We start from the raw sequence: 72,089 nt of genomic DNA, 5'->3' as shown, positions 1-72,089 counted from the left end.
ATCAAGGAAGTTCGATGGCTCGCCGTGTTTAGGGTTCACACCATGCATAAGTTCAGCCATGCAGCACTCCTAAACTCCATGAGAAGCGCATGGTCATGTGCTTAGGGGATAACTTTCATATCAAAGGCCCAAATCTTTTTTGGCTCAATGCCATTGTCTAGGTGATTGGAAACGTGTTATGGAGGGAGGGCCATGGAAGTTCCAAAGAGATCCAGTTGTGCTAGTTGAGTACGATAGCTTCACCAATGTTTTTGATTATGCTCTGTATATGTATCCTCTGTGGGCAAGGATTAAGGGGCTACCAGATGGGCTAACAAGGAAGAAAGAGTTGGCTGAGAAGGTGGCCAAGCAAGTTGGGGATCCCCCATACACGGCTGTGGTTAATGAAGGGAAGATCAATCCATCAAGCTACTTTAGGGTGAGAGTTGTTGTAAATGTGCCCTCTGGTTAGATTTGTTCCTATTACCTTGAAGGAGAGGAAGAAGAACCCGGTTAGTTAAGAAAAATTACCAATTTTTTGCTTTTTCTGTGGCTGTATGGGACACGTTGTGGAGGAATGTGGTGATGGGATTCATGAACGAGCTCATGCGAGTGGGGAGACTAGTTACATTGGAATAGTGAACCGGTTGGTGCTATGGTGAGGGGTGGTAGAGGAGGCGAATGGACAAATTCTGGAGGTGATTGTGGCGCCTTTGGCGGTCCTAGCTGAGGCGGGGGAAGAGGAGTTCGTGGTAGAGGTGACCGAGGAGGAAGAATGGCACCACTTGGTGGTTGACGAAGGAGGATGGTACCGTGAGCGATGACATGGAGGATGTTAATGACCTATCGACGGGGGATGATGGCAAAAGTGCCCGTAAAAGGCTGATCAAAGATGATGGCACGATTAATGTTCAAGGGCAGACGGTTCCAAACCTGGTAGGGAAAGTTTCTAACACTGTGTTGCTCCTAGAGAATGGGGTTTTGGCAGGCCCGGCCTTGATGGGGGGGTAGGGGGGCGGCCGCCCCGGGCCCCCGAAATAGAGGGGCCCCCACGTATGGGTGCTCTCTGTATCAGGCCCATGAGAAAAAATGATTCTGGGTCATGCAGCGTACAGCGAACATTACCCGTGGGCAAGTAAATCGGCGATTTGCTAAATTGGTGGAACTTCCGTTTCCCTCGCGTAGGTCCGCGCATGACGACGTGAGCGATCGCCCTAGCGACATATATCACGGACGACTCCTCTAGTCCCACAAGCCGGAGGGCGACCCCGCCGCCGACACAGCCTCCACCGATGATTTCTCCTCCAATGACGGATCGAGTAATTCATGTTCATCGCCATGGACAGGAGTAACAACAACACCGGCCCTGGAAGGCAGTTTTAAACTACACATATCAGGTTAGCATCTTCCTGCATCCAACGGAGCTAGCTAGATTGATATGTGACTAGTTAGTAGCAGAATTATTAGATCTAGTGAATTAGCGGACAAGAGTAGGACGTAGTTGTCCTTGTGACTAATTTTTTAGGGCAATCTTTCTGACTAATTAATCTGGTTGTGTTGGCGATCGATGAAAGACGAGGGGAGAGGATGTCTAGAATCCATGGAATAATAATGATAGCCAAGCTGAAATTAATTGGAGGATTCATGGTCGATTCAATATGATTAGGTGGCAAAATTAATTTTTAGTGTTGCAAATTATAAAGTTATTCTACCTGTTAGCCACGAGCAGTTCAAATTACTTTTTGTTTGCCAAACTATGAAATACTCCCTCCATTCCAGAATATAAGGTGTATTGGTTTCCAGAATATGAGTAGGATGAGTATATAGTGCATGAAACTTCCCTCTCAAAATCTTAGTAAAAGTGAGAAATAACTAATATAATAATATATAATTAGATCATGGAACTAGGTGGACCAGCTGGTTTTGCACTCCGTGATAAACAATTAAAAACAATTCATGTTAATAATTTATCTAAACATGCACATAATGATCATAATTTTGGATGTATAAAGGGCCCCCGGTTATAATTTCGCCCCGGGCCCCTCAAATCTCAGGACCGGCCCTGGGTTTTGGCAGGGGGAACAAGGATCTATACCCCCTAATTCTACTTCGGGCAAGGTACCCATTGTTAAGACAAGAGGGCAGGGACAGGATGGGCTTGTGGAAGACACTGATATGACAACTGAGGCAACCTCTGGGATGGAGGACCGCCGGACCCAATGAATTTAATTAGTTGGAACTGTCGGGGAGGGCAGAATTCTCGGACAGTTTGCGAACTTGCGACTATGGTACAGTTGCATTCCCCTGGTGTAACAACTCAAAACATTGTTTGGATTATCTAACTAACTCGCGGATATACTAAACCGAGTTTTCCAAAAGCCCGAAAAATGAGTTTATACAAAAACGGCTAACAGACGTTTTTATATAAATGGGTTTTCTATATGCACCAGAAGATCAACGAAGTCTCACGCCCAGATCATGGTAAACTCCGCCGGCTGTGACAGCAGCTTGCCGATCTCGGCCAGGCACCCAGGAGCAGGTTGCGATGCTCCACCTAGCCCAGCGCCTCCCTAGCATGTGCGTTGTGCTGTTACCGGCGAATCAATCCAGCAGCTAGGTGTTACATGCATGTCTGGCCTGAGAATCAATCAAGGCGACTTACTCCGTGTACTTGTGTCTTGCCATATGCGAGCTACATGTACGTGCATCTTCACGGCGGAAAGAATTCGTCACCGGAGCAATCTTTCAATGGGGACCTGGACCAACATGCATGACAGCGGCGAACGAAGCAGAGCACGGTCAGGCGATAAGCGCGATCACCCCGGCGGCCATGCTGACAACCGCGAACCTCCGCCGGAGAGCCGTTTACGGTGTGGTTGTCTGCCACTGTGCGTGTGGTTGCCAAGAGCGAGCCGAAGCACTACACCTCCATGAATTGTTTTCTCCCCAAAACGAAGAACTCAAAATCGTGTTCTTCTATTTTCGCATCCAAACAAGGTATTGTATGTACCGACCTTAACAGAATAACTAACAAAAAGTGGTTTTCCTAAAAAATCCTCCAAAAACTCGTTTTCTAAATTCTCACATCTAATTCCCTATATCAAAACAACCACTTAAGGGTTTGCGGGTGTGGATAGCAATGATATGAGTGGAGGTTTATCTTTGTACTGGCTTGAGTCTTGCATTTGTGGATATAATTGATAAAGAGGAGTGGTTTATAGATGCAACTATCCGATTACACTATGGAGCCGAGCAGTGGAGGGTAACCTGTGTATATGGTGAGCGGCATGTTGAAAGTCGTCACCTCGTGTGGACAAAACTCCTTAATTTGAGAGGAATCACTGACCTTTCATGGCTTGTAGTAGGAGACTAAAACGAAGCTCTTTGGGGCTTTGAACACATGGCAACTACACCGAGGGGAGAACCACAAATGATAGCATTTCGGGACACTTTGGAGACATGTTGGCTATGTTGGTACATTGTTCACATACGATAACCAAAGAAGTGGACATGGTAATGTCCGTTTCGTCTTGATCGAGCGGTGGCTTCTAATGCATGGCAGAATATGTTTGCCTTCGCTTCTGTTTTGCATGTTCCTTCACCCTGTTCAGATCATGTGGCTGTGGTAGTCAAGGGAGCTCCGGACTTGGGTCCAGTAAGGCAAGATCGCAACATTACGAGCTCTTCTGGGAGAGAAACGAGGGGCTGCCTGATGTAATTAAAGAATCTTGGGATTCTGTTGGGTCGGTGGGCAGCATGGCCGAGCTGCAGAACGCCCTTAGCAAAACTATGTCGGCCCTCAAATCTTGGAGTATGAAGTTTGGCAACGTTACGCGAGAACTGGCTAAGTCTAGGACTCAACTGGAAGATCCTATGATCATGAACGCGGACAGACATGATATCCATAGAGTGACGGACAGGATGAACGAGTTGTTGTACCAAGAGGAAATGATGTGGTTGCAGCGATCTAGAATTACATGGCTTAAGGAAGGAGATAGAAATACAAAAAAAATCAGAACAAAGTTGTTTGGAGGGCAAGGAAAATAAGTTAAGGAGCTTTTGGGACAGTACATTCATATTTATCAGCAATGGGAAAGGTAGCAAATGACTACTTTCATGATATCTTCTCGGCTGATCCTACTCTTGATGCATCTCCTATTTTGGACTTGATTGACCCACGGGTTTCTGTTGAGGATAATGTTAAACTTTGTGTGCCATTTTCTGACAAGGAAAATTCGGGAGCCCTCTTTCAGATTGGCCCTCTAATAGCCCCCGGTCCGGATGGCTTCCCAACCCGTTTTTTTCCAGCATAATTGAGGAGTTTTGAAGGACAGTGTTCTAACTGCATTCAAGGAGTTCTTTCGGCCTGGTATTATGCTGGAAGGTGCGAACTCTACTTTATTGTTCGGATTCCTAAGATTTCTAACCCTCTCAGAATGTCTGATTTTAGGCCCATAAGCTTATGTAATGTTGTCTACAAGGTGATATTGAAACATTTAGTTAATCGGTTAAGGCCTTTGATGGATGGTATAATTTCTCTGAAGCAAAGTGCTTTCATCCCAGGGAGGATGATCACTGATAGTATTAGTCGCTTTTGAGTGTATTCATTATATTAAACAGGAAAAAGATCCTTCTAAGACTTCCTGCGCTTATAATGCACTCACCCAATGATAACGTGTTGCCAGCGGCATTTGCCTTGGTGCCTCCCGAGCACGACGACAACTGGGAGTGGTTCATGGGCCATGTGCGGACCAAGGTGATTGGCAAGCCAGAGGTATGCATCATATCGGATCGGTATCATGGGATTCTCAAAGCAATAGACATTGATATTCTAGGCCTTCCCATGCAAGAGCAAGGAGTTTTGGAAAGACCTTACCAATGTTTGCGTGGCATTCAGCACCGATACATTCAAAAGCCGTTATGACAAACTCTTCAAGGCGTTGGAGAAGAACAAAGGAGGGAGAGAATTCTTGACAATGCATCTTGAGGAGAAGCATAAGTGGTCACGCGCTTACGATGAAGGAGGTTTGAGATACGGCGACATGACAAGCAACATGGTGGAATTCTTCAACAATGTGCTCAAGGGTGTCCGTTCATTGCCCGAGATTGCAATAGTGAAATATACTTTCTTCAAGCTCAATGAGTATTTCCTAAGACATTCCCGAATCACCGCCAAATGAATAGGCCAAAAGAAGGACTATCCCTTAAAGGTTGATGACTGGTTGAAGTTTCAAGCGTGCAAGTCTTCGCATCAACAAAATCATTAGATTCAGTGAAGAAGATATGATCTACCAAGTGGACGAGCCAGATGGCACAACACGGGATGGTGTGTCATATGGTGGTGTTGCGTACAAGGTGCACCTCAAAAACCGGTGGTGCCAGTGCGAGAGGCCTCATAATTAATTACCATTGGCCTTGATCGCATGTGATAAGAGTGGCCAGGGCGAGAAACTTGCCCGTATCTGATGGTACCATCATGCGGTTGCATGAGTTCGCATTGGAACAACCAAGGTTGACATGGGCGCCTCGGTTCCAACCTTTCCTCGATCAGTCACAGTGGCCTGAATATGATGGCCCACATATCGTTCCTGACCCCGAACTCATGGTGCCTACAAAGGGAAGAAGAAGAAAGAAGAGGTTCAGGAGTGACATGGATGATCCAGCTGGATACACAGGAAGAGAGGGGTTGAGCTCGGGGGAGACAAGTTAGGAGAATGGGGATGAATGGTTGGGTGGGGGAACACAACCCTTATCCACTTCGCAAACCTACCGCGAGGTCCCTCGGCGGTAGGGTTATGCAGCCCAAACGGCCATCAGCGGCCTGCCGTTACATTACCGCCATGCCCGTTGGCGGTAGGATGTGTTAGGCTACCGCTGGACCTATTGGCGGTAGAAAGAGGGTCAGATCCCGAAATATTTTCAAAGAGGGGTCAGATTTGGTTAAACTATGCCGAAAGGGTCCAAACACCAAATTTAGACATGGGAGGGGGGTCGATGGGTCGATGCAAGGTTGTGTGTGCACGCGCGTGTATACCATACGATGATGATCTCGACGGAATAATGGAGAATCAGATGGAACCTAGTGAGGTTGCATTGCCTTTGGTAATGGAGGCAAGAGACGGTGCAGATGAATCGTGATCATTACCAGGTGGCGCCGTTGACGGAGGAGGGCCTGTTGAAGGAGCCGGTGGAGGCGGCGTTGACGGAGGAGGGCCTGTTGAACGAGCAGGTGGAGGCGGCGGAACCGCGCATCCGTTGTCGCTGACGGCACCTACAAGATCAGGAAAAAGGTCTCGGGCTAAGCAAAACAACAACAAGAAGATGACGACGAAGAAATGTTAGAGGGATCGTACAGTTGGTGCAAAAGAGGGAAGGGTCGTTGCGCGCGTTGGGTGTGCCCGGGTTGCACTGGCAGTGGAAGTAAGGGGAGCTCTCTTGCTTGAAGCACGTGCCTTCTGGGCCACAGTCGACGACTAAGCAGGCTGACACGAAGAAAGGGAGGAGATGATGGTTTGAATAGTCGAGCATGCGTGCAGTAAATCATGGTTTGAATTCCGCGAGTTTACGGTCAGTTGTGAAATTCTTTCCAAATGGCGGCGGCTTCAGCTTGGGCATGTGGCAGCTAAGATCCGAGGTACCTACAAAGGGCAGAGACGATGAACTTGGCCTCAACTTACTCCACCTCTTTATGAAGAAAAAATTACATATTTTTCCGACCCCTTTCCACTATATTATGCATAACGGAATTACAAAGATTTGCAGGAGAAATGGAAAAGGCGAGCTCAGAAAAATTGTACGTATAGCATTAGCATGCATGCCATGGTTGCTTACAGAGAGGGAAGTTGCAGGGCGTGATTGGCTGGAGGACGTCGAGGCGCGACCACCCTGGGCTGCAGTCGCACTCATATCCGTCGGGGCTCACGATCGGCACCACCTGCACCTCCTTGCAGGTGCCCATGCCGCAGCTTTTTCCCTCGCACCTGGACGCCGTGTCTCCTGCAACTGCAATACAAATTCAACACGGAGCGTACGTTACGGCATGCAACCAACTGACTGAGCAGGTGCAAACTGACCGACAACGACGGCGGCGGCGGCGGCGGCACAGGCCACGGCCAGCAGCGCCACGAGCAGCGCGCCGGCCATCTTTGCTCTACTTCTCTGGCGCTAGCTAGGATTCTCTTTCATGGGAAAAGGTGTAATTTATATGTTTAGGAGGCATTTGTACTTGAATTTTACATGGCGGGCAAAGCAAAGGCGACAGCGATGCATGCGGCATTGCGTGTGTTTTATTTCTTGTTCGGGGTCATAGGTTTCATCACCGTGTCTTCAGGAGCTTTTCTCTCTCTTGTCTTTTTTTGGGCACCAGAGAAATGGTCAAACTTTTTCTTTCGCTCTAGCAGTTCAGCATCCGTGAGACTGTGAAACATCCTCAGATCCTTCGCAGACGCGCCCGGTCAATGCGTCGAGCATGAGAGAAAATGATCCAAACAAACATCTCATATCATTCCTATACATTTAGGCTGTTCGCAAACACTCATGTTCACGCTGCTCCATGTTGGACGCGGATCATTCCTATACATTTAGGCCACCACGTCCAAGTTGAGTCCTTCGTTCCGGGCCGGACCATTGGTTTCGGCAACATGGAGTATACCGCGGATTGCCGCGGTGAGCTGATCTTCACAAGATGGGTATCATACCAAGCTGAGGAGCAGCGTCAACCGCTCGGTCCAAGCATGATTTTAGATCAGGACCAGGATGAGCATGAGAATCTTCTTCCAGAGTCTACCTCGGATCATGCCCCCGAAGCCCTCCCCATGGCCTGAATGTCAGATCAGGTCAGGACTGAGCGCGACAACCTAAGGTCAATGTCAGATCGAAGCCACATACTCAGGTCGTGATTCTGGATCAAGGTCGGGAGGAATGTTCAGAATTTTTTTTGAAGTCAATGTTGGGTCAGACCCCGAAGCCGTCTACCCTATCCCGGAATCAGGCTAAGACCAGGAGGAGCGCGAGAAATTTTTTCTAGACGAGTTTTTAGATCGGTTTCGAAATCTTGCATCGTCGGACGAGTGTATACAATCAGATATGAGAATCCTCGGCAGAGGTCGGATTTTTTAGCCCACCCACCACCCATCCCATTGCTAGCGTCGAAGACCTAACCGATGTCCTCGAACGTGCCACCAACAAGACCAAAGACACGGAAGAGGACGTAGATGAATCCGTGCACAACCCGCCAACAGCCACCATCCCTTCCGGCAAGTGGACGACAACCTCAACCTACATCATCTATATGGTGGACATGCCCAACTCCAGTAACTATGGAGGAGGCGGAAATGACGATGGCAACAACATGAATGGCGCAATGGCAGCGGTGCCAACGACAATAGTAATGGTGCTAACGGCAATGACAACAATGCCAGCGGAAATGACAATGGCACTAACGGTAATGACAACGGTGCCAATGGCAACAACAATCCTGGACGCACACGTGATGATCCAGCCGAAAGCGATCTTGGTCCCACCGACGAGGACATACTCAATGAGTTGCTTGGCAATCCACCTCATGATGCGTTAAGGCAGAGGTCGGTCGGCACGACCCAAAAGATAACTAATACGTCTCTGTTGTATCTACTTTTTCGAACACTTTTGCTTTTATTTTGGACTCTATTTTGCATGATTTGAATGAAACTAACTCGGACTCACGCTGTTTTCGGCAGAACTATCATGGTGTTGTTTTTGTGCGGAAATAAAAATTCTCGGAATTGGACGAAATTTTTGAAGATTTTTGATGGAATATATAAAAAATACTGGAGCGAAGATCCACAGGAGGGGAGCCACCAGTGGCCCATGAGCCACATGGGCGCAGCCACCCCCTAGGCACACACATGTAGCTCATGGGGCCCACGAGGCTCCTTTGACCCTAAACTTAACTCTATAAATTCTTATTTTTCGAGAAAAAAATAAGAGAAGAAGTTTCATTGCGTTTATGATACGGAGCCGTCGCCACCTCCTGTTCTTCATCGGTAGGCCAGATCTGGAGTCCATTCGGGACTCTCGAGAGGGGGATTCGTCGTCATCATCATCATCATCATCACCAACCCTTCTTCATCACCAATTTCATGATGCTCGCCACCGGAAGTGAGTAATTCATTTGTAGTCTTGCTCGATGGTGATGTGTTTGGATGTAATTTATCATGTAATCGAGTCAGTTTGTTAGGGCTTGATCCCTAGTATCTGCGTTTCCAACGTGTCTATAATTTTTTGATTGTTCCATGCTGCTATATTATCGTTTTTTGATGTTTTACCTTCATTTTATAGCAACATTATATCATTTTTGGGGACTAACATATTGACATAGTGTCCAGTGGCAGTTGCTGTTTTTTGCTTGTTTTTTTACTTCGCACAATATGCATATCAAACAGAGTCCAAACACAACGAAACTTTTTGGAGATTTGTTTTGGACTAGAAAACAACTTGGGAGCCAAGAAAGCACCAGAGGGGAGGCCCGTGGGGCTCACAACTCACCAGGGCTTGCCAGAGGCCCCTGGCACGCCCAGGTGGGTGGTGGGGCCATGGGAGTCTCCTCCACCGTCTCTCAGCTCTATAAATACTCAGATATTTCAGAAACCCTAGGGGAGCGATCGAAACACAATTCCAGCTGCCGCAAGTCCCAGAACCATGAGATGCAATTTAGAGCCCTATTCCGGCACTATGCGGAGGGGAACACGACACAGAGGGGTTCATCATCCTCATTGGTGCTCCTCCGATGATGTGTGAGTAATTCACCATAGACCTACGGTTCCGTAGGCAGTAGCTAGATGACTTCTTCTCCCTTTTTGATTATCAATACAATGTTCTCCTCAATGTTCTTGGAGACCTACTTGATGTAATGACTTTTTGCAGTGTGTTTGTTGGGATCAGATGAAGTGCGAGTTTATGATCAGATCTATCTATGAATATTATTTGAGTTTTCTTTGATCTCTTATATGCATGATTGTTGTAGCCTCGTATTTCTTCTCCGAAACTTTGGTTTGTTTTGACCAACTAGATTGATCTTGCGTTGTCCTCACCCAGTGACAGAAGGGGTAGCGAGGCACGCATGTATTGTTGCTATTCAGGATAAAAAGATGGGGTCTATTCCTACATGAATAAATCTTGTGTACATCATGCCATCATTCTTATTGCATTACTCCGTTTTTCCATGAACTTAATACACTAGATGTATGCTGGATAGCGGTCGATGTGTCGAGTAATAGTAGTAAATGCAGACAGGAGACGGTCTACTAATCTTGGACGTGATGCCTATATACATGATCATTGCCTTGGATATTGCCATAATTACTTGCTCTTCTATCAATTTCCCAACAATAATTTGTTACCCACCGTACACTATTTTCTCAAGAGAAACCACTAGTGAAATCTACGACCCCCAGATCTATCTTTTATCGTATTGTTTTCAGACCTATAATTCCAAAAACCCAAAAATACTTTGTTGCACTTTTTCTTTACTTATTTTTTTGTGTTTTTCTAGATCTATTTATCCAACCTCATACAATTTAATCTATCTTTTTACTGTAGAGGGAGTGACAACCCCTCTTGCGCGTTGGGTTGCAAGTATTTGTTCATTGTGTGTAGGTACCGTTTACATAGTGTTGCTTGGTTCTCCTACTAGATTAATAATCTTGGTTTCATAACTGAGGGAAATACTTACCGTAGTTGTGCTGCATCATCCCTTCCTCTTTGGGGAAATACCGACTCAGTTCAAGCCACATCAGTATCCACTATCACTAGTAGAAAAAGGGTCAAATTTGAAGCACATTAATGCCGGTTTGATTTTGAGCCGGCACTAATGTGTTCATTAGTGCCGGTTCCAACGGCTAGCCAGCTGGTCTCATTAGCACCAGTTCGTGGCGAACCTCTAGCACCGGTTCGTGCCACGAACCGGTACTAAAGAGAGTGGTGGCAGGATGTTGTCAGTCTGGGGCCCCTCCAGCACCTTTAGTACCGGTTCATGGCACGAACCGGTACTAAAGGTCATCCTACATAAACCCTCCGTCCACCAGAGCTCGCTCTGTTCTTCCCCTTTCCCCTCTCCTTCTCTGTTCTTCCCCTCTCTTCCTCGAGCTCATCACACATTTTGCCCAAAATTTGTCAAGATTTGAAGGCCCCCATCCATTCAAATGATCACAAAGGTTAGCAACTTTGTCCTTTCATCTCTCATTGCTAGATTAGCTCTTGCAATGCTTTGTATAGTGATTAATTTGTGAGTTTAGTAATTTGGGAGGAATTATATGTGCTAGTATTTGATTTATATGCAATTTGAGCTCAAAAATAACACTTAGTTTGCATATGTAGGTGTGGTTTACTTAGTGCCTTCTAAATCTCCGTCGTAACCACCATGGATCGCCCGCACCGTCCCGTCGCCAGCACCACCTTGTGGTGAGGCTCTTGTTCATGAATGTTTTACATTACCAAATTGATGTTTGTGTGATTTGGATATATAGTTACTCGTATAATTATCTTGCCCGTACATTGTTTGTTATACATAGTGCCATGGTTTTGATATCCGTCCCCGTCGGCCCTCGTCCTTGTTATGATTCGGATGTAGTATATTCTCTTTTAAAACTAGTTGTTGCATTTTGTGTTTATGACAAATTATGCCCATCAAGTTGACATAGATATTTTTATCTAGGAGGTATGTGAACCGGAAATTCCAACCGACCCTATTGTCGAGAGGTTAAATTTAGTTGAAAGAGAAAACGGGTATTTGAAAGAAAAAATGAAAAGAATTGAGGGGGAGAAGATGGAATTGGAGTTGCATGTTGCCGATGTCGTCGATGATCACAAGATCAAGATGGAGAAAATGCGCTTGAAGATTATAATGATTAGAAAATATGCCATTGATAGTGTGGCTTGGTATCATTATGCTGTTGGATCAATTGTTACCTTAGTTGCGATCTTGATCACATTTGTTGTTGCATTTAAATTCTTTATCTAGAGAGTTATTTGTATGTTGCATTTAATTAAGTGTTATATATGAACTTTATGTATGAACTTGTATTAATTTGGTCTATTCGGTGTTGTGTAATGAAGATGAGCCGACAATGGATGTATGATGACCGATGCTCTCCCGAGTTCATTAATGTCGTGCATACTTTTCTGCTTGTCGCTGAGGCAAACAAGCGGGCGGATGGTTTTATGCCTTGTCCATGTGCTGGCTGTAAGAATGGTCACAATTACTCTACGTCAAGAACCATTCACGTCCACCTATTTGAGTCCGGTTTCATGCCCCACTATAATGTTTGGACCAAGCACGGAGAAAGAGGGGTTATGATGGAAGACAATGAAGAAGAAGAGGACGATGACAGCTATCCTGGCCATGGGTTCCCTGAATACGATGACAGCCGGCAATGCAGGAAGAAGCTGAAGAAGAGGCATCATATGAGCCCGCTGATGATCTAGGTCGGGCCATTGCCGATGCAAAGAGAAACTGCGCAAGTGATTTGGAGAAGAAGAAGTTGCAACGCATGTTAGATGATCAGAAGAAATTGTTGTACCCGATTGCGAAGCTGACAAAAAAAGTTGGGCACCACACTGGAATTGCTGCAATGGAAGGCAGAGAATGGTGTATCTGACAAGGGATTTGGGAAGTTGCTGGTAATGATAAAGAATATACTTCCAAAGGACAACGAATTGCCCGAGAGTACGTATGAAGCAAAGAAGGCTGTCTGCCCTCTAGGGTTAGAGGTGCAGAAGATACATGCATGTCCTAATGACTGCATCCTCTACCGCGGTGAGTACGAGGATTTGAACACTTGCCCGGTTTGCGGTGCATTGCATTATAAGATCAGTCGCGATGACCCTGATGATGTCGAGGGCGAGCGCCCAGGAAGAAGATTCCTGCCAAGGTGATGTGGCATGCTCCTATAATACCATGGTTGAAACGTTTGTTCCAAAATAAAGAGCATGCGAAGGAGATGCGGTGGCACGGAGAAGACCATAAGAAAGATGGAAAGTTGAGAGTACCCGCTGACGGGTCGCAGTGGAGAAAAATCAAGAGAAAGTACTGGGAGGAGTTTGCAGGTGACCCAAGGAACATATGGTTTGGTCTAAGCGTAGATGACATTAATCCTTTTGGGGAGCAGAGTAGCAACCATAGCACCTGGCCTGTGACTCTATGTTTGTCTAACCTTCCTCCTTGGTTGTGCATGAAGCGGAAGTTCATTATGATGCCAGTGCTCATCCAAGGCCCTAAGCAACCCGGCAACGACATTGATGTGTACCTAAGGCCATTAGTTGAAGAACTATTACAGCTATGGAATGGAACAGGTGTACGTGCATGGGATGAGCACGGACAGGAAGAATTTGACCTAAAGGCGTTGCTGTTCATGACCATCAATGATTGGTCTGCTCTCAGTAACCTTTCAGGACAAACAAACAAGGGATACCGCGGATGCACGCACTGTTTGGATGATACCGACAGTATATATTTGGATAGTTGTAGGAAGAATGTGTACCTGGAACATCATCGATTTCTTCCGAGCAGGCATCCCGTAAGAAAGAAAGGCAAGCATTTTAAAGGTGAGGAAGATCGCCGGACGAAGCCTCGCCACCGTACTCGTGCTGATATACATGATATGGTCAAGGATTTGAAGGTAATCTTTGGAAAGGGTCCTGGGGGACAACCTGTTCCGAAGGACGCTGACGGACGCGCACCCATGTGAAAGAAGAAATCTATATTTTGGGACTTGCCATATTGGAAAGACCTAGAGGTCCGCTCCGCAATCGACGTGATGCACGTGACGAAGAATCTTTGTGTGACCCTGCTTGGCTTCTTGGGCGTGTATGGGAAGACAAAAGATACACCAGAGGCATGGGAGGACCAGCAACGTATGCACGGAAAAGACGGCATACATCAGGGTCAGGCCAGCTATGCTCTTACCAAAGAAGGGAAGGAAATCTTTTTTGAATGCCTGCTCAGTATGAAGGTACTGTCTGGCTTCTTGTCGAATATAAAGGGAATAATAAATATGGCAGAGAAAAAGTTCCAGAACCTAAAGCCTCATGACTGCCACGTGATTATGACGCAACTACTTCCGGTTGCATTGAGGGGGCTTCTACCGGAAAATGTTCGATTAGCCATTGTGAAGCTATGTGCATTCCTCAATCTAATCTCTAAGAAGGTAATCGATCCAGAAATCATACCAAGGTTACAAAATGATGCAATGTCTTGTCAGTTTCGAGTTGGTGTTCCCACCATCCTTCTTCAACATCATGACGCACGTCCTAGTTCACCTTTATGAAGAGATTAACATTTTGGGTCCTGTATTTCTACACAATATGTTCCCATTTGAGAGGTTCACGGGAGTCTTGAAGAAATATGTTCATAACCGTGCTAGTCCAGAAGGAAGCATCTCGAAGGGCCATGAAAACGAGGAGGTCATTGAGTTTTGTATTGACTTTATTCCTGACCTTAAGCCGATTGGTGTTCCTCAATCGCGGCATAAGGGCAGACTTGATGGAAAAGGCACGCTAGGAGGGGATCAAATAATATGTATGGACGGGCATTCTCTCATTGAAGCACACTACACAGTTCTACAGAATTCCGCCTTGGTGGCTCCGTATATGGAGGAACACAAGAATTTTCTACACTCCAAACACCCGGAACAGTCTGACGACTGGATTACACGTGAACAAACGAGGACTTTCGCCGGTTGGTTGCAGAAACGTGCCATGCATGATGGTGATATTGAAGATGACTTGTACTCGCTGTCTTAGTTACCATCTTCGAATATAATGACTTTCAAAGGGTAGGAGATAAATGGGAATACATTTTACACGATCGCCCAAGATAAGAAGAGCACCAACCAAAACAGTGGTGTCCTCTTTGATGTAACAACCAACACGGGAAAGGAAACATATTATGGTTACATAGAGGACATATGGGAACTTAACTATGGAGGTGGTTTGAAGGTCCCTTTGTTTCGGTGCAAATGGGTCAATATGACATGAGGCGGGGTAAAGGAAGACCCGCAGTACGGAATGACAACAGTGGATCTTAATAATCTTGCGTATGCAAACGAAATCCTAGCCAATGATGTGGCGCAGGTTTTTTATGTGAAAGACATGTCTACCAGGCCAAGAAAAAGAAAAGATAAGGAAGCGAATGGATCATACGACGAGCCAAAGCGCCACATAGTTCTTTCAGGGAAAAGAAACATCGTGGGAGTGGATGACAAGACAGACATGTTAGAAGATTATGAAAAGTTTGATGAAATTGTTCCATTCACAGTGAATATTGACCCGAGCATCCAGTTAAATGATGAAGATTTTCCATGGCTACGGCGCAAAGGGGCACGCGCGAAGAAAAAGTTTCACACCCAAAGATCTGGGATGTGATCGGCTTCACTATCATCACTTTCTTCTGTGTTTCACACACAGGAGGAAATCTCTGTAATAGTTAGGGTAGTTATGTGTTTTGGCATTTGAAAAGCGAAGAAATTTTATATGCAAACAAATTCTTTCATGCATTTAGTGATTTTTTTAGCTAAATGACTCTGAAATTGAAAAGCATTTCAAATGAACTCAGAAAAGGTTGAAAGTTGGCATGGTATCATAATTTCACCCACATAGAATGTGCAAAGAAGTAGAGAGGGTTACGGCAAAAACTGGATGCACTTCGTGTACAAAATGGACAATCTCTTTCGAAGGCATTTCATTTTGTAAATAACCTAAGCATTACAAAAATGAATATAATGATAAAACACACTAATATTAAACATAAGAAAAAAGAAACACTGAAAAATCTATTTTCAAAGTTAAGTTATTCACAAACTAGTGATTCACACAAATTTCAAATAATTCAAAATTTAAACTATTCAAATTTGAAAACTACCAGCACTAACAGAAAGTTTGTAATTTTTTGTACCTAGAGAAAAAATATTCACAAAGAAACTCTAAATACAGCAAAAACAACTCAAAAATAAATAAAACAAAAATAAATAAAGCAAAAAAAATAAGAAAATAAAAAAGCCCGCCTACTGGGCCAGAGCGGCGTACATACGACTAGAAACACAACATTTTGTTGGGCCAGGATGCAGGCCCGCAAAGGCCCAGTAGGCCCATAGGACAGCAGAGAACAGGTAGGCCCAGTAGGCCTGCTTTGAAGAGGAGCTCGAGAGAGCTACCGCACTGGGGCTTATAAACCAGTGCGGACGCCCCTCGTCTAGCGAGGTGGCACTAAACTTGTCGCACCGCACCTGCGCCAGCGCACCCCCTTTAGTACCGGGTGGTGGCTCCAACCTGTACTAAAGAGGTGGCCTTTAGTACCGGTTGGTGCCACCACCCGGTACTAAAGGGGGGGCGCTTCCCGCCGCTTGGCTTGGCCAAAATAGACCTTTAATAGCGGTTGGTGGCTTCAACCGGTACTAAAGGGGTGTTCTATATAAGAAAGCACTTCAAAAAAATTCATTTCTCATCTCTTCCTGCTTCTTTCTCCTCTGCCCCGTCGCCGCCGCCCCTCGTCGCCGCCCCCGTCGCCGTCGCCGCCCCGGCCGTCCCCGTCCCCATTATCCCCGTCGCCGCGCCCCGCCCCGTCCCGTCGTCCCCGCCCGGCCCGTCCCCGTCCCCGTCGTCGCCGCCCCGTCCCCATCCCCGTCGTCACCGCCCGTCTCCGTCCCCGTCGCCGCCCCCCGTCGCCGTGCCTCGCCGGTGAGCTCATGCCCCGGCCGCCATGTCCACACACACATACATTAGTTTTTTAGTTATAGAAATTTTTCTGTTTTTTAGTTATAGAAATATCTATAGAAATGTTAGAAATTTTTCTCTTTTTTAGTTACAGAAATATTAGAAATGTTATAGAAGTGTTAGTTATATAGAAATGTTATAAAAATTTTCTATTTTTTAGTTACAGAAATATTTATAGAAATGTTAGCAATTTTTCTGTTTTTTAGTTATAGAAATATTAGAAATGTTAGTTTTATATATAGAAATGTTAGAAATTTTAGAATTAATTTTAGTTAGATGAATTAGATTAATGTCAAATTGTTAGAATTTGCTTATAGAATTTTACTTATCACAATCGAATCATTTAAAAAGTGTTACTTTTTGCGGGCATATAGTATTTGTTCTCAACGATATGCCCGGCCCGCATCCTCTCCGTCGACCCGTTCGCGACAACGTCCGGCTGACCCATGTCCGGGACTGGGCTCCGCCAGGCTGGCACTGGGAGGTGCTACCTGGAGGGGCGCGCCGCTTGGTGAGGAACCCGGCCTCGAGTCCCGTCGTCGATCATAATCTCCTTTGGTGGCGTTCGCGTGGGCCACATTCGGTGCAGAGGGAGCCGGCCCCACCGAAGGTGGTGGGTTGCCGTGTCATGGAGGAGGACGAGCACGTCCATCGCTACATGGCTGCTATGGATGTCAGGTTCTCCAATACTTGGCAGGTTCTTTGGGCAGATGACCGGAGATATGATCCTGTGATGGTTCCTTCTCTTTGGGTGTCCACCGCCCGCGCCCCAGGAACCGCGAGTGGCCTAGATTCTTCTGTAGTACTCGATCTTTATTAGGTACCTAGCTAGTGATGTATTCGATATATAATATTCGAGACGATGTATTCAAGATTATATATATTATTCGAGACGATGTATTCGAGATTATATATTAATCGGGACGATGCATATTATGTACTATATGGTTCATTTTTTCCTTATTGATTGCATCCATGCATTGTAATTTGAATACTAAATTGTTTTATATTTCTTCTGTATTAGTTAAGTAAAAGCTATGGCGGACAATACTGATAGAGAGAGAAGAGGAATTGTTCGACATCATACGCAGCCCTCGCAGGCTAGATGATCTGAATGAAGCAGATGACGGCTCCCAGTATCTAAACAATACCGGAGAGGGTGATGATAAGATATTCGATCTTGACGACCGAGCTGATGAAGTCATGAACTATGATTATGGTTATGATGACACTGACAATGTTTATGATGACACATACAATGCTGATCTTGAAATAACAAAGACTACTGGCGAGGTATATTTATATAAGCAGGCATCTGGTGATCATCACATGTTTTTTAATTTAAAGATATATTTACGAATCGATCTTTCTTCTTTCAGCCCTTCGGATCGAGCAAATCTGCTTCTACTGGCAACAGGATAAAGGGAGACCCAAGCAAAAAGCTGAAGGAGGGTATAAAGTACAACATCGACTCCATCAAACCTAGTGGCAAACCCCTCACGCCTAAGAACATTGCGAACAAGTGGACTCGTCAGTGTGGAGTTGTTGTGAAGGACCAACTCCCGATCTCCATTCAAGAATGGAAAGAGCCAAAAACTAAACGTCCAGGTGTTACTTGGGTCGACGACAGAGCAAAAAAAAACCTTTGGGAATCTCTGATGGAACATTTCACCCTACCAGATTATTTCACTGATGCAGATGTGCAGAAAGTCAAGGACGCTGCTCTTAAGAAGATGGCAATTACATTCAACAACCACAAGAAAACTGTATGGGCCAACTACCTCGCTGCAGAAAGGAAGACTCCAGAATTCACAGGAACACTGGAGAAGCAAAGAGAACACTGTGCCGATTTCGTGAAATTCAAATAATCAGAATTATCTAAGGAACGGTCGATAAAAAACAAGGCCAATGCCGCAAAAAAGACGCAGTTCCATAGGCTGGATCTAGGTGGCTACGCGGTGGGAATGCCTAAATGGGATTAGTCTGAGCAAGAGATGGAGGATGCAGGGGTCACTCCGGTTACTAGGAGCTGGCCCCCCAGGTGCAGAACTTGGTTCTATGCGCATGGGGGGCATTAGACCCGAAGACAGGCCTGGTTTCAAAGAAGGCAAGTCTAAAAGGAGTCGAACAAAAGATACTTGATGCAATAGAAGATGCTCGAAAGGGGGTGTTCACGCCCAACAGAGAGAACGACGAGCCTACGCGCACCCTGGGAAATCCTGAACACCCGGGAAGAACACGAGGCAAGGGCGTTATTCCCTGGTATGAGGGCTTTTTGGAATGGAATGACGACTACAGGACCCGTGCAAGAAAGAAGCTGGAGGAGGAGAAGAAGAGGAAGCTGGAGGAGGAGCAGAGGAAGCAGGACGCAGAACGCCTTCAAGGCCTAGAAGCAAGGCACGCGGACTTGGCACTCAAATTCCTGCAGCAGCAGCAGATCGACTCACTTAGCCAGGAAAGGGGGTCTCAGCAGTGGCAGCAGCAAGCGGATGATCGTCCAGCATTGGATAACATCGTCCCATCCATACCGAGAAGCAGCGTTGGTTCCGCCCCGGGCGACACACTGTTGGATACATACCCTGTGGATGACATCATAGAGAACACTAACTGTGAGCTACACTCCAAAATGAAGAACATATCCATGAAGGTGGCGGACGCCGTTGCTTTTACAATTACCCCCGAAGCAACCTTCCATTGCACCCTGATTCTAGTGGGCTATGCTTGTGTCTTGGTTGATGAAGTGGTGGACCCATATTCGGGGCTACAGCTTGACATTCCTAGAGGTGACGACGAGCGCACACTGGGAGAGGCCATACATCATATCATCCTATGAAGAAAGGATTGCATCATCTTTCGAAGTCCACCGGCACCGCGTCACCCGACTCCTCCTCGAAGTCCGCCACCGAGTCAGCAGACTCCCGCTCCTCCAAGTTCACGAATGCGTGAGCCAACTTCTCCTCGAAGTCCGCCACCTCCTCCAATTCCACGAACGCGTGAGCAGACTCCTGCTTCAAGTCCGGCACAGAGTCAGGCCACTCCTCCGGTTTCAAGTCCGACACCGTGTCAGGCCACACCTCCTACTTCAAGTCCGGCACAGCGTCAGGATACTCCTCCTACTCCAGCTCAGGCATGCCAGCCGTCTCTGCCGTCTCAGAAATCACAGAAGAGACACGCCGCAACTATGGTGCGTAGCAGTACGAGTCGAGGTAGTACAGGAAGTACATGCGGAGAAAAGCGATACAAATATGGTCCAAGCCTCGCTCCTCTTCCTCAAAGGCCTTATGACATGACCGAGGAGCAAAACGCAGCCATAGTGCAGGCCCAAGTGGACGCCCATTTTGGACCGAAACCGGCACCGCCGCCAAGGGAGAAAGTGCCCGAGGAAAAGATTGACCACTTCATTCGTATGGCTAGACCACCAGCTCCCAAGCCTGTTGATTCAGACTATGAGCGCCAAATCAGGAAGGCACATCAAGCATGGCTATAGAAGGAAGCGAGCTCGAGCTCGAGCCAACAAGCAGCTGGCAAAAAATGCTGGAAAACCGTTCCCCAGGTGGGAGAACAGGTGGCGCAATCGATCCCCCCGCTTGTTGTGCCAACAACACATGAGAGGAGTACGCGCGCCCAATATTATTGTGGGAAAACCGTTAACGTTCCCCAGCTGGGCGATGTGGTAATAACGGAGGAGCATATAATGCAGGCTGAAATGCTCAAGATCACTATTGAACAACTCCTCGAAATCGAGCCCATGTCTCCGCCTAGAGAGGAGGAAATAAAATGGAAATATGTCTGGGGCCAACCTTTGGTCGAGCCAGACAAGGTCAAGAACCTCCCAACGAGAATGTATGAATTGCATCAATGGTACATGAAGATTACCAAGATTTCCAATCGAGAGTCCCTCATGGTGAATGTCAAGGAGGAGCATTACTTCCATGAGAAAGCTCTGTCCGTTGAGTATTCAGAACTATTTCAGCTATACAATCAAGACGCACTCGACAAATTATCGTCAGTTGCTATTGTCTGTAAGTGATTTCTTTCTGTAATTTAAGTCTCAAGCTAGCTGTAGTGATCATTTTGATAAATCATTACATGTAATTATCCTCACTATATATTCTTTTCTGTGGTATTATATGCAGGATGAAGATGTATGAAATGAAAAAATCTGGACACTACAGCATTGGGTTCATTGACCCAAATACCATTAATGAGTACACATGGAATCTTCCAACTTCTCGAGTAAGTTTAGAGGAAAGCATGCTAGAGTTCTACAAGCGCCTCAATACCAATGAAGATATACTACTTCCTTACAACTTCCTGTGAGTCACACTGTCTTGTACTACAAATTCTGTTTTTGCTTACTAGCTAGCTAGATATTAATAATTAAGTGTATAGGGTTTATGGTAGTTGATTAGTGTTATGCACATGCCCGCTTAATTAAGACATGCAAACGTGTGCGCATGCAGTTTCCACTGGATCTTGTTAGACATTAAAGTTGACGAAGGAAAAGTTGAAGTACTGGACTCACTACTTAAAAAAGAAAGTGACTACACCATCGTGAAGGGGATAGTCAACAGGTAATTTCAATCATTATTAACTATATCTCGGCCTATTTAGTTTGCCATTTCCTAATATGAACTATTTAATAACCCCTTTATTAATTTTCTTTGCCGGCGGGAAGGGCTTGGGCAAATGTGACTTCAGGCAAATGAAAAAAAACCGTTTTGGTATCGACCAAAGGTAAGTAATTAAGTAGTACTAGCTAGCTAGCTATCATCTCTTTAATTCTTGTTTCAATACCATTAATTAATTATCATGGTTGATTAATCATTATTTTATTTAATTTCATTCTTGTAAAAGCCCTGAAGCAGACGTCGGGGAATGATCTGTGTGCATTCTACGTTTGCGAGAACATTCGCATGATGGCGTCCGAAAGGAGCAGATCTCAAAGACAGGATTGGGTACGTTTGTCAGAACACTATTCACACCATTATCAATATCTAGTCACACAACTAATACACATGCATATTGATCTCCTTCTTAACAGTTCAGAGAGGTGCGGGAGAAGCTCCTACCAACGGACGGCATACTAGCACTTCAAGAGGAAATAGCGGGATTTTTGCTCGAGCAGGTCATAGATCCCAAAGAAGAATACTATTACCCGCTACCGCCCCCATGAACCACTTGTCATCATGCTCCGAAGGCACCAAGGCAACATGTAGGAGAAACTGTATATATATATATATATACATGTGTATGTGTGAATAATTAATGGTGTTGGTTGTGAGACATTCGATGATATATATTTATATATATATGCGGTTCTACGTACGAGAAAATCTATTTATATATATGCATAACGTGTACAATTTGTAGTATCGTAAAATACCAGCAAACAAAAAAGAATTAAATGGAAAACACAAAATTAATGGAAAATACAAAATAAAACCAACCCCCCCCCCCCCAAAAAAAACATTTAGTACTGGTTGGTGTTACCAACCGGTACTAATGGTCTACCAGCACCCTGGCCTGGCTCGTGCCACGTGGTGGCACTTTAGCGCTGGTTCGTGCCGAACCGGTAGTAAAGGGGGGGGGTCTTTAGTCTCCACTCTTTAGTGCCGGTTGTAGAACCGGCACTAAAGGCCCTTACGAACCGGCGCTAAAGCCCAGTTCTGCACTAGTGTATGTTCTAAGATTGATGTTGATATGACTTTGTTATGCTTAATTGTCACTAGGGCCTGAGTGCCATGATTTCAGATCTGAACCCTTTATGTTTTCATGAATATATTTGAGTTCTTGATCCTATCTTGCAAGTTATACACACCTATTATGTGTTATGATCCGTATACCCAAAGGTGACAATAATGGGGATTCTTTCTGGTGATTACCGCAGTTTGAGGAGTTCATGTATTCACTATGTATTAATACTTTGTTCCAGTTCTCTATTAAAAGGATGCCTTAATATCGCTTAATTTTCTTATGGACCTTGCTGCTATGGGAGGGTAGGACAAAAGATGGCATGCAAGTTCTTATCATAAGCACGTATGACTATATACAGAAGTCATAGCATCAAAAACCTTGTGGATGACTATATATGCAAGTTCTTATCATAAGGTTGTGTGGTATACTCCAGACGTCTGAATGTGATGACTTGGTTTGGAGCGAAATTCTCCACATGGCCTAGATGGTCGGTCGGATCGGGATGCAAAACAATGCTGCCGAAGGTGAAAAGCGGGCCGGGGACGAAGATGTCACCACAGCCAATGCTGCTGTCGATTTGCAGACGAGCCATCAACCTAGAGTGATCAAACAGCGAGCTCTCGATGAAAGCACCAATGCCGGTGTCAAAACCGGCAGATCTCGGGTAGGGGCCTCGAGCTGTTAGATCGGATCGATGGTTAACAGGAGAAAAACACGCAAGGAGTTTACCCAGGTTCGGGCGCTCTCTTTGGAGGTAAAACCCTACGTCATGCTCTTGTTTATATTATGAAGGTATTGAAGTATAGAGTTGGTCTACCTCGAGATTGTAAGTTTTGGTCTAAACCCTAGGGGTATGATAAATGGGTGTATGGATGGATAGCCTCTACGGACTAAACCTCCTTGTTGTTATAGGCACAAGGGGTATCTAGAGTTACACACGGCCGGTTGCCATCTAAGAATATACATGCCAAATCTAATCAGATATGTTTGAAGTACACGCCAAGTCTTCGGTCGCCGCACTTTGAAGGCCTATGGAGTCTTGCTCCCTTAGTGGGCTGCTAGTCTGGCCTATACAATAGGCTAGGACCCCCCTAGCCCAGGACACCGTCACAAGTCAAGAAAGGACTTGCAACTGGGACAATTACATCAAACTACGATATCATTTGCATGTCGAGGTGGATTTGCAACTGGGACAACTACATGAAACTACGATATCATTTGCATGTCGAGGTGGATTTGCAACTGAGAGAATAACCAACTACGAGCCCAGTTGCGGGCCAAGCGTGGACTTGCAACTGGGATGAAAACCAAAACACATGCCCATTTATGAGTTGAGGGTGGACTTGCAACTGGGACAATTACAAGTTCATTTGCGAGTTGAGGGTGGATATGCAAGTTGGACAAACTTAGATGAGACATCATTTCGTATACAAAACGGCCAGCTCCTCTCCTGATCACTTTGTACGGCCGCTTGCTTCTTCGGCTTCATGCATGCATATATCAAGTAAAAGCACCAGAAGCAGCAGCAGCAGCAGCATATATACGCATGCACAGTATGCACCGAACATAGGGTACGTGCGTACGTACATTTTTCTGCTCCCACGGTCCTACGTACGGAGTCTTGATCAGTGCACGTCCGTCCGCATCACAGCGTGCTGTCCACGTAAAAATCACACAATGTGAAGCGCGGCGAGCGAGGCCACCAGCATCAGCACCCGCGGGAGATTCTGTAAGGAGACGGAGCCTGCAAAATAGGTACGCAGCGCCGTTAGTTAGCTGTGAGCAGTCCATTTCCTCCGTTATTTATGCCAGCCGGAGACGGAAGGGGGGTCGATGGAAGGCTATGTGGCACGCGCGTGTATACTATACGATGATGATCTCGACGGAATAATGTAGAATCGGATGGAACCTAGTGAGGTTGCACTGCCTCTGGTGATGGAGGCAGGGGCCGGTGCAGATGAATTGTGTCTTTACCAGTTGGCGCCATCGACGGCGGCGGCGGGGAGCCCGTTGACGGAGCCGGTGGAGGCGGCGGAACCGCGCATCCGTTGTCGCCGACGGCACCTACACGGGCGAGCAGCGAAAAGGCCTCAGGCCAAGCAAAACAAACAAGAAGACGACGACGAAGAACAAGAAGTAGAAGCCCCAATTGATCTTCCAACCATTTTTCAGATGGGGGTCTTACAGTTGGTGCAGAAGAGGGAAGGGTCGTTGCGCGCGTTGGGTGTGCCCGGGTTGCACTGGCAGTGGAAGTAAGGGGAGCTCTCTTGCTTGACGCACGTGCCCTCCGGGCCACAGTCGACGACTAAGCAGGCTGGCACCAAGAAACGGAGGAGATCAGTTAAGGCGGCATTGCCTGAAGAAAAACAGTCGAGCATGCATGCAGTACGTAAATCATGGTTTGAACTCCGAGAGTTTACTTACGGTCAGTTGTGAAATTCTTTCCAAACGGCAGCCCCGGCTTCGGCTTGGGCGTGTGGCAGCTAGCAACCGAGGGACCTGCAAACAAAAGGCCAGAGACGTGGGTTTTCCCTCGAAAGAGATGCATAACGGAAAAGGCGAGCTCAAAAAACCGTGGTACTAGACATAGGTCTAGCATTACTCTATAGCATATGGTTGCTTGGCTTACAGAGAGGGAAGTTGCAGGGCGTGATTGGCTGGAGGACGTCGAGGCGCAACCACCCTGGGCTGCAGTCGCACTCATAGCCGTCGGGGGTGGGCAGGATGGGCAGCTTGCAGGTGCCCATGCCGCAGCTTATTCCGTCGCACGCTGACGCCGTCGCCGTGTCTCCTGCAATACAAATTTGACAGCGATCGAGCGTCAGCGCTCAGCACGCGCGCGACTTGCAGCTAATTAAGGAGGTGCATGCATGGCCGTAGAAGGAAGAACTGACCGACGACGACGGCGGCGGCACAGGCCACGGCCAGCAGCGCCACGAGCAGCGCCCGGCCACCGGCGGCCATATTCTTTCTAGTCCTTGTCTGGCGCTGGCTAGGATTCTCTTTCCTGGGAAAGGGTCCAATTTATATGTAGGAAACATTTGTACTTGCAATTTACACGGCGGGGCGGGGCGGGCAAAGCAAGGCGGCATTGCGTGTGTTTTGTTTCTTGTTCGCGATCATATATACTCCCTCCGTTCCAAAATAGATGACTCAACTTTGTACTAATTTTAGTATAAAATTGGGTCATCTATTTTGGAACGGAGGGAGTAGGTTTCATCACCGGTGACAAGCTACGTACGTGTTGGGTCCCGTGTCTTCAGGACCTTTTCTCTTCTTCTTTTTTCTGAGCTGGGACCTTGTCTTTCTTGGTTGGACACCAGAGAAATGGTCCAATCTTACAACGACGTAACAAATAGTATATATACGTTGTTCCTTGGAAGCTCCGGCCAAATGCTGGACAAGAGGAGATGCGATCAGATGTCCAGCCTGGACAGATCAACAGAGCCTTTCTCAGGAAATTGTTATTTCAGAATGTGGAGAAGTTCTCCAACCCCTGCTTGCATTGATCCGCTGACAGAATCATCGAGAATCTGACTGTCCTAAAAATGTTCCACCAAACGTGTTTGAAAAAAAGCCACCATACATTGTAAAATATTATGGAATCCCTAAATGTTCCACCAAGAATCATTAAGTCTTGGTTGATGCTATATCCGTGAGATTTTACATTAAGATTCGTGCAAACAAAATAAGTTTTTTTCTTATTTTTCCGTCTTCTATGTTGTGTCACTTGATAGAGACTTGATTAAATCCCAGTCGGCTGAGACCTAGCCACACCCTTCCAGATATTTCACATCACATCGGAGCAAACAATATTTAGGGCAGAATTACTATTATTAGCTACCCAGTATACTAAGCTATTGAAATAAAATCATGACCAACCGGAGCTCCAAAAAAAAATCTCTGGTGACATGCCCAATATTTCTAGCCACCACACAGTCAAACAAGAGATGTTGGGCGGATTCAAGTTCATTGCAAAAGAGACATTCTAATGGTTTAATAATGTGTCTTTTCCTTAGATTATCTCTAGTCATGAGTTTGTTATGGGAGAACAACCAGAGAAAAATACGAATTTTGGGAGGAACCCTTAGCTTCCGAACAATAGGAATATAGACATGTTGGACTCCCCAAAATTTATAACACGTCCATTGTTTTCTGGCTTCCAGATTAAAGATTCTATTTCTCAGACAAAATAATACTTTTAGCTATTTCTAATAATTGGAACCAAAGTTCCATAAGCCAATCATCAAAGTTCCTTTTAAAGTAAGCTTGAGCTGGTTACCGTCACAAATGCTAGCTCTAACTTTGGAAGACTCATTCACTCTTATATCTCTTGACGAAGGGAGTATATCAATAAGCTAGAATTGCACAACCAGGGTGGAGGTACCATACCAGGTGTCCTCCCAAAGCCTAACCTTGATACCATCACCCACCGGGCTAAGGTGGGCTCCTCTTCTTCCAGCTCCCGTTCACCTCTTCCTCCATGCACTACAAGAAATTTGTCAACTAGTGACCTTCTGTCAGTGACCCTGAAAGAATTGGTCATATATCTATGACAATTTCAGACCAATTGGTCAAAAGCTGTTCGGGGGGCTCCAAACCCTAAACTATAACGACCATTTTGGTCAGAAAGGTCGTAATTTTCTTACACGAAATGGTCATAAAGCAGATAACACTAATCCGCTGCCTTATTTCTAGCTGATCACGACCAATATAGATGGTCATAACCTTGTAAATTGTGGTGGGTTGCTATGACTAGGTGCCACCTCATCAGTTTTGCCTATGTGTCATGTCCATGTGGCAATTTTTACCCCAGGTTGTGAAGCAACCTATATTTCTGTCATTCCCAAAATTCCCAAAAAAATCTCATAAATTCTTTGGGTCATATCTTCATCAAATATGTAAAAAACCTTCCTTGCCTAGTTCAAAAATAATTCAACAATATTCATTTTCCTATTCTGTTCAGAATAACACTTTGTGAAGGAAGTGATATTTATTAATTCTTGATTGCCCTCAAAATTTTTGGGCACTATTTCCTATCCAAATCATTACCTCATGACAAAATTCAGCTCCATTTGCCCAGTAAATCTTCCTCGGCAAATTTTCAAAGTTTTTGTCCACCTAGAACTTTTGTGAAAGAAGTACTAGCTATGCATATCCTAATGAGTTGAATTTTTGCCACATATTCTATATGCCTATTTAACTTACCTATACCAAATTTGAGCTCATTTCATTTAGCCAATTTCTCTCACTAATTTTCCAAAGTTTCTGTCCAGAGAAGAGCATTGTGAAGGAAGTGTTATTTATATATTGTTGGTTGCCTTCAAAATTTTTGGGCACTCTTTCCTATCCAAATCATTGCCTCATGACAAAATTCAGCTCCATTTGCCTAGTAAATCTTCCTCGGCAAATTTCCAAATTTTTTGTCCACCTAGAACCTTTGTGAAAGAAGTACTAGTTATGCATATCCTAATGAGTTGAATTTTTTCCACATATTCTATATGCCTATGTAACTTACCTACACCAAATTTGAGCTCATTTCATTTAGCCAATTTCTCTCACTAATTTTCCGAAGTTTCTATCCAGAGAAGAGCATTGTGAAGGAAGTACCACTTTGGCATGTCCAAATAGTATCCATTTTCTACAGTGCTTTCCTATGCCCAAATAACCATCCTCCACCAAATGCCAGCTCAATCCATTCATTATTTTGAGCCCAGCTTCAACATTCGTATTTATGTCCAGTGTGGTACTTTGCAAAGAAAGTACCACCTAGGCTCCTCCTTTTGAGCTGAAAATTTATGAAGACGGTCTTCTTAGTAACTGATCACCCTCAGCCATAACTCACTCCCATTAGCCATGTGCATTTGCCGTACCACTAATCAAACACTTGGCTGCTAATTCCTGTTTAAGCATCGATCGGTCTCCTCGTGAGAATCTTATGTTGTAATTTTCTTCCTAGCACCTACCTGGGGAGTGCCAAACCCACTAGATATGCCTAGGCCGCCCAAAACACAGGGCAACGCCACGGTCACGCGGTGACCACGCGGCGGGCATGCGAGTTTACGCGCTCTAGAGTTGGGGCCCTCGGCCACCATCGAAACCTCGACGTATCGCCACCAAATCATGTATTTATGATTAAATAGGTACTTATGTAACTAGAAATGATTTTTGGAAAAAATAAATAGCAAACTATGAGGCAGCTGCAGTTCAAATTTGACCCGCTTCCAGCTGAATCGGCGGAAATTTATCTTTTTCACGACAGGTGGATCAAAACTTTTTACACCCAACCATATTGTCAATTGTGCATTAAATATGTCTTAGTATTTTAGAAAATTGATTTGGTCCAATTGTGCAACAATTATTTGTGAGGTCCTTCACAAAAAAACCTCCTTTTGGGCACTCGAAAAATGGAAAATGATTTTTTTTCTCCAAAGAAAATGAAAACTTCCTTAGGAAATATTGTTTGCCATTCCAATATGCAGCCTTGTGCACAATATGAGATCATTTGAATAAACTATGCCATGAATGTGGCCATAAGATTGATCATTTGGCTTGAAAGCCATTGATCTCCACACGTGATAGCTCGTTTCTGAGAACACTTTTTTAAAATAATTGCCGTATTACAAGTTTATTATTTTTCCTGGGAATCTTGGAATTTTTTGGTTTTATCTGATTAAATAAATACTTATGTACCTAGAAATGATTTTTGGAAAAAATAAAGAACAAACTACAAGGCAGCTATAGTTCAAATTTGACCCGCTTCGAACTAAATCGAAGGAAATTTGTCTTTTTCACGAGAGGTGGATCAAAACTTTTTACACCCAACCATTTGGTCAATTGTGCATTAAATATGACCTATTATTTTATAAAATTGATTTGGTTCAATTTGGCAACAATTATTTGGTAGGTTCTTCGCAAAAAACCTCCTTTGGGTACTCGAAAAATGAAAAATGATTTTTTTCGTCCAAAGAAATGAAAACTTCCTTAGGCAACATTGTTTTCCATTCCAATATGCACCCTTGTGCACAATATGAGATCATTTGGACAAACTATGCCATGGAAGTGGCCATAAGATTGATCATTTGGCTTGAAAGCCATTGATCTCCATACGTGATAGCTCATTTCTGAGAACACTTTTTTAAAATAATTGCCGTATTACAAGTTTATTATTTTTCCTGGAAACTTGGTTACATATAATGACACAATGCGAAGGTTTCCCAATTTTTTGATTTTTTTTGAATTTTTTATGCCCATTTTAAAATGCGGTCAAAACAACGGGAATGACCGTTCCTAGCTAGTGGTTGAATCTTGGAATTTTTTTGGTGTTTCTATGGTTAAATAGATACTTATGTACCTAGAAATGATTTTTGGAAAAAATAAAGAACAAACTACAAAGCAGCTACAGTTTAAATTTGACCCGCTTCCACCTAAATCGGCGAAAATTTGTCTTTTTCACGAGAGGTGTATCAAAACTTTTTACACCCAACCATTTGGTCAATTGTGCATTAAATATGGCCTAGTATTTTAGAAAATTGATTTGGTCCAATTTTGCAACAATTATTTTGGAGGTTCTTCACAAAAGACCTCCTTTTGGGCACTCGAAAAATGGAAAATAATTTATTCGTCCAAAGAAAATGAAAACTTCCTTAGGCAATATTGTTTGTCATTCCAATATGCACCCTTGTGCACAATATGAGATCATTTGAACAAACTATGCCATGAATATGGCCATAAGATTGATCATTTGGCTTGAAAGCAATTGATCTCTACACGTGATAGCTCGTTTCTGAGAACATTTTTTTAAAATAATTGTTGTATTACAGGTTTATTATTTTTCCTGGTAACTTGGCCACATATAATAACACAATGCGAAGGTTTCCCAATTTTTTATTTTATTTTTATTTTTTATGCTTGTTTCAAAATGCGGTCAAAACGGCGGGAATGACCGTTCCTAGCTAGTGGTTGAATCTTGGAATTTTTTTGGTGTTTCTCTGATTAAATAGATACTTATGTACCTAGAAATGTTTTTTGGAAAAAATCATGAGCAAACTATGAGGTAGCTGCAGTTCAAATTTGACCTGCTTCCAACTGAATCGACGGATATTTGTCTTTTTCACGAGAGGTGGATAAAAGCTTTGGACACTCAACCATTTGGTCAGTTGTGCATTACATATGGTCTATTATTTTAGAAAATTGATTTGATACAATTTTACAACAAATATATGGTATGTCGTTCACAAAAAAACTCATTTTGGACACTTTAAAAATGGAAAATGATTAAAAAAAACTAATTTCTCCTAACTCTTTTAAAAGATATTTGTCTTATTTCGATTTGTCATTATTCCTGAATACTAAGGTCAAATTTGATGACACATGAGAACGTACTTTTTTTTATTTTTCAGATCATAAAATAGCCAATATGATTTAGCACCTTACTTTTAGTCCATTACGACCAATTTAGATGGTCAAAATGTAGTACCTGTATACTGCGTTCTGATTGGTCCGGGAGCATCTCAAGTGGATCATGCCTAATCACCGTCGGATGCTCCTGTATCCAACGACCCGCCTGTCTCAGCTACGTCGCCAAACCCACAACGCGCACTCCTCCCACGCACCCAACCACCGCCCCTCTCTCTCTCGTGCGTGAACCCCACCCAACCCCTCATGCCCTCATCTCTCTCAAACCCTAGCGCTCCACTCCTCCCTGGCTGCCGCCACCTCCGGCGCCCTCTGTCCGGCGAGATCCATGTGGATCGATCCCATCCAACCCACGACTCCATGACTCCTCCTCCTCCTCCTCTCTGGATCGATCACCCCCAACCCACGACTCCTCCTCCTCTCTAGATCGATCCGCAACCGCTTCCAACCCATTCGCCGCCATAGACCTCCCCCCATCCCGGCCTCCTCCATGCCGAGCCGAGCGACACTCCCCACTTCCAGACCAAACCCTAGCTTGAGACCCCTTCCTCCTCAATGGCCAACCCCTCCATGGTGGCCGGTGGGGTGCCGTTGGCGGAGGGGGTCCACGCTGTCGGGGCCCAGATCCGCAACCGCATCCGCGTGGCTCCCGTCGATCGCATGGCTGCAGCCCTGGCGACGCCATGGTAGCGTCGGCCCTGGCGGGATTGGCGTGGCGAGCCAGTCCCTGAGAAACCGCGAGATCCTCGACGCCATGGGCACCACCGTGGCGGCGCTAAGCACCACCGATGCCGATGGGGTCCAACGAGGCGGACAAGCCGCTGCGGCGGATCGGTGCATCGTTCAAGTAGCTCGCGGCCGTTGGCAAGCCACAACAGCAGCCCGCGATGGCGGCAGGGGACTTCTCGTGCGCCTGCTCCAACGTCTCCATCCTGTTCGGCTGCCTCGGCATCGCCTTCAAGTTTGCTAAGATGGACTACGTCGCCAAGGCAAGCAAACGCTCCTCCGCCCCCTCCCCCCCCCCCGGTACCTACTCTGCTGTTCGGTATGCTACTTCGTTGTGCTTGTACTGTATGTGGTAAAATTTCTGGTGATTCCTTCCCGGGACATTGGTTTAGTTGTGTGAAGCTGAGAGGTTCGGGATGAAATGACCCCAAAATTCTCAACCGGATCGAGGTGGTGAGTTCTGTTTGAGTTTACTTTTGATTGGTATACGCTACATAGCTGCGCGCCATCAACGTGGGAACGTAATTGTGTTGATCCACTTTAGTTTGAGGCTAGGAGGTTTGGGTGAAATGATCTGTCGAATTCCGAACTGGATCAAGCAACAATAATTGGTTGTTTCATCAGGATCAGACTGTCTAATTCTGCTACTGTGTGCTATACTTGTTGAGGTTGTATGCTTCAGGTGTAGAATATCCTACCCACTTCTACACTTGAGTCGCCGGAGAACCATGCACTACTAAGCAATGCAGTAGAATGGTACACTGAAGCATACACTACTTTATTGTACACTTATGCCAGTTGTTATTGAAATTTGCCCTGTCAATTCCTTACTGAAATTTCCTCCTGTCAAATTCTTAATGAAATTGTAAGCTTTGATACTGAATTATAGAAGTATCAATGCTTGTTCAAGAACAAATGTTTGACTGTATCTCCAATGCACTCAATCATTCTTTCTGATTATAGTTTTGACTGTTTCTCCAGCATTGACAAATGCCATTGCTTGTTCAAATTTATACTGGAGTTGCTTGTTCAACACTGATAAAATAACATTGCTTGTTTAAGGACTCCACTGTACTGAATAAATGTATTAATCCATGATTATGTGCAAGGAATTTCCAGGATCAGTATTCAGTTTAGATGCAGATTCAGTCAACACTAGGGATCAATATTCAGTTAACACTAGGATCAATACTCAGTGTAACAATATTCAGTTAACAGTATTCTTCTTCTAGGCCATCGGGGGAGCTCTGGCGGCAGCACAAGGAGCAGAGCATCGGAGCAGCAGCACTGACACGGGCTTATATATTGTTGGCTTGTAGCATAAATTGTTGGAACGACATCATAAATTGTTCAGCGTCTTGACGCACTAATGCAACCGTACTGACAATTGGTAGTAACCAAAATCATATAAAGGCAGTCTGCTCTCCTTTAAATTATATTTCATGAACTATATTGAACCACTGCAGCTTCTATAGATTTAAGATTCACATCTTTTTACATTGCCTGCTCTAGGAAGTTACTGTCGTGTAGTTAGTCTTCTTGCACTGCATTTGTACAATTGTATATTCTTGCCACTACTAGGTGATTCCTTGAATTATTCAGTTTGTTGTAACATACCAGTTTGATGGGATGCCTAAGGTTTAAGGAGATAAACATTGGTATCCAGAATAGGTCTACCTAAACCAACAGGAACAAAACATGCATATCCCTTTAATCTGCATTAGTGCGTCTAAGTGGTTAGTGTATTGTAAGCTCCATCCATGGAGCAGTGAAATAAGCTGACGCTGTATAACGTGCAGCTAGCTTGTTGTTTAGACATTTTCCCGTTTTTAAGTCTTACTTTTCTATATCTGTGAATTGGATCATCGATCTTTCCTGGAGTCGATTTTGCGCTAGAGCTTCTTAAACTAACCAGTCCAGGGAAGAACTTCTTTCTTATCTTCATACATTCTGGACCTTTTCACTATGCTCAATTGAGTTTCTACAACACGACAATTTAAAAAATGCTAGTCGAGCAATCTTTTAGAAAGCATAATGCTAGTGGGATCTACTCGGTTCATGCTTACTTTGGTCTGCATGACAGTCCTATGAGAAGTGCAATTTTGTACTGCTTTCTTCAAGGTTCAGGGGTCCAGGCATATGGCTCATTGTTCGTACTCTCCCAATGCAGCAGCTTCAGCTTCGCCTGCTAGTCGTCTACGCCGGATGCCGCGCCCGGGGCCGCTGGTAGCCTCGAGGACAACGCCCACGCTCAAGGCATACGAGGGCGCACCGCCACCATACGACAGGACCAAGCGCATGGTCATCCCCGACACGCTCAAGTACGTCGTCATGGGACTGCCTTCCAGATCTCGGCGTGTGTCTTGTATGTGTGTTTGATGTTGGCATTGCTTGTGGTTTTGCAGGGTTCTGAGGCTGTAGCCTGGGCACAGGTACTGCCTCCTCGGCCAGCTCTCCAAGGAGGTCGGATGGAACTATGCTGACACCATCAGGGTAAGCTATTTCATTGTGCTGTTTCTTCGGTGCTCACTAGTTGCTAGTGTTTGACTGCTACCAGTGGGATAAGATTAGTCTTTTATAATTGTTTTCTTTAGGATGAGTTACTGGGGCTGTTCAGGCCATGACTCGAAATTATAATTGTTTTCTTGAGGATGGGCAATCTTGTATAGCTGAAAGTGATACATTCTTTGAAAACTCAGCTTCTACTATTCACCTTGTAGATTTTTTGTTCTGCAACATATTTGGTTTTGTCATAAAATGATTGGATTATTTGGAAGAAGTACATAGTGTAACCTTCCAGTGCGAGAAAATTATCTTACGGTCTTAATTTAGTCTGATTAAAAAATTGGTCATGCTCACGAGCAGTATATGTGCACTTGGTCGGTTCATTGTTAGCAGTTTAGCTACACAAACTGAATGACATTGCACAATAAAATGTAGCAGATTTGCTAGCAATCCTTCTTTCTCTCGTATGGAAGTACATGCTATCTAACGTGAGCAAAATCATTGCGTAACTACAGGTACATCATATGACTAATTTACATAGAATACTGAAACTCGACCCCATGCATTCAGTTTCAGAACTTGAAACTAACCTGAGTAGTAGCTTCTCTGGCTTCTAGTTTACAACTTCGAGGATATCAATCATTCATTCTCAAGTTGCTGCCTGGCAGCTACAAGTCGCCTTTTTCTGGAATTTTCATGTCCTCTTTTTTGTGTGTATATGCCTTCCTATTCGATTTCGAGCTTGTGATTGAGGTTAATTGATGGTGGTGGTTGCGCGATGCAGATGTTCGGGGTGACGGAGAAGGAGATGGAGTACCGGGTCGAGCTTTTCAACCGGTGAGTGATGCGCCTTCTAGCTGCTGTACTACCACCAGTCCACCACCTGGGTGGGGCTTGTGAGATCAGATCGCTAGTTGATGCAATGAACCAACTCCGTAGTTTTTTTTAATTATGTAGTTATATACATTGAGGGGTGCCATTGTCTGTGAAAAAAGAAATTGATTGCACTTTTCAAACAGATGAGGAGCCTAAAGTAGCTTGACAATTATAAGCCTGGTGTTTAGTGTTTTTACTACTTTAGTGATTCCCTTGCGAACTACTATTCCTTCAGCTATGACAAATGATTGCCATGATCTGCACCCGCTCGGACGCACCCCTAGAAGTGTCTTTCCGGGGAGATAGGTTACCTTGACCTGAGAATTTATGCTGATAGGAATTGTGGTTATTGCAGGCAAATTTGGGGCTGAGGAAAGAAGACGAGGAGCAACTTCTCTCTGGTCTGGTGGTTGGAACTTCAGGACAAGGTATGTAGCATCCCTATCTCCCCCCCCCTCTTTCTCTGCTTACTAATGCCGCTAAATTAAGGAATATTTGATGCAAATCCTGGTTGTGTAAGGAATTCAAGAGGGATTTGTATGAACAAGTCCAGTTTTTTTAGTTAGTACCAAACAGAGAAGATGCGGTCCAGATTGGCCAATTTTAGTGCTGCCACATGGATTTGTATCTATGCAACCATCTCCCTGTTGTTTGTGTTGTTTGGATTGCAAGAAATTCAGTTTTGGGTGACCTGCCCTTAGTTTAAATTCTCTAAATAATCAACCGTATTGTTTCTGTATTGTTTTGCTGCTGTATTGTTTCTCACTCATGATCTACTTCCAGGTGAAGGTTTTCAAATGTTGAAGGAGGAGGACAATAGGAACTTCTATGATGTCTTGTCATCTATTTTATTTTCTTTGCTGTAGAATAGTTTTGTTTGGCACTTACTGGTTCCTTGGATGTAAAGATATGTACTGCTAGAATGAATGCATGTAAAGATATTTTGGGATCCTATAATATTCCATGTTGCTTTGAAAATGTATCGGAACTAGGCTGGGCCCAAGATAACTTGTAGTGTGATGTGTTGTAATGTCAATGGCATAATAAAAGAAGTTGGATTGGATCAATTATTTCGGCCCAGCCCAAGATATATTGAACAATTATTTCTGAGGGGAAAAGTTGAGAGGCCCAGCAAAGAAATGGCCCAGAAAAAACAAGACCAAAAAATCTGTCAAAATGGATAGGCAAAGAAATTTAAAAGGCCGAATTACTAGGCTAGGCCCATGTAGCTAGCGAAAATTAACAGAAAAATATATATTAAAAAGGCTGAATTAATGGGCTTGGCCCATCTAAAGCACTGAAATGGACCAGGCTGATTCTAAGTAACGACCGTTTGAATTGGTCACAATTTTGCCACATCGGATCCAACGTGGCCTGGCCAGACAGCGAGTGACCAAAACAATAGGTCATGGGTTCAACGAACTTCTGTTTTGGTCGTAAATGTTTATGACCTTCTCATAGAGATGGTCGTTAATTTCAGTTTACGACTACCAGCTTTTGACCTTCTGTTTTTGGTCACAAAAAGGTCGCAAATGAAAAACAATGACCTTTCAGTGACTAATAGTCAAGGTCACAAGTTGACATATTTCTTGTAGTGATGGCGCCCAAGCGCCGCCATGAGGCGCTTTCCTCGCTTACGCCTTCTTCTCCTCCGCTTCCCACGTCGTACGACCTCCAGCGGCAGCGGCGAATCTTCCTCGGGCCCATGCGGAGCCTCCCGAAATGCGGCCTCTCCAGTATCATGTCATAGATGGGGATACCACTGACGGCCATCTGCCCCTCGCCAACCCATTTCCACGACGTTATACTAGGAAGAAAGGCAGAGCCCCTAAGCCATATAACCTTGGAGGTCATCTTCGGACACACAAAATTCTTTTTCCTGTGATCGAACCCTTGAAGTTTAGAATGTGCTCCACCTCCCTATACATTTCCTCTTGGATTCTCATGGTCATCATCATCTCGGCATCTTCGTCCGACTCTGACCAATCAAAGAATTCCTTTTGCATTAATTGATCCTGCTCCTTGTTTCCATACTCCTCATCTGACAAACTCTTCGAATCCATCGCTTTTCGTACAAAAGAATAAAAAAATTGCTCGGATAATTTATTGAACACATCGAGGGCAAAGAATAGTCGGACGTACTGCAATGGCGAGAATGGCCGACATGAATTTTCTACCAATGGTGGCGCTGCCGAGGGGTCGGGATGGCGGCGGGAGTAGGGGATGGCCGGCACGGACAAGGAAGAAGAGAGGAAACAAAAGGGGCTGGTCCGACAAGGTCGGGAGGGGGGCGGATTTTATGGAATTAGTAGTGGGTCATGTTTGTCGGATCCAGCATGGTGACACACCCGAGAGGCCAGGAGCGTCTGGGCCTCTCATATTCAACTCAGATATGGACTGAATATGGGGTGTCGGTCAGCTCGAATATATAGAGCTGGTTTGAGAAGTCTGGCTGGGTCATCATTATGTGACCGGCCACTGACTGAGTCGTCCGCTAGGACGTGGTATCAAGGTTTTGGATCCCAATCGAGCCTTTTTTATCGAGGGACACTGAAATTCACGGTTCCCACGGTAACCATGAAATACCGGAAAAAATTGGGACGAAATTTAAAATCAAAATTTGAATTCAGATATTTCGAACTTGATATAGATATCCTTTTAACTCTTATATATCACTACCTTCCTCCTAGCGTAATGGCTGTTCACACGCACCCACCGCTCCTAGAATTTTTCAACTCGGAGATATCGAGTTCGACCCTTGACTCTCCTAGAATTTTTCAACTCGGAGATATCGAGTTCGACCCTTGGCTCTCCTAGAATTTTTCAACTCTGTTAGTTTTTTTGCTTTCGCATTCTTAAAAAGAAAGAAAAACTATAGTAGGAAAGACTCGAACACGCGTCTCGCTGCACCATAAAGCATGCCTTTGCCACTACGCCACTGGAAGTGTTGTTGCTAAATGAGAGATGCCGCGTATTTAACAGCACGGTGATCGTTTGAATTCAAATTTCAAAAAAAAACTTGATTTTTTTTGCTCGGTACGAGTGTTTTCCGTGGGGTAGCGGTAAACACGGTAACCGCTCGGGATCACGAAATTTCGAGCGGTACCCAAAACAGTGCATGGTATAAGTGTAGTATAAGGGGTGACACCCGGCCGTATAGATGCTCTATAACAGTGGGTGTCACCCTGTTCTCCAAAAGGAAAAACATGACGCGGAGGGGCCGAGGGAGGGCTAGGGGCTGACACGGAGTGGATTGGACAAGACCGATGTTCTGACTGGCGAGCGACGCCTCGACGGCACATTCCTGTCGCACGAGAATTTGTCGACTGCCCATGTCCCCCACTTGTTGGCGCACCGCAAGGTCACTTCCATCGCTATCCCATTTCGCCGCAATCCAGAATGCATTGCGCAGGACACGGCGTCGGCACCGGCATCTCCGTCGGCAGAGGATACTTCATACTCCTGCAAAAATACGTTTGTTATGTTCTCTGGTTTTTTAGATAAAAGGCATAGGCCCGACTTTATAAATAAAGCCACCAGACAGAGTAGCACAACCAGCAAACCAAGCAACCACATTAATTGGGCAGGCTAAAGAAAAAGAGTTCTAATACATGGCTATCAAGCCAAACATGGCACGCAGGCCAGAGATAGGACGGAAGGAGTCGCCAGGGTCTAAGAAGCTTCACGTTGTTTGCGCACCAAGGAAGAAGCCGTAGCCCGAATCTTGGATGACATAGTATCGAAGGACTCGTGATCAGCATCCCTAGTCAATGATCTCCACTACTGCCAGAATATGCCAGTTTTAAATAAGCAATCAACAGGATTAGCCGGGAAGATATGCTCGATGGTAAACTTGTTTCTAGTAGTCCACAATGACCAACAGATCACTGCAAACCCACCTAGAAAACTCGTCTTGAATTCCCAGATAAGCCGTTGACTAGGGCCCTAAGCTCCTCGAAAGAAGAAGGATTCCAAGACACTTGGAGCCAGGAATCGATACAACACCAAAAAAAATTAGCCAAGGAGCACCGGAAGAAAATGTGCTCCGTGTTTTCAAGTTCCCCACACAAGGCGCATCTATCTGAACCAGGGTTGTTCCTTTTCTGGATTTGGTCCGCCGCGGGAAGCTTCCCACGAAAAGCTTGCCACAGAAAAAATTTGATCTTAGGGGGGACGCGGGTACTCCATATGCACTTGAACTTGGAAGTAGGAGAGCCCGAACTCAATTTGGTGTACAGGGATTTAACCGAAAAGCGACCGGAGGTAGAGTGAGGCCAGACCATCGAGTCCGCTTCCTCCGAGAGCAAAGGGAAGCAAGCAGTAAGATGGTGCCAATCTTCCAACTCTTTAGGAGAGAGCATCCTTCGAAGGTCCAGGTCCCAATTATTCACCAGGAGCTCAAAGATGGAGATCTTCGGGTTAGGACAATAAGAAAACAGAACCGGGAATGTCACCGCAAGAGTGGCTTCCCCACACCACCAATCTAGCCAAAAGGGAGTAGATTTACCATTCCGGACTACAAATTTGACCAGGGACTGGATAAACGGGCGCAGTTTGACGAGATCTTGTCAGAATTGGGAGCCGCCTGAGGCCAGCGCGAACATGGGGCTAGATTGAGGGAAGTATTTAGCTTTGAGAATGCTAAGCCACAACGGGGCCTCCGAAGAGGACATAATTTTCCACCACCACTTGATGATGAGGCATTTGTTCATGACGGTATTGTTAATAATGCCCGACCCCCCAAGGTTTTTAGGTCTGCAAATAAGCTTCCATTTCACCATCCTATATTTGCGCTTGTTGTCCGCCGAGTTCCAGTAGAAAGCACCCATGTGTTTGTCAAACCTAGCATAGATCCCTCCCGAAAGGAGGTAAAATCCAATCAAGAACATGGGGAGGGAGGAGAGGCATGCGTTGATTAAGGCAACCTTGCCAGCTTGGGTGTTGTAATGGCCTCTCCATGGCAACACCTGGTTTCCCACCTTCGAGACCACTGGGGCGAACTCTTTAGCCAACAATTTGTGGAGGGAAATAGGGAGGCCAAGGTATTTGAAAGGGAAAGGGACCAGGGAGCAATTTAATAGACGCGAAACTCTGAGAGCCTCAGAGTCCGAGACCCAAGTAACAATAACTTCACTCTTGGAAAAATTAATCTTGAGACGAGAAAGTGCCTCGAAGCAAAGGAGAAGGAACTTCAAGTGAGCCACACTTTCCTCGTTAAGTTCAACCATAATGATGGTATCGTCCGCGTATTGGAGATGGGATATGCCATTAGGAGCAAGATGGGACCTGACAGGGGTTATATGGCCAGCAGCCACAGCCTGAGTCAAGATGTGGGAAAGTGAGTTAGCCACAAAATTAAAGAGCAGAGGGGAAGCCGGGTCACCCTTCCTCGGGCCCCAGTCGTCGGCGAAGAAGTTATTGATATTCTCATTCACGAAAACCGCAGTGTGGCCACCCATGACCAACTGCATAAGTCTATGTACCAAAACCCCGTCAAAGCCCTTGGCCTGTAGCACCCGGCGAACAAAATTCCAACTAACTGAATCATAAGATTTCTCGAAATCTAGCTTTAAAATCACCGCTTTAGTGCCACGAACATGCAGGTCATGTACGATCTCATGCAAACAGAGGATGCCGTCCAGGATGAACCTGCCTTTGACAAAGGCCGACTGGAAAGGACTTAGGGTTCGGTGAGCAATGGGGGAAAGCCTAGTAGTAAAGCCTTTTGCCGGAAATTTAGCGAGATTGTTCATGAGGGCTATAGGTCTAACCTGAGAAATCTTCTCTGCCCCTCAACATTAGGTATGAGAGTGAGGATATCATAGTTTAAGCAATGAGAAGCCTTGGATGATTGCATGAATGAGACGCCAAAGCTGCCTCAAGAAGGGGATAGGAAAACTGTCTGGGCCTGAGGCCGAGTTGGAATTAGCAGTACGGACAATTTCAAAAATGTCCTCGTCTGAAAGGGGAACCAATAGAGCCTCATTTTCGTCATTGGAAACCTACTCCTGGTGCGACCAGAAGGAGTGCGCCAGTCTAAACCCAACCTTGGGCTTAGCAGAGAGGAGGGAGGAGAAGAATTCCACCACGTGAGACATGATCTGGTTGTGGTCTAATACCTTGGTGTTAGTGATGATCAGACTGTCAATCAGGCAGCGACGACGCCTCCCGTTAGCTATGGCAAAGAAGTAGGTGGTAGGAGAGTCTCCTTTCAAAGTCCAGTTAATAGTGCCTCTTTGCCTCCAGTACGCCTAGGCCTGACGATGCAGAGCCATCAGGGCCTCCTCAAGCGCATAACGAGTCTGCCATTCAAGCGAGGAAAGGCCAGGGCCGTCGGCCCACACATCAAAGGAATCGATTTGGGCTGTAAGACGCAGCTCGTCACGACGAGATTCAGCAGCATGATTCCTGGCGCAGGCACAGAGGAATTTTCTCAAGCAGTAAGAACATTGGTGCCAATCATCCATCGGGCCAAAGGAACGTCGGTCAGCACCCAAAAAGGAGAGCATCTCACAGAAGCCATCAGCAAGAATCCACGAAGCATTCGGATCCCATCGTCGAGAACTAGGGGGGCTTGATCAGATCCCACTATGGATAGAGCCCGAAGAGAAGCACGTGGGAATAAGGAATCCCATCTGGGGCAAATAAAAACACGGTCTAGGATAGATCTAATAGGAGAAGATTGGTGATTCGTCCAAGTAAAGCGAGCGCCCACCCTAGGCACTTCACGGATAGCCGAATCGTGAATAAAGGCGTTAAAAGCGTCAGCAGGAGACCAGGAGAAGTTAGGGGAGTTTTTGTCCGGGGGGGGGGGGCGTATTAAGTTGAAATCCCCACCAATAAGCAAGGGGAGATCACATGAGTCAATCTTATTCGATATCTCATCCAAGAAAAGTGGGGGAGAGGGAATTGTTAGCAGGGCCGTGAACTACCATAACTTCCCAGAGCATGTTGAGGGGGCGGTGAAACACGACAGTGCTAGCCCAAAAAATGCCATGATCAAAAGCTACGAAATCAAACATGTCTCATTTAGTACCAATGAGGATGCCGCAAGAGTGGCCTGAGGAAGGCAGAAGGTTCCAATCAAATATATCAACCCCCGCAACAGCGGAGAGTTCATTAGGAGAGAAGGAGAGTTTAAGAGTTTCGACAAGGCCAATGATATCAATATTATCGTTCCGAACAAAGTCTTTCAGCTGGTCTCTGCGCCCCCTAGCGCCGAAACCCCTGATGTTCCAAAACAGAGATTTCATCAGAAGGAAAGGTTTTTCTTTGTGGAGACTTGACTTGCATGGGGCTATGCAGGATTTAGCACGTTTGCCCGCCCCGCGCCTAGGCGCAACAGAGGACACCTGATCCCTAACAGGTGCCTTCACGACCCCACTAGCTACAGCTGATGTGGGACCAGCCTGAGCAGCCGCAACCTTGGCCCTGGCAATATCAGCTGTCGGTGTCAAAACCGGCGAATCTCGGGTAGGGGGTCCCGAACTGTGCGTTTAGGCGGATGGTAACAGGAGACAAGGGACATGATGTTTTACCCAGGTTCAGGCCCTCTTGATGGAGGTAAAACCCTATGTCCTGCTTGATTAATATTGATGATGTGTGTTACAAGAGTGGATCTACCACGAGATCAAGGAGGCTAAACCCTAGAAGCTAGCCTATGGTATGATTGTTGTTCGTCCTATGGACTACAACCCTCCGGTTTATATAGACACCGGAGAGGGCTTGGGTTACACAAAGTCGGTTACAAAGGTAGGAGATCTACATATCCGTATCGCCAAGCTTGCCTTCCACGCCAAGGAAAGTCCCATCCGGACACGGGACGAAGTCTTCAATCTTGTATCTTCATAGTCTTGGAGTCCGGCCGATGATGATAGTTCGGCTATCCGGACACCCCCTAGTCCGGGACTCCCTTAGTAGCCCCCGAACCGGGCTTCAGCGACGACGAGTCCGGCGCGTATATGGTCTTCGGTGTTGCAAGGGGGGTTCTCCTTCAAACTTCATGTTCCTGTCGAATAGTGTCCGGCTTCCTTATAAATGTTGCGCTCCTTGGCTTCTACGCCCAATAATGGCCCTCTTCCACGTGTCGTACGAATGCGAAAAGCTAGGGTATTTTTACATTTTACCCCCTAGCTGTGCGAACGAGCCGCCTATAAGAGAGGCGAGGATCTAGATCCCACTCACACCATCCTCCATCCGCAAGTTCTCATTGAAGCGCCTCTGACAAAAATCCATTCCATCATGGATAGTCGATGCGGCTCCTCCTCTCGCGCTCCCAGCCCTAAGCCAGGAGATTGGGGGAGATGCTCAGTTCCACACAGCGAGCTGGTGGCGCTCCAAACCGAGGGATATCTTCCCCCAGCCTTCATGGTTCCAGTTCGAGCCGGACTGGCCACCTTTAGGGGCGGAAAGCAGGCGGAGAGCGTCCCCAACCCTTCCAAAGGAGAGCGGGTATGCTTCGTCCCTTATCTAATAAGACGACTCGGATTTCCCATACGTCCATTTCTCCGGGGGCTCCTGGAGTTCTACGGACTCCAACTTCACCACCTCACCCCTGCCTCCATTTTGCACTTCGCGGGCTTTGTAGCTCTGTGCGAGCTATTCTTGTGCATCGAGCCCCATTTTGCGTTGTGGAAGAGATTGTTTTGCCTCGTACCCCGTTCTCACGAGGGGTCGATATATCAAGCGGGCGGAGCTGAAATATGGTGCATCGCCGGGACCGGATATCTATCCGGCACCCCGAAGAAGGCGACCGAAGACTGGCCTTCGGAATGGTTCTACATGGAGGACGCCCCTCTGCCGGATCCAGTTCGGATCGGCCTCCCGGAGTTCAGCAATGCTCCCTTGAAGAAACGCCTGAGTTGGCACCCGCGGAGCCCTCAACGGGAAGATGATAGGAGCGTCCATTATCTGATGGGCCGGATTAGGTTACTGGCCCACTCCGGATTGACCATGATTGGAGTCATGGCCGCGTGCATTATGCGAGGGGTGCAGCCACTCCAATATAGGGGCCACCCTATGTGGGATTTCAATGGGGAAGACGACGCCACCCGTCATGGCCGCAGAGGGCCGAGCTCGGCAGCCGATCTGGCAAAGATCCTGTCTGGCTTGTACAAGGGGGAGGAGGAGGACTTTCCCCGCACGAATCCATTGAACGGATTCTCCATGAATAACCCTCGGAGCTGGGTAAGCGGACGTTTATCTACCCGATCCATACTTCCAGAGTCAAGTATTTTACTTTGTGATTTTGACGCAGGAGCTGCGCCGGGACGTGGAGGGCATACGAAGCCTAACTCCACAGCCCGAGGATCCGGAACGATCCCTTGATCCGACCTCCGAAGAGGATCCGGACATAAAGGTGGAGCTGATTGACGGGGTGTTCCACCAACTCAGCATGGACAATACCCTAGTCGCCATCACGGCGGACTACCCCGGTTTGTTTCCGGCCTCCCAGGTGACTACGACCGAGGTCTTGACACCATTATTTGATCCATGCTCAATTCTGACCATCTTATACTGATGGTGCATCGCAGGAGGTGCCTTTAAGGCGGGAAGCCGAACCTGCAGCGGCTGACCAGCAAGGGTGAGTTTGGCCCAGCAGGCGGAAAAGGAGTGCGACGCGAATCGAGACATCACCGCAACGGTACGGTGTACCGCTGTTTTTAAGGGAAGGATCCCTAGGAGGTATATTAATGCTCATAACTTTTCTAGGAGAAAGAGCGCTCGCCGGACAGAGTCCGGAGAGGTTGCCAATCAAGCCTCCGCTAGCCATGCTCCATCGCGTGGTCCGGAAGTGGAGGCTAACACAAGGCATGAGCCGGACGCTCCTCGAATGGAGGATGCCGACAGGCTGTCCACCACACGATCTGAGGTGGAGAGCGCCATGAATCACAGGCGTCGCCGGACAGTTCTTCGTGACGCGTGTTTCTCCCCGGAGGCGTTAAATGCCTTTGATGCGGGAAACGCGCACCTCCGTGCCGCTCAAGATGGTTTAACCAGACCCACGGAGCAGTATGTGAAAGACATACGGGTAAGTAATTTTAATAGTTATATATGCCAGTAGCCCCGAGACTTAAAATAGTTAAAATGACTGATTTAAGGATCAATTATTATGCAGGATCTTACGGAGAAGAATACTCATCTGTCCCAGGAGCTCCAAGAGTGCAAGGCCCAACTTGAGGCCGCACTGGCCGCCACAGGGGGAGCCACAGAGACCCCCGTTGGTAAGACGTACTTCGAAAAGATAATTAATTAGCAAAGTGTGGCGTGTGCGTAAATCTGACAATAATATTGCAGACGGTGCCGGACTAGATCCGGACAAGCAACAGCTACTGCGTCAGCTAAAGGCCGGCGAGAGGGTGCTGATGAAGGTGCAGCAGGAGAGGAACAAGCTCCAAGATGCCCACATCCAGCTAGGAGAAGAGCTAAAAGATGTTCGGGCCCAGCTGTCTGGCTCCGTGAAGGAGAATCAGCGGCTTCGTCGCGGCATTTATAGTAAGTGCTTGAGCAAATTCCTTTGAAAAGAAGAATTCGGCGAGGAAGTCGATTGACAGAAATGTGTCTTTAGGTGTGCTCACAGGTCGCCCTGCGGAGGAAATGCCTGGTTCAACGGGTGACCAACTTCCTGAGCTGGTGCGACTGCTCGAACGTGTTCGGCAGGCGATGAGTGGCGTCATTCAGGCCTTATGGCCTTCCGTCTCCCTACCCGAGGGCCTTGGAGGGCTTGCTGAGAAGCTTCAGGGAGCACAGCGATGCCTCCGTTTGTGCAAGATATCGGCATGCCGTCAAGGCGCCAGGGAGGCCTGGGCCATGGTGAAGACGCGGTACCCGAAGGCTGACCCAAACCACATGGCCGAGGTCGGACCTGCGGAGCCTGATGGGTAGGAGATCCCTGTGAGCTTGATGTACGGCCAAGTAGAGCTGGCCGCGAAATATTCCCAACAGGACTGTAAATTAGACAGCCTGTTAGATGGGATTGAAGAGGAGTACAATCAGTCAGTTTGACGATGTAATTTTTTTTAAATGACATGTAGAATGCCTTCCAGCCGGATTGTAGATCGTTTGTCTTTGCGGACCGTTTCGCTTCAACCTCAGGACCCAACAGTCCGGAGTGTATCCGAATACCCTTACGGTTATAAAAGAACCGGGGCATGCATGGAGACAAGGCGTCAGGGTCATAATTGCTTTATCAGACAAGTGCCCAACTAGCTATGTTATATTACATGGTTAGTAAGAAACATCTTCCAGGGAGAATAGTTCCGTTAAGGGTTCCTTTCCTTGGGAGGCATGCCCTAAAGTGCAATGCCGGACTGCGAAAATAGCAGAAAAAGCATCTGGGGGCAGATAAATAAGTAAGTAATAAATCATCTTTCAAGTCACCGACCGAATATTCTCTTAAGAACGCTAGCTTTCGGCTTCACCCAGTCTGAGGTACACATCCGGCTGACTCGGCAGTAACAATCGCAGAGGTGCTCCCTTTACCTCCTAGTCGAACAATCGGAAACATAGGGGTAAGCACAGGAGCCAGGCAACCCAGCTTGGCCAAAACTTAAGTCATATCAATGCATATAATGGTGAATAAAAGGTACACGCGGAAGTATGACACATGTATTGGGCATGAAGCCCGTATGAATAAGCTTCTGTTAAAGAAGCCCCCAGGGATAATGAGTGTTAAGAGCACATCAAGTGTGTGCGAACAAAGCGCAAATCAGCCTATAAAAGGTATTGAAAAAAAGTGGGAAGAAGGAGGGGGACAAGAGACAGTAAAAAAATATAAAAAAGGTGGACGGGGGAGTGAGACGAACTCTGAGTCCGGCGTTAGGCGTAGAATCTTTGGAGACGGGCTGCGTTCCATGGGTTCGGCTCGAGTCGGTTGTAAGATGCGTTACGTAGATGGTATGCTCCGCCGGTCAGGACTTGGTCGATGATGAAGGGACCTTCCCACTTGGGCTTAAGTTTGTCCTTTTTCTTGTCCGGCAGGCGTAGAACAAGTTCGCCAACATTGTATGTTTTGGCCCGTACTTCTCTGCTTTGATATCTTCGAGCCTGCTACTGATAAAATGCGGAACGAGCCTTTGCCACGTCCCGCTCCTCCTCTAAGGCGTCCAAACTGTCCTGCCGATCCAACTCGGCTTCTCTTTCTTCGTACATGCGCACACGAGGTGAGTCATGAATTATATCGCAGGGCAGAACTGCCTCTGCGCCGTATACCATGAAAAATGGTGTGAATCCATTAGTTCGGTTTGGCGTGGTCCGCAGCCCCCAGAGTACGGAGTCGAGCTCCTCTACCCAGTGCGTGTTAGATTCCTTGAGGGACCACACTAGTCTGGGTTTGATGCCGCTCATGATTAGACCATTTGCTCGCTCGACTTGACCATTAGTTTGGGGGTGATAGACTGAAGCATAATCGAGCTTGATGCCCATGTTTTTGCACCAGAGTTTAACCTCGTCGGCCGTGAAATTCGTGTCATTATCAGTGATGATGCTGTGGGGGACGCCAAAACGGTGTACTACCCCGGATATGAAGTCTATCACAGGTCCGGATTCTGCCGTTTTAACTGGCTTGGCCTCAATCCATTTGGTGAATTTGTCCACCATGACCAATAAGTATTTGTTCTTGTGGGTTCCCCCTTTAAGGGGTCCAACCATGTCAAGCCCCCAGACCGCGAACGGCCAGGTGATGGGTATAGTTTTGAGGGAGGTGGGTGGCATGTGGCTCTGATTAGCAAAGAGCTGGCAACCGACGCATCGTTGGACTAAGTCCTGAGCATCTGCCCGGGCTGTTGGCCAATAAAATCCTGTGCGGAAGGCCTTGCCTACAAGGGCTCGGGCTGCAGCGTGGTGCCCGCCGAGTCCGGCGTGAATTTCAGCCAGGAGATTTCGCCCTTCCTCTTCGGAGATACACCTTTGAAAGACTCCGGTTGTGCTTTTCTTATAAAGTTCTCCCTCATGGGCCTTGTAGGCTTTAGATCGCCGAACTATGCAGCGGGCCTCATTTTGGTCTTCAGGAAGTTCCTGCCGAATTAAGTAGGCTAGGAATGGTTCTGTCCACGGGGCAATTACTGCCATTATTTCGTGGGCTGAAGGTGTTATTTCATTGGCTGAGCCGCCGTTTGTGTCAGAATGGTCTGAGTTAGGTGATGCAGCTGGCTCCGGGTTGTTATTTCCGGACTCCTCTTCCCATAATACGGATGGCTTAAAGAGCCGTTCCAGGAAGATGTTTGGAGGGACGGCGTCTCGTTTCGCGCCGATGCGTGCTAACACGTCTGCTGCCTGGTTATTATCCCGGGCTACATGGTGGAATTTGAGTCCTTTGAACCGAGCTGACATTTTTAGGACGGCGTTGCTGTAAGATGCCATTTTTGGATCTTTGGCGTCAAAGTCTCCATTTACTTGGGATATTGCGAGGTTTGAATCCCCGCGCACCTCTAGGCGTTGAATGCCCATGGATATTGCCATCCGGAGGCCATGTAGAAGGGCCTCGTATTCGGCTGCGTTGTTGGAGTCCATGTACATTATTTGAAGTACGTATTGGATTGTGTCTCTAGTTGGGGACGTTAAGACGACACCAGCCCCCAAGCCAGCCAACATTTTGGATCCGTCGAAATGCATGATCCAGTTGGAGTACGCGTCGTACTCTTTAGGGAGTTCGGCTTCGGTCCATTCGGCGACGAAGTCATCCAGAACCTACGACTTTATAGCTCGCCCTGGTTTGTAGGTTATGTCAAATGGTAAGAGCTCAATAGCCCATTTTGCAATCCTGCCCGTTGCGTCGCGATTGTTTATAATATCGCTGAGACGTACTTCGGAGGCCACCGTTATGGAACACTCTTGAAAGTAGTGTCGCAGCTTTCGGGATGCCATGAACACCGCATACGCTATCTTTTGATAATGTGGGTACCAGGACTTGCATGGAGTTAGAACAGTGGATACGTAGTACACTGGTTTTTGAAGAGGGAATATGTGCCCTTCTGTTTCTCGTTCGACGATGAGTACCGCGTTGACAACTTGATGTGTTGCTGCGATATATAATAACATAGGTTCGCCCAGGTTGGGCGCGGCCAGGACCAGATTTGTTGCTAGTATGGCCTTTATTTCTTCGAGTCCGGCTGTGGCAGCATCCGTCCATTCCAAATGTTCAGTGCATCGGAGGAGGCGGTAGAGGGGCAGAGCCTTTTCTCCCAAACGGGAGATGAAGCTACTTAAGGCCGCTACGCATCCGGTTAGTTTTTGTATTTGCTTGAGGTCTTTTGGAATATCCAATTGTGACAGAGCTCGGATCTTGGTCGGGTTTGCTTCAATTCCTCTACCGGATACAATGAAGCCCAAGAGCTTTCCGTCTGGTACTCCGAAGCGCATTTTTCCGGAGGTTGTCGAATGTCACCCTCAAGTCTTCTACTAGAGTTTCGACGTGTTTGGTCTTGACGACCACATCGTCTACGTATGCCTCTACTGTTTTGCCTATCTGGGTAGCCAGACATGTTTGAATCATGCGCTGATATGTTGCGCCGGCATTTTTGAGTCCGAAGGGCATTGTGTTGAAGCAGAATGGTCCATATGGAGTAATGAATGCCGTTGCGGCCTGGTCTTTCTCCGCCATCTTGATTTGATGGTATCCGAAGTATGTGTCGAGGAAGCACAATGAATCGTGCCGTGCGGTCGCATCGATGATTTGGTCGATCCGAGGGAGAGGGAAAGGGTCCTTTGGACAGGCCTTGTTAAGGTCTTTAAAATCGACGCAGAGGCGCCAGGATTTGTCCTTTTTTGGTACCATTACTAGATTGGCTAGCTAGTCCGGATGTTTTATATCTCTGATGAACCCGGCTTCTAAGATTTTGGCTAGCTCCTCTCCCCTTACCTGTCTTTTGGATTCGGAAAATCACCGAAGAGCTTGTTTGACCGGCTTGAATCCTTTTAGGATATTTAGGCTGTGCTCTGCCAGCCTGCGTGGGATTCTTGGCATGTCTGAAGGGTGCCAGGCAAAAATGTCCCAATTTTCCCGAAGGAATTCTCGTAGTGCGGCTTCGACATCAGGACTTAATTGTGCCCCAATGGAGGCCGTCTTTGTGGGGTCCGTTGGATGGACCTGAAATTTGACTATTTCGTCTGCTGGTTTAAAAGAGGTGGACTTGGACCTCTTATCGAGTATCACATCGTCCCTATCCACCGTGGAGCGCAGCGCAGTTAGTTTCTCTGCCTCTAGGGCTTCGGACAATGCCTCTAGGGCCAGTGCGGCTGTCTTATTTTCAGCGCGGAGTGCTGTATCTGGATCACTGGCGAGAGTGATTATTCCATTGGGTCCGGGCATTTTGAGCTTCATGTACCCGTAATGGGGTATAGCTTGGAAGATTGTGAATGCCTCTCGCCCTAACAAAGCGTGATATCCGCTGCCGAATGGGGCCACTTGGAACGTGACCTTTTCAGACCTGTAATTGTCCGGTGAGCCGAACACTACATCTAGTGTGATTTTTCCAGTGCAGCGTACTTCTCGACTAGGGATTATTCCTCTGAAGGTTGTGCTGCTTCGCTCAATGCAGCTCCAGTCAATTTCCATTTTTTGAAGGGTTTCCTCATAGATGAGGTTTAATCCGCTACCGCCATCCATGAGTACCTTAGTAAGACGGAAACCGTCCACTATCGGACTGAGGACCAATGCGGCTGGTGCCCTAGCTGTTCAGAATGTAGGTTCGTCGCTGGCATTGAAGGTGATAGCCGTGTCGCTCCATGGATTTGTTGTTTCTACTTGGTAGACTTCGGCGAGGCTGCAGATTGTTCGTTTCCGCATGTTATTTGATGTGAAAGTCTCGAAGACTGTTAATACTGTACTGGTACTGCTGGGTTGGCCTCTCTCTCGTGAGGGCTGGCCTCTTCATCCTCCTACGCTTGATCTTGCTAGAGTGGGTTGTCTTCGGCACTGTCCGGTGTATTGTTATCTCCGGTGCCGGAGTCTTCATTCTTGCTGTGGCGGGATTTAGAGCGGCGCCGCTGACGCTGGCGCTTGGGCTGCTTTTTGGAGGGGTCATCCTCCTCTGTTCCTTCGCCATTCCCATCTTTTGGGATATCCACCATGTATATGTCATATGATGAGGTGGTTGTCCAGTGCCCAGTAGGCGCTGGTTCTTGGTCGTCTCCGGCATCGTCGTCCATACTGTCGATGTCTTCGGAGTCATAGTCTAGCATGTCGGTTAGATCGTCGACAGCGGCTACCAAGTGGGTGGTGGGTGGGCTTTGAATTTCTTCGTCGTCCGCATCCCAACCGTCCTGACCGCAGTCCGGCCAGGGCTCTCCTGATAACGAGAGATACTATAGCGAACTCAAGATGTCGCCGAAAGGTGAGTGTCGAAAGATGTCCGCTGCGGTGAACTCCATGATCGGCACCCAATCGGATTCAATCGGGGAGGGCGCGGGAGATTCGGAGTCCGGCGAGGAGTCCGGCACCTCGGAGTCACAAGCTTTATGAGGGACAAGGTCAGTGTTCGGCTCTATCACCGTAGAGGTTGCGGCCCCCGAGGCGGTGTCTAGCCATCCATCCTCGATCTGCGCAGCCGGCTCCAAATTAAAGATCGGAGCGGTTTCGGGTGCGGCCTCCAGGGTACTGTCCGGCTGCAGAGCTAAATCATGCTCGTCGTGACAGTGCGGCATGCTCGGCTGTGGCTCGGATCCATCGAGGATCAAGTCCTCGCGGATGTCAGCCGTGAAGTTCAAACTTCCAAATCTGACCTGATGGCCAGGGGCGTAGCTTTCGATCTGCTACAGATGGCCAAGCGAAGTGGCCCGCAGTGCAAAGCCGCCGAATACGAAGATCTGTCTGGGGAGGAAGGTCTCACCCTGGACTGTGTCGTTGGTGATGGTTGAAGAAGCCATCGAGCCTATCGGTGACGGCACAGAGGAACTCTCAATGAAAGCACCAATGTCAGTGTCAAAACCGGCGGATCTCGGGTAGGGGGTCCCGAACTATGCGTCTAGGCGGATGGTAACAAGAGACAAGGGACACGATGTTTTACCCAGGTTCGGGCCCTCTTGACGGAGGTAAAACCCTACGTCCTGCTTGATTAATATTGATGATGTGTGTTACAAGAGTGGATCTACCACGAGATCAAGGAGGCTAAACCCTAGAAGCTAGCCTATGGTATGATTGTTGTTCGTCCTATGGACTACAGCCCTCCGGTTTATATGGACACCGGAGAGGGCTAGGGTTACACAAAGTCGGTTACAAAGGTAGGAGATCTACATATCCATATCGCCAAGCTTGCCTTCCACGCCAAGGAAAGTCCCATCCGGACACGGGACAAAGTCTTCAATCTTGTATCTTCATAGTCTTGGAGTCCGGACGATGATGATAGTTCGGCTATCCGGACACCCCCTAGTCCGGGACTCCCTCATCAGCCTAAGCCAATTCATTGGCCCAAACAACGGCCAGCAGAGCAGAGGGGGAGCCAAAACTAGAATCAAAAGAAATGCCCACATCCGATAAAATATGCACTAGATGTTCATTGGAATGCGACAGAAGAGCTAACCGATCATGAGAAGTAATGGGGAGAGTGGGGGATGGAGGGTGAGATGGAGTACCTGTGGGAGGGTGATCCTTGGCCGCAGCGCGCCGCGCCGCCCGGTGGGCCACCCGCTCGCCGCTGTTGGAGGTCTTGCCGCTCTTGTGGGTTGTGGATGCAGGAGAGTGCACCGGCGTGGGGCGATCCGGAGAAGCCGCCGCAGAAGATGGACCCGAGGCCGCTCCAAGATCAGCATCAAGCCTGCGGCACATCCCACCCGCAGACTGCTTTGAGCCCTCCGAGGCCCTGCTGCAAGCAGGAAACTTCTTGACAGATGACTTATTCTTCTTCTTGGAAACATGGCCAGCAGGGGGTATGTCTTCAATGCCAGAGAGAGAAGGCGACGACTGGCGAGCTAGGAGATTGGAGCAGACGCCTGAGAAGGGGGTGCCCCCCACCCGATTGGAAGCAGCAAACCCCGCTCCCATGTCTCCAGCCGCATCCTTGTTCCCACCCCCTACCGGAGCATTCTCCTTGAGCAGATCACGATTTTCGTAGGTTAGGCCATCCCATTCGGACTGCATGAATCGGTGCTCGGCACTAGGGTTGAAGTCATCAGGCAAGCCATCGTCGTCCTTGTTCGAAGATGGCCGAGGGGGCGGGGGAGTCGGCAAGGCCGGATTGGCCGCACCCTCGACACATACCCTAAACCGGAAACCACTAGCGGAGGGGAAGACATCCACCGAGCCGCGAATGCACAGCGGATCCACACACCACACCCAAAGCCGGACTGGACCTAGAACAAGCAGCGACGCCGAGTCGACCTCAATAGGTTTGCCAATGAGAACTTCAAAAGCCATGAGGAAGGTTGGGGATCGAAGCGTAGGTGGGACATCATAAATGAGCACCCAAACATCAAATAGGGGAGAAATAGCTTTCGATCCATTGGAAGCAGCCTTGACAGAGATAACGAGCTCGTTGAGGGGGAGGGTGAAGCTGGTGCACGATGAAATCATCCTCAAACTTTCATTGGAAGGGAAAATCGGTGCAAACTCGAACTCCGATAGCTGGTGGATCTACCAGTTCTAGTCGTCGTAGTCCCACAGCTGAAGCTCGTCAAGGAGAACCTGGGTAGAGATTTTCTTATCATTAACTGTGATTATGCCAGCATTAGAAAGGGCAGGAATGAAAATCGCTTGAGGAATCTCGCTATCAAGCGTGAAGAAAGCGCCGCCAGGGAGGCCGATGCCATAGTGCATGAAAGAAGGAGGTTTTGACGATTCTGGCACTCAACAGTGAGGTGTCCTTCCTCCCTGCATATTAGGAAAAATGGGGGATTCTGGCAACGAGATTGAAAATGGCCCGGGCGGTGGTAGGCGAAGCAGGTGAGGGTGGGGTTGGCCACTTGATTGGGGGGAGGAGCGCGCGCCAGGACAGGATGCCGAGGAGGAAGGATGCTGTCCCCGTAGGGCCCAGCCGCAGACCCCGAGCCACCAGAGGAGGGGCAGTAGTCTGGTGCCCCAGAAGGACCACGGGACACGAAACGACGAGAGCTACTAGCCGAGGCCGCCGGACGACAGCCCGGGGCCTGCACTGAAGCCGCTGCACCGTGAGGAGGGGGGCCACGAGGGCGGGGCAGTAGAACCATCCCTACCCGCTGCGGCCGCCACCTCCCACGAGTCCGAGTGGCATGACGACGAACCACCATGTGGCACCCCGGCTCAGAGCAACCGGTTTATCCTGCATTGCCAGCCCAGAGATCAAGTCTTGTAGCAATACACAACAACATGGTACAGAAACAACCGCTTTATTGATGCTAGCAGATTACACAGGTCTGATATTACATCAAGATACGAGGCCAAGCGGCACACAAGGTGCTGCTGGACAGTATGTACATTATTTAATGAACATGACGGGGCCTCGATCACACGAACTACGCAGCAGCGGAAGAATGACGAAGTGGAACTCCATAGCACAGGGACTCCGACGTGAACATGGCCTAGACACGAGATGCGCTCCAATGCGAACTGACTTGCTTGAAAACTGGCATAACACGCCAGGTCAGTACATTGAATGTACTTTCAAGCTCACAACCAACATAAGCACGATGACAAACAATATCATGATATTTAATCAGATTAAAACAATGCAAAACTAGTACCAAAGGAAAACAAACGTTTCATGCAATGAGTCCCACAGGCTCTCTTACCAGACGGTTACCTCATAACCAAACGGTGATCATACCTGGGTCACACGTGAAACCAATCACTCATGAACACCTCAAGTGTTCATGCTTCGCCACAAACCCATGCATCACAACACTCACTTAGTTTGCAAGATTTATTAGAAAGGTTGATCCATGGTGTGACTTACTCCTGAGTTATGCCCATAACCAAGGACGCGGCTATCGATAGATTAATTACACTCTGCACAGGTAGTGCACTTTACCGCATTCCCATTCGGGTGGACCAAAGCATTCCGACGAAACCCTCCCTTTGTCATGCACTCTCCCCGGCCACTCCGACCAACTCCCCCTCAGGGCTAGGTCTTGGGTGGCCCCGTGTCTACCAAAGACACCAACGGCCACCGTCGTGGCAAAACGGTCCCAAACGGGGACAAGGTACCATAAAAACAAAAAGGAGCACACAAGGTTATGTCTGCCTACCGGGCCAGGGTATGCACGCCCATAACCTTCCCTCGCGGGAGGCACCGGTGAGAGCCAGAACTAAGGACTGAATCAAGACCTTCCCATAAGGTAAATGTGGTCGCACTGAATTAAAACCTGATTCAGTGGCACCATGATGTGATCAACATCGTATTCAAGTTGAACTTCATCAAGTTTAGCTTTGATAAAACTTTTTATCATCAACATATATAACCCAAAAAGAATCATGCAACTACTCGTCATACAAAGCAAACAACTCATGTTCATGGATCAAACTTAACAATATATGTATCTTGGAATTCTTAGAACCAAAACTTTTCTAGTTATAACTCATTTTTATTTATCAAGCAATATTGTTGTTAGTTCTTTATTTAAATGAAACTATCATTTAATAAAATAACTAACATTAATTTCCATAGCAATATGTATAGTGCAAAATCTTACTCCACTTAACCAAACAAGTTCATGCATTCAACCAGTAAATGAAACAAGCATATCAATCATAATAAAGTAACTACCAATTAACCAAAGTTATTTATCAAATTTTAATTTCAAATAAGAACTCATATTCAAGTAGAACATCCTAGATATTGAAATAACAACATCCAAATGCTGGTGTGGCTTGCCTTAGTGTAGAGGAGGATGACACCCCTCTTGGTTTGCTTCAAGACAAGCTTCTCCTTGTGAAAAAGAATTTAAACCACAAAAATATTTGTCAAAACACATTCTGAAACTCACCAGATATTCTAGGCAGCAAGGAAAAATCCACCTTCTGGTGTGTGGCTAGAGCTTTCTAAAGCAAAGACAATGCAAAAAGAATCAAATCATTTGGACTTATGGTTGAGAAATGGTGGTCGGACAAAGTTCAGTCAAATTTCTGAATAATATTTGAATTAAACAGAAATCCTGGGGGGTGACGTCGAAGGCGTAAAACAGAAATACGCCTCCACTCGTACCGCTTCGGGCGCGAGTGGTGAGTGAAGGAAATATGCCCTAGAGGCAATAATAAAGTTGTTATTTATTTCCTTATTTCATGATAAATGTTTATTATTCATGCTAGAATTGTATTAACCGGAAATATAATACATGTGTGAATACATAGACAAACATAGTGTCACTAGTATGCCTCTACTTGACTAGCTCGTTGAATCAAAGATGGTTAAGTTTCCTAGCCATAGACATGAGTTGTCATTTGATTAACGGGATCACATCATTAGGAGAATGATGTGATTGACTTGACCCATTCCATTAGCTTAGCACTTGATCCTTAAGTATGTTGCTATTGCTTTCTTCATGACTTATACATGTTCCTGTAACTATGAGATTATGCAACTCCCGTTTACCGGAGGAACACTTTGGGTGCTACCAAACGTCACAACGTAACTGGGTGATTATAAAGGAGAACTACAGGTGTCTCCGAAGGTACATGTTGGATTGGCGTATTTCGAGATTAGCTTTTGTCACTCTGGTTGTCGGAGAGGTATCTCTAGGCCCTCTCGATAATGCACATCACTATAAGCCTTGCAAGCAATGTAGCTAATGAGTTAGTTACGGAATGATGCATTACGTAACGAGTAAAGAGACTTGCCGGTAACGAGATTGAACTAGGTATTGGATACCGACGATCAAATCTCGGGCAAGTAACATACCGATGACAAAGGGAACAAAGTATGTTGTTATGCGGTTTGACCGATAAAGATCTTCGTAGAATATGTAGGAGCCAATATGGGCATCCAGGTTCCGCTATTGGTTATTGACCAAGAATAGTTCTAGGTCATGTCTACATAGTTCTCAAACCCGTAGGGTCCGTACGCTTAAGGTTTCGATGACAGTTATATTATGAGTTTATGAGTTTTGATGTACCAAAGGAGTTTGGAGTCCCGGATGAGATCGGGGACATGACGAGGAGTCTCGAAATGGTCGAGACGTAAAGATCGATATATTGGACGACTATATTCGGAGTTCGGAAAGGTTCCGATTGATTCGGGTATTTTTCGGAGTACCGGAGAGTTACGGAAATTCACCGGGGAGTATATGGGCCTTATTGGGCCATACGGGAATAGAGGAGAGAGGCCAAAAGGAAGGAGGCCTGCACCCCCCCTCTGGTCTGAATTGGACAAGGGGCGCAGCCCCCCTTTCCTTCTTCCTTTCCCCCTCTTTCCCCCTCTCCTACTCCAACAAGGGAGGTGGAATCCTACTAGGACTAGGGAGTCCTAGTAGGACTCCACACTTGGCACGCCCCCTCCTAGGGTCGGCCTCCTCCCCCTTGCTCCTTTATATACGGGGGCAGGGGGGCACCCCATGACACACAAGTTGATCTACGGATCATTCGTTAGCCGTGTGTGGTGCCCCCCTCCATCATATTCCACCTCGGTCATATCGTCGCGGAGTTTAGGCGAAGCCCTGCGCCGGTAGAGCATCATCATCGTCACCACGCCGTCGTGCTGATGGAACTCATCCCCAAAGCTTTGCTGGATCGGAGCCCGGGGATCGTCATCGAGCTGAACGTGTGCTGAACTCGGAGGTGTCGTACGTTCGGTACTTGGATCGGTCGAATCATGAAGACGTACGACTACATCAACCGCGTTGTCATAACGCTTCCGCTTACGGTCTACGAGGGTACGTGGACAACACTCTTCCCTCTTGTTGCTATGCCATCACCATGATCTTGCGTGTACGTAGGAATTTTTTTGAAATTACTACGTTCCCCAACAGTGGCATCCGAGCCTAGGTTTTATGCGTTGATGTTATATGCACGAGTAGAACACAAGTGAGTTGTGGGCGATACAAGTCATACTGCTTACCAGCAATGTCATACTTTGGTTCGGCGGTATTGTTGGATGAAGCGGCCCGGACCGACATTACGCGTACGCTTACGCGAGACTGGTTTTACCACCGTGCTTTGCACACAGGTGACTAGTGGGTGTCTGTTTCTCCAAGTTCAGTTGAACCGAGTATGGCTACACCCGGTCCTTGCGAAGGTTAAAACAGCACCAACTTGACAAACTATCGTTGTGGTTTTTGATGCGTAGGTAAGAACGGTTCTTGCTAAGCCCGTAGCAGCCACGTAAAACTTGCAACAACAAAGTAGAGGACGTCTAACTTGTTTTTGCAGGGCATGTTGTGATGTGATATGGTCAAGACTTGATGAGATATAAGTTGTTGTATGAGATGATCATGTTTTGTCGGCAACTGGCAGAAGCCCTATGGTTGTCTCTTTGTTGCATAAGATGCAAGTGCCAAATAATTGCTTTACTTTATCGCTATGCGATAGCAATAGTTGCAAGAGCAATAGTTGGCGAGACGACCATGTGATGACACATTGATATAGATCAAGATGATGAAGATCATGGTGTCGTGCCGGTAACGATAGAGATCATGACAGTACTTTGGAGATGGAGATCAAAGGCGCAAGATGATCATGGCCATATCATGTCACATATTTTGATTGCATATGATGTTTATCTGTTATACATCTTATTCTGTTTTGTTTGACTGTAGCATTATAAGATGATCTCTCACTAATTATCAAGAAGTGTTCTCCCTGAGTATGCACCATTGCGAAAGTTCTTCGTGCTGAGACACCACATGATGGTCGGGTGTGATAGGCTCTACGTTCAAATACAACGGGTGCAAAACAGTTGCACACGCGGAATACTCAGGTTAAACTTGACGAGCCTAGCATATACAGATATGGCCTCGGAACACGGAGACCGAAAGGTCGAGCGTGAATCATATAGTAGATATGATCAACATAGTGATGTTCACCGTTGAAACTACTCCATCTCACGTGATGATCGGACATGGTGTAGTTGATATGGATCGCGTAATCACTTAGAGGATTAGAGGGATGTCTATCTAAGTGGGAGTTCTTTAGTAATATGATTAATTGAACTTAAATTTATCATGAACTTAGTCTTGGTAGTATTTTGCAAATTATGTTGTAGATCAATAGCTTGCGTTGTTGCTTTCATATGTTTATTTTGATATGTTCCTAGATAAAATTGTGTTGAAAGATGTTAGTAGCAATGATGCGGATTGGATCCGTGATTTGAGGTTTATCCTCATTGCTGCACAGAAGAATTATGTCCTTAATGCACCGCTAGGTGACAGACCTATTGCAGGAGCAGATGCAGACGTTATGAACGTTTGGCTAGCTCAATATGATGACTACTTGATAGTTTTGTGCACCATGCTTTATGGATTAGAATCGGGACTTCAAAGACATTTTGAACGTCATGGACCATATGAGATGTTCCAGGAATTGAAGTTAATATTTCAAGCAAATACCCGAGTTGAGAGATATGAAGTCTCCAACAAGTTCTATAGCTAAAAGATGGAGGAGAATCGCTCAACTAGTGAGCATGTGCTCAGATTGTCTGGGTACTACAATCGCTTGAATCAAGTGGGAGTTAATCTTCCAGATAAAATAGTGATTGACAGAATTCTCTAGTCACCATCACAAAGTTAGTAGAACTTCGTGATGAACTATAATATGCAAAGGATGACGAAAGTGATTCCCAAGCTCTTCGTGATGTTGAAATCAACGAAGGTAGAAATCAAGAAAGAGCATCAAGTATTGATGATTGACAAGACCACTAGTTTCAAGAAAAGGGCAAAGGGAAAGAAAGGGAACTTCAACTAGAATGACAAGCAAGTTGTCACTCCCACGAAGAAGCCCAAAGCTGAACCAAAGCCTGAAACTGAGTGCTTACACTGCAAAGGAAATGGTCACTGGAAATGGAAATACCCTGAATATTTGGTGGATAAGAAGGATGGCAAAGTGAACAAGGGTATATTTGATATACATGTTATTGATGTGTACTTTACTAGTGTTTATAGTAGCCCCTGAGTATTTGATACTTGTTCGGTTGCTAAATATTAGTAACTCGAAACAGGAGTTACAGAATAAACAGAGACTAGTTGAAGGGGAAGTGAGGATGAGTGTTGGAAGTGGATCCAAGATTGATATGATCATCATCGCACACTCCCTATACTTTTGGGATTAGTGTTAAACCTAAATAAATGTTATTTGGTGTTTGCGTTGAGCATGAATATGATTTGATCATGTTTATTGCAAAACGGTTATTCATTTAAAGTCAAAGAATAATTGTTGTTCTGTTTACATGAATAAAATCTTTGATGGTCATACACCCAATGAAAATAGTTTGTTGGATCTCGATCATAGTGATACACATATTCATAATATTGATGCCAAAAGATGCAAAGTTAATAATGATAGTGCAACTTATTTGTCGCACTGCCGTTTGGGTCATATCGGTGTAAAGCGCATGAAGAAACTCTATAAAGATGGATTTTCGGAATCACTTGGTCATGAATCATTTGATGCTTGTGAACCATGCCTTTTGGGCAAGATGACTAAAACTCCGTTCTACGGAACAATGGAACGAGCTACTGGCTTATTGGAAATAATACATACCGATGTATGCGATCCAATGAGTGTTGATGCTCGTGGCAAGTATCGTTATTTTCTGACCTTCACAAGATGATTTGAGAAGATATAGGTATATCTACTTGATGAAACATAAGTCTGAAATAGTTGAAAAGTTCAAAGAATTTCAGAGTGAAGTGGAAAAATCATCGTAACAAGAAAAATAAAGTTTCTGCGATGTGATCGTGGAGACGAATATTTGAGTTATGAGTTTGGTCTTCATTTGAAACAATGTGAAATAGTTTCACGGCTCATGCCACCTGGAACACCACAACGTTATGGTGTGTCCGAACATCGTAACCGCACTTTATTGGATATAGTGCGATCTATGATGTTTCTTATTTATTTACCATTATCGTTTTGGGGTTATGAATTAGAGACAGATGCATTCACTTTAAATAGGGCACCATCAAAATCCGTTGAGACGACGCCTTATGAACTGTGGTTTGGCAAGAAACCAAAGTTGTCGTTTCTTAAAGTTTGGAGTTGCGATGCTTATATGAAAAAGGTTTTCAACTTGATAAGCTCGAACCCAAATTGGAGAAGTGCGTCTTCATAGAATACCCAAAGGAAACTGTTGGGTACAATTTCTATCACAGATCCGAAGGCAAGATATTCGTTGCTCAAAATGGATCCTTTCTAGAGAAGGAGTTTCTCTCGAAAAAAGTGAGTGGGAGAAAAGTAGAACTTGATAAGGTAATAGTACCTTCTCCTGAATTGGAAATAATTCATCACTGAAATCAGTTCCAGTGATTCCTACACCAATTAATGAGGAAGCTAATGATGATGATCATGAAACTTCAGATCAAGTTACTACAGAACCTCGTAGGTCTTCCAGAGTACGGTCTGCACCAGAGTGGTACGGTAATCCTGTTCTTGAAGTCATGTTACTAGACCATGATGAACCTACGAACTATGAGTAAGCGATGATGAGCCCAGATTCCGCGAAATGGCTTGAGGCCATGAAATCTGAGATAGGATCCATGTATAATAACAAAGTATAGACTTTGATTGACTTGCTCGATGATCAGCAAGCCATGTTAAATAAATGGATCTTCAAAAGGAAGACGGACGTTGATAGTAGTGTTACTATCTACAAAGCTCGACTTGTCGCAAAAAGGTTTTTGACAAGTTCAAGTTGTTGACTACAATGAGATTTTCTCAACTGTAGCGATACTTAAGTCTATCCGAATCATATTAGCAATTCCCACATTTTATGAAATCTGGCAAATGGATGTCAAAACTGCATTCCTTAATGGATTTATTAAAGAAGAGTTGTATATGATGCAACCAGAAGGTTTTGTCAATCCTAAAGGTGCTAACAAAGTGTGCATGCTCCAGCGATCCATCTATGGACTAGTGCAAGCATCTCGGAGTTGGAATATACGCTTTGATGAGCTGATCAAAGCATATGGTTTTATACAGACTTTTGGAGAAACCTGTATTTACAAGAAAGTGAGTGGGAGCACTACAACATTTCTGATTAGTATATGTGAATGACATATTGTTGATCGGAAATAATGTAGAATTATTCTACAAATCATAAAGGAGTGTCTGAAAGGAGTTTTTTTAAAGAAAGACCACAGTAAAGCTACTTACATATTGAGCATCAAGATCTATTGAGATAGATCAAGACGCTTGATAAGTTTTTCAATAAGTACATACCTTGTCAGGATTTTGAAGTAGTTCAAAATGGAACAGTCAAAGAAAGAGTTCTTGCCTGTGTTGCAAAGGTGTAAAATTGAGTAAGACTCAAATCCCGACCACGGCAGAAAATAGAAAAGAGAATTAAAAATCATTCCCTATGCCTCAGTCATAGGTTTTATAAAGTATGCTATGTACCAGACCTATTGTATACCTTGCTCTGAATTTGACAAGGGAGTACAATAGTGATCTAGGAGTAGATCACTGGACATTGGTCAAGAATATCCTTAGTGAGAACTAAGGAAATATTTCTCGATTATGGAGGTGATAAAAGAGCCCGTCGTAAAGAGTTACATTGGTGCAAGCTTTTACACCGATCCAGATGACTCTAAGTCTCAATCTGGATACATATTGAAAGTAGGAGCAATTAGCTAGAGTAGCTTCGTGCAGAGCATTGTAGACATAGAATATTTGCAAAATACATATGGCTCTGAATATGACAGACCCGTTGACTAAGCTTCTCTCATGAGCAAAACATGATCACACCTTAGTACTCTTTGGGTGTTAATCACATAAGCGATGTGAACTAGATTATTGACTCTAGTAAACCCTTTGGGTGTTGGTCACATGACGATGTGAACTATGGGTGTTAATCATATATAGATATGAATATTGGTGTTAAATCACATGGCGATGTGAACTAGATTATTGACTCTAGTGCAAGTGGGAGACTGAAGGAAATATGCCCTAGAGGCAATAATAAAGTTATTATTTATTTCCTTATTTCATGATAAATGTTTATTATTCATGCTAGAATTGTATTAACCGGAAACATAATACATGTGTGAATACATAGACAAACATAGTGTCACTAGTATGCCTCTACTTGACTAGCTCGTTGAATCAAAGATGGTTAAGTTTCCTAGCCATAGACATGAGTTGTCATTTGATTAACGGGATCACATCATTAGGAGAATGATGTGATTGACTTGACCCATTCCATTAGCTTAGCACTTGATCTTTAAGTATGTTGCTATTGCTTTCTTCATGACTTATACATGTTCCTGTAACTATGAGATTATGCAACTCCCGTTTACCAGAGGAACACTTTGGGTGCTACCAAATGTCACAACGTAACTCGGTGATTATAAAGGAGTACTACATGTGTCTCCGAAGGTACATGTTGGGTTGGCGTATTTCAAGATTAGGTTTTGTCACTCCGATTGTCGGAGAGGTATCTCTGGGCCCTCTCGGTAATGCACATCACTATAAGCCTTGCAAGCAATGTAGCTAATGAGTTAGTTACGGAATGATGCATTACGTAACGAGTAAAGAGACTTGCCGGTAACGAGATTGAACTAGGTATTGGATACCGACGATCGAATCTCGGGCAAGTAACATACCGATGACAAAGGGAACAAAGTATGTTGTTATGCGGTTTGACCGATAAAGATCTTCGTAGAATATGTAGGAGCCAATATGGGCATCCAGGTTCCGCTATTGGTTATTGACCAAGAATAGTTCTAGGTCATGTCTACATAGTTCTCGAACCCGTAGGGTCCACATGCTTAGTTATCCGGAGTTCGGAGTCCCGGATGAGATCGGGGACATTACGAGGAGTCTCGAAATGGTCGAGACGTAAAGATCGATATATTGGATGACTATATTCGGAGTTCGGAAAGGTTCCGAGTGATTCGGGTATTTTTCGGAGTACCGGAGAGTTACGGAAATTCGCCGGGGAGTATATGGGCCTTATTGGGCCATACGGGAATACAGGAGAGAGGCCAAAAGGAAGGAGGCCTGCGCCCCCCCTCTGGTCCGAATTGGACAAGGGGCGCAGCCCCCCTTTCCTTCTTCCTCTCCCCTTCTTTCCCCCTCTCCTACTCCAACAAGGGAGGTGGAATCCTACTAGGACTAGGGAGTCCTAGTAGGACTCCACACTTGGCGCGCCCCCTCCTAGGGCCGGCCTCCTCCCCCCTTGCTCCTTTATATACGGGGGCAGGGGGGCACCCCATGACACACAAGTTGATCTACGGATCTTTCCTTAGCCGTGTGCGGTGCCCCCCTCCACCATATTCCACCTCGGTCATATCATCGCGGAGTTTAGGCGAAGCCCTGCGCCGGTAGAGCATCATCATCGTCACCACGCTGTCGTGCTGACGGAACTCATCCCCGAAGCTTTGCTGGATCAGAGCCCGTGGAGCGTCATCGAGCTGAACGTGTGCTGAACTCGGAGGTGCCGTACGTTCGGTACTTGGATCGGTCGGATCGTGAAGACGTACGACTACATCAACCGCGTTGTCATAACGCTTCCGCTTACGGTCTACGAGGGTACGTGGACAACACTCTCCCCTCTCGTTGCTATGCCATCACCATGATCTTGCGTGTACGTAGGAATTTTTTTGAAATTACTACGTTCCCCAACAGTGAGACTGACAAGTGGGTCCCGTGCATCAGGAGAGGGAGGGGGTGCCGAGATCAGAGAGAGGTGGGGCTTCGCCGGAGCTCACGCCGGCGACAAGGGGGTTTGGGGCTACGCTAGATGGATAGGATTGAAGCGGGGCTCAAGGCGTACCTGCCCGTACCCGTAGCTTTGCTTGGAATGGACGGAGCTGCTCGCAGTTGAGCTCACAAGCTACGGTGGCGGACGAGTTTCGCCGGTGTGGTTGAAGACGACGGCTAGAGGCGGCTCCAAGGGCTCAGTGTTTTCCAGGCAGCACCAGCAGATCCCCAATGCCCCGCTCAAGCAGCTGCTTGAGCTCGAGAGGCACCAGAGAGCGGCGGCTGGACTGCAGGGGATCGCCGGAGTCCTCTGGTCGGGGCGACGACTAGAGGCTTGCCCGAGCGAGCTTGAGCTCGTCTACGTGTTCGTGGAGGTGGTGTGGAGGGGTGCTTGGCTAGAAATCAAGGAGGGGAGCGCTATATATAGCCGGAGCAAGGGGGGAATGTGTCACCACCGGAGCTCTCTGGACATGCGGCGAACGGCGTCGAGAAGCTCCAAGGCAAGGGGGCAAAGGCTCAGCGTTAACGCAAGAGCTTGCCCACGCTCATGGACGAGCACAGGAGGCTGTTGGGGAAGAGGACAAGCACATGCGCGCACTGTGGCGTTTTGGCCGCGACGCGCCCACGCTCGAGACGCTGCCAGGCGCCGTGTCCACGCGCGGTCACCAAGCTGGCATGGTCAGAACGACGCCTAGGAGCGGCCAAACCTTGTCTACGCGCTCGACCATGCAGTGTTTAGTCTAGGAGAGGTGATGGTTCATGCCAGGCCGACCAGACTTGACTCTACTAAGCTGACAAGTTTCTGTCCAGAAACTTGGTCGCCAAGTTTGTCCACCTTCTAGAAGGCCATTAGGGCTGATCTCCAGGGGTTTAGAGTTTCTTAGGAGGGTGTTTAAGCTCAAGAAAGATCAAGGCTAAAAGCTCAAGGAAAAATGTACTTGCTGTACAAACTAGAGTTTTGGGTCAGCATAGAAATGATTTTCTAGAGCAAAAATATTCTAAAAAGTGGGTTAATATTTTTGCATGGGAAGGTATGCAAAGGTGCTAAGAATATTTAGGAATTATCTCAGATTTTCCTGAGCAAGATAAATTGAGGTTGCTTTGGAGCACAAGTTTCTGAAGTGAGTTTCAGAGAGGGAAATGAATATTTTTCTTTTATGAAAAATATTCATTTGATTATTTTGAGGATTGATCAGAGGAATAAAGTAGATAGGCCACTTGGGTGAAAGTCAAGGATATGCCCAAGTGATAAGTCCATTTGAAATGATTCAAACTCCAATTCAAATCAGGGCAAAAACCACGATAAAACCAAGTCCGGAAAAGAGAGAGAAGACAAGTTCGGAAAAAGAGAGAAGGCAAAATCCAGGCTGTCACAAACCTCCCCCACTTAAGATGAATCTCGTCCTCGAGATTCGGTTGCTTGGGAAAACCATTCTGGGTATGTAGTCCTTAAAAATTCCTCTCTTTCCTAGGTCGCTTCCTCTTCGGTGTGGTGCTCCCACTGAACCTTGTAAAACCTTATTTCTTTGCTGCGGGTGACCCTTTCTTTCTGATCCAATATTCTGATTGGCTTTTCCTCATAAGTCAAATCCTTAACCAATTCTATCTCTGCCATATCAGTCCTTTTCTCCGGTGGTGAGATACATCTTCTTACACTACAAAAAAAGACACATCCATGACATTTTGGGTCGAACGAAATTTTTTTCTGTCATACTTATGACACTTCTATGATGATAATTGTGACAAAACCCGGTATCATCATAGATGTGGTGGGCTCCTACTTCTATGACAAAAAATCATGACAGAAAATGGGCTTTTCGTCCTGGGCGGGCCGGAGACGCAGCTGCATGACATTCTTTGGGCCGTCCATGACGGAAAAAACCGTGGTAGAAGCGAGGGCGAGGAAAATTTCGGGGAGTTCCCGGTTACGGTGGGTGGTTGGGGGCCGAGGGATGCGTGTATCTCTCGTACACGTACGCGCATGTGTGCGAGGCATTGGGCTCTAACTTAACCCGAGCGAGGCGTCGCCTAACTGAACCCGAGCGATTGCACTGTAGGCTACGCGTTACTGAACCTGAGCGATCAAACGATTCCTTCGCGCTACTGCTGCTAACTGAAGCCGATCGATGCTGCCTCTGGATGAACAGTGAGTGTTACAGGGGGGGTTTGGATGTATAGTGAGTGTTGCGGGGGGGGGGGGTGGATGAACAGTGAGCGATGGGAGTGGATGAACAGGACCCGTGGCGTTGCCTCTGGATGAACAAGACCCCGATCGATCGAGCCGGTTGGGGCTGGATGAACAGGTGTGGCACCCCTGCTCAGAGAACACAGGAACGCCCTGTATTCCAGCCCAAAGATCGAGGAGAAGTCTTCTGGAATACGGCACTGCTTAGCATAGAACAAACCAGCCTTCCACTACTAGGGAAAAGCCTATACACAGAATCTTAGCAGCAGCGCGGCTCAAAAAGGAGCACTGCTGCTAATTAGTAGTAGCGCGTGTGCGGGAAACTCAAAAAGGAGCAGTAGCACGCTCGGTGTAAACCGTGCTGCTACAAATATCGACTGGCGGTGTCCACCAAACTCCATTTAGCAGCAGCGCGGTGCCGCGAGCCGCGCTACTACTATGGATGTAGTAGTAGCGCGCTTTTTCTGAGGTCGCTGCTGCTAAATTTCAAATTGGCACACTTTTTGGTCCCGGTTAGCAGTAGCGTCGTTGCCCAAAGCGCGCTGCTGCTACTTCCTTAGCAGCAGCGCGTTTTAACTCCCGCGCTACTGCTAATCCGCACCAACCCACCACCTTTTCCCCACCCGTCCCTCCCCCTCCCCCTCCTCTCTTCCCTTTCCCCTACCTCCCACATGCTCCCACTCTCACTCTTCTCTTCCTCAATACTTCTCCCCCATTACTCTCTCTCGTCTATCTACCTTTCTCTCTCTTCATTACTCCTACCTAACTATACCACCTCTGAGGGAGTTCCGGACTAGGGGGTGTCCGGATAGCCGAACTATCATCATCGGCCGGACTCCAAGACTATGAAGATACAAGACTGAAGACTTTGTCCCGTGTCCGTATGGGACTTTCCTTGGCGTGGAAGGCAAGCTTGGCGATACGGATATGTAGATTTCCTACCATTGTAACAAACTCTGTGTAACCCTAGCCCTCTCCGTGTCTATATAAACCGGATGGCTTTAGTCCATAGGACGAACAACAATCATACCATACGCTTGCTTCTAGGGTTTAGCCTCCTTGATCTCGTGGTAGATCCACTCTTGTAACACACATCATCAATATTAATCAAGCAGGACGTAGGGTTTTACCTCCATCAAGAGGGCCCGAACCTGGGTAAAACATCGTGTCCCTTGTCTCCTGTTACCATCCGCCTAGACGCACAGTTCGGGAACCCCTACCCGAGATCCGCTGGTTTTGACACCGACATTGGTGCTTTCATTGAGAGTTCCTCTGTGCCGTCACCGATAGGCTCGATGGCTTCCTCAATCATCAGCAACGATGCAGTCCAGGGTGAGACCTTCCTCCCTGGACAGATCTTTGTATTCGGCGGCTTCGCACTGCGGGCCAATTCGCTTGGCCAACTGGAGCAGATCGAAACCTACTCCCCTGGCCGTCAGGTCAGATTTGGAAGTTTGAACTTCACGGCTAACATCCGCGGGGACTTGATCCTCAATGGATTCGAGCCACAGCCGAACGTGCCGCACTGTCACGGCGAGCATGATTTAGCTCTGCAGCCGGACAGTACCCTGGAGGCCGCACTCGAAACCGCTCCGATCTTCAATCCGGAGCCGGCTGCGTAGATCGAGGACCGATGCCTAGACATCGCCTCGGGGGCTGCAACCTCTACGGCGATAGAGCCGAACACTGACTTTGCCCCTCATAAAGCTCGTGACTCCGAGGCATCGGACTCCTCGCCGGACTCCGAACCTCCCGCGCCCTCCCCGATCGAATCCGATTGGGCGCCGATCATGGAATTCACCGCAGCGGACATCTTTCAACACTCACCTTTCGGCGACATCTTGAGTTCGCTAAAGTATCTCTCGTTATCAGGAGAGCCCTGGCCGGACTGCGGTCAGGACGGTTGGGATGCGAACGACGAAGAAATTCAAAGCCCACCCACCACCCACTTGGTAGCCGCTGTCAACGATCTAACCGACATGCTAGACTATGACTTCGAAGATATTGACGGTATGGACGACGATGCCGGAGACGACCATGAACCAGCGCCTAACAGGCACTGGAAAGCCACCCCAGCTCACAACGTATACATGGTGGATAAACCAAAAGGAAGCGACAATGAGGAAAAACGGGACGTGGCAAAAGACAACTCCCCCAACAAACAACCAAAACGGCGACGCAAGCGCCGCCCGAAGACCGTCCTCGATAAAAACGGCACCCATACGGACCCGGCCCTAGAGCAGGGCGAAGCAGTGGACGACGCACATGACACGAAGCAGCCAACGGGACATGATGAACTGAACAAGCAACCCATCCCCGGCGAAGACGATCGCACATCACCAGAGCATACGAACCTTCATAAAAGGCTCGTCGCCACCGCAAGGAGTTTGAAGAAGCAAAAGCGGAAGCTCAAAACAGCGGAGGACGCACTCATAATGAGATGGAGCAAAGTACTCAACACCATAGATAAATATGGCGCTAGTCACCAGACAAAGAGCTACCCGAAGCGCAAGTTGTTGCCCGAATTTGACGAGGAGGCCTTAGAGCTCCCGCAGTCAAAAAAGAAAGAAGCCGCCTGGCCGGATAGATGACCAGATGACAGGCCAAGACCAACAAGGGGCGCCGCACACAATTCGAGTAAAGGCTTGGAAGTGGTGCGATGTCACGCCACAAAATACGTCAGCAGATTGATCTTGTGTAATGTTATTCTCTCTACGGTGGTACGTGGAATTTATTTTTGCAGAGCCGGACACTATCCTGGTGTTCACAATCTTCTATGAATTATTCGGAGGGGGAACTCGCCTTGCAATGCCGAAGACAACATGCACGCCAGACTCGTCGTTATTGAAGCCTGGTTCAGGGGCTACTGAGGGACTACCGGACTAGGGGGTGTCCTGATAGCCGAACTATCATCATCGGCCGGACTCCAAGACTATGAAGATACAAGATTGAAGATTTCATCCCGTGTCTGGATGGGACTTTCCTTGGTGTGGAAGGCAAGCTTGGCGATACGGATATGTAGATTTCCTACCATTGTAACCGACTCTGTGTAACCCTAGCCCTCTTCGGTGTCTATATAAACCGGATGGCTTTAGTCCATAGGACGAACAACAATCATACCATAGGCTAGCTTCTAGGGTTTAGCCTCCTTGATCTCATGGTAGATCCACTCTTGTAACACACATCATCAATATTAATCAAGCAGGACGTAGGGTTTTACCTCCATCAAGAGGGCCCGAACCTGGGTAAAACATCGTGTCCCTTGTCTCCTGTTACCATCTGCCTAGACGCATAGTTCGGGACCCCCTACCCGAGATCCGCCGGTTTTGACACCGACAACCTCCATTAATGCATCTCCTTTCTCTTTTTCCTTCCCCTCCACTAGTTTAAGTTGTCTCCTCCCAAATTAGGTAGCTAGGTAGATGTAGGATTTAGTTAAGTGACCTATTCGCCCCCTAACTAGATCTATCTTTGTCAAGAAGAGATTTGTGCACTTTTGATCTCCCTACAACATCATCTCCACCGTGTGCTCGATCTCGAGATAGAGGTGATGAAAATTTCATGCTTTTGCAAAATGGAAATATGTTTATGTGTGTGTGATATGTTTGTGGAAATTGTGTGTGTGGCATGAGTTGACGCCAAATTGTGCTTTTGAGTTGCCTATGTTTTGCCGAAATATCGATTTATTTCCGTTTCGGCGAATTCCGGGCAAACTCTAGATCCATATATGTCCTATTTTTAGGGAAGGTCATGCCGAATTTTTGTATGACTTTGATGCATGCACGCATTTTTATAATCAATTAGTTTTATTATTACCGTGCAGACGTTCATGATGGTCAGTGAAACGATGGTGGACAGGTGGTTGCGGTCGGCGGTGCAGGACATGAAAGAAAATAACCTGACAGAGGTTTTATGTCCGTGTCGAAAATGCAAAGGAATAGTTTAGCTCGACCCCTATGACGATGGTCGTGTCGAAGCGCACTTCATGGATGGCTATACTCGGTGGATAACTGAAGATGAGGATGACGATGTTGAGGATGCCGACGGGGCAGGCAATGATGACACGGGGCAAGACGAAGAGATGATCGATAATGGCGGCGGGGAAGAGGTTGGACATGGCGGCGGAGAAGGGGCCGGACATGGCAGAGGAGAAGGGGCCGGACATGGCGGCGGAGACATGCACTCCACGCAGCAGAGTTCGTCGGTACTAAGTTCAACTATGTGGGACCCTCATGTTCAAGCATTGCTTCGCAAGGAGACGAGTACTGAGAGAGCTGCTTCCAGAGAGGAGGCTATGCTGGAGCAACTGGTGGTAGACTCAAACACTCCATTGTGTGATGGTTGCAATCCTGAGGTGACCCGCTTGAGTTTCACGCTCCAACCCCTGAAGACGAGGCTAAAAACAAATGGACCGACACTAGCCTCGATGAGCATCTCAAGTACCTAAAGGATGTTCCTCCTGCGGGTAATCTATGTCCTACTAGTGTTGATGAGGCCAAGAAGATTTTGTGCGCTCTTGAGCTGCCACGCGTTAGATACCATGCATGCATCAACGATTGCATAATTTATCGGAAGGAGAACACGGAAAAAACAAGATGTCCGGTGTGCAATGCTTCCCGATACAAGAAGGCCGGGAAGAAATGTCCCCAGAAAGTTGTATGGTACTTACCGATCAATCCCCGTCTCCAGAGGTATTTTGTATATCCCAAGGAACCAAAGCTAATGTGCTGGCACGCAGAGAGGAAGAAGCCCGACGATGGAGATGATCCGAAGCTGAGACACGTGAAGGATGGAAGCCAGTGGAGAGCGTTGAACAACTTCTATAGCTATTTTGAATGTGATGCAAGGAACATCGTGCTCGGCGCGTGTACCGATGGCATGACTCCGTTTGGCAACCAGAACACTAACCATAGCACATGGCCCGTGTTTGTATGGATGTACAACCTCCCCCCTGGTTGTGCATGAAATCAAAGTACATTCACATGAGCATGCTTATTCAAGGGCCGAAACAACCAGGAAATAATATTAATTTGTATCTGGGGCTACTTCAAGAGTTAGACACGTTATGGAAAACACCGGCCAAGACATGGGACGCCAGCAAAGGCGAGTATTTCAACGTGAGAGCCGCGCTGATCACGACAGTGCACGACTATATCGGTTACGGATATGTGGCAGGCCAGGTGTGCCATGGATATTGCAGATGCA

This window comes from Triticum aestivum, chromosome 1B, assembly GCF_018294505.1.
Source record: "Triticum aestivum cultivar Chinese Spring chromosome 1B, IWGSC CS RefSeq v2.1, whole genome shotgun sequence".
In the NCBI taxonomy this organism is placed as follows: Eukaryota; Viridiplantae; Streptophyta; class Magnoliopsida; order Poales; family Poaceae; genus Triticum; species Triticum aestivum.
Note: the sequence above shows the minus strand (reverse complement) of the source record.